The 62,116-nt window shown below is 37.7% G+C and overlaps 1 protein-coding gene across 1 annotated transcript; it reads right to left on the bottom strand.

Annotated features, from left to right (window-relative positions):
- Positions 1–2,528: 2,528 nt before the first annotated feature.
- LOC108977251 (ras-related protein Rap-2a) lies at positions 2,529–48,620 on the bottom strand. Its single transcript, XM_018946856.1, has 5 exons — positions 48,417–48,620; positions 35,446–35,677; positions 15,092–15,289; positions 2,923–3,015; positions 2,529–2,818 (listed from the first exon to the last, which is right to left on the bottom strand). The coding sequence occupies exons 1-5, from the start codon at positions 48,503–48,505 to the stop codon at positions 2,540–2,542; spliced, it is 891 nt and encodes a 296-aa protein (XP_018802401.1). The 5' UTR covers positions 48,506–48,620; the 3' UTR covers positions 2,529–2,539.
- Positions 48,621–62,116: the final 13,496 nt, after the last annotated feature.

The following is a 62,116-nucleotide window of genomic DNA, read 5'->3' as shown; positions in this document are numbered from 1 at the left end:
TTTTTTTAAGCGTTTGAATATTGTTTTTTAATTTTAGTATTAAAGTATTTTATCGTTTACATTTTTTCATATTTTCCATAAGTTTTTTCATTTATATTGTATTTTTTTTAAATCTTTTCTTATTTATTTATTACCTTAATGCAATGTTTATATGAATATACTGACTGCTTATAGATTTAGTGGTTATAGCATACATTATTGTAATAGTTATTAAATAAGTTTTGACATTCGCGGAAATTGAGGTTATGTTTATAAGTCGTTGAAGTATTGGCGCATAAGTTGGGATACATAAAACTGTGAAGCGATTTATCTATAACAATTAATTATCTGTATATATGTATATATTTCGGCTATTTGCTTTAAATTTACATTTTTCATATATGTAGTTTTGTTGTTGTAATTAATAACTATGCGGAAACCAGTCATTACGCACGTCTGTATATAAATCGCACGTAAATATTTCTTTGTATTATTGTATAAATATGTTTGTTTGTATGTGTTTACATTGCAATAGTTACACAGTTAAAGTACTTGGATAGTTGCAGGCATAAATTTCAATAACTTTTTCCTATAGTATAAGTATATAAGTATATAAGAATCTTTGTATGTATTTGCGTTTTTTTTTTGGCTTGTCTCCCATCCGTTGAAGTCAATTTCTTTAGTTTGTGTGAAATCAGGTAATTCATTGCAAAATCACTGTTTGTTTCGAACGGAAGAAGTTTTGAAGAGCGGTCGCTTCGAAGAGTGTTTTCGCGCCACTGTGCCGCTGTCGTCATTGCATCCATATTTCATGCGCTTTTATGTAAGTATATTTATCGCTATGTGTTTGTATGTGAGTTCTGCAGTAGCACACATACATGCACATGTATATATGTTTATGTAAATCTAATATTTATTCTAATCTTTGTTATAGCACTGTTCACTGACGCGCTGAAATGCACACATACGTGTGCACGTGTTGGCATAACTGTACATTTGCATTGTTATATCGCAATAGTTTCCAATACATACAAACATTTGCTTTTAGCTGCCGTAATCAATGTCCATTACGAAGTTGTGCTGCTCATTTTTTGTGTGCCCATTCGTTCATATGCTAAACTTATGTGGGCACACTAAGCGGCAAATGAAAGTTGACAGCTGGGTTTTTATTAAAATTTTTTAAGATGCAGGGGAATGAATCAGTACGTTGAAGTTATTTGTCATCTACAAAGCGATTGTAGTGAAATGCCCACACTTCATGTAACACAAGCAAAGCCTAAATTATGAAGGACAACTCAGAGCTATTAAAGAAGAAGAAGTAGAACCGTATGAAATAGTAACGGTATTCACAATGATCTATCTGCGTCCGGAAAATTTTTGGTATCCAAACTTGATATAAGTTCGAGCCACTTAACTTATATCGTGGAATAAGTTTAGTCTACAGATTTTTGTTCCAACGATCGTAGCAAAAATCTCATTTGGATAGCTTAGAACACTGCCGGTTAGTTTTAGGAACCAACTCCTACAAAAATAATCATAAACTCCTTCATAAACCGATAAAGCGAGTTTGTTGCGGCGGCTAAGGTCAGTTTCAGCTATATCTCCTGGTTCGTCGAAGACATGACTGCCGAGATGTTTCAATACAACTTTTACAATTTGTTTACGACAAAATCTTCAGCCATACCGCATGAACGCCTTTTGAAAATGTCCTGTAAGAATTCCTATAATTACGACAAGATAAATTTTCTAAGGGTAAGTACTAGTTCAGTACATCTCCTGCGTTCTAAATTACTCTAAGCCCGAACGATTTCGTAGTCGCATAAGAGCTCGTCGCCAAGAACGCAAGATGACAACGGAGAACCAATAAGTACCGTCCATGTGAGCGGAGCAAGAATCGAATCTAAACTATACAATTGTGGTTCAAATTTTGTAACACAATTGGACTATGTCTTCATAAACAATAGAATATGGGCCCTAAGACGTGTAAAGTAAAAATTTTGGTCAATCCGGGTCTTTAAGAGCTGTTGATAGAGCCGAAATACCAAAAGTTAAATAAAATAATATAATAATAAATAGAGGATGGAGTCATGTACAGAAGTTCACTAAAATGAGAAAAGTTCTCTGACCGCCATTCACTTGGGAATAGCCAGAAACAAGCTTTTATATATGGATCCTCTGGATAGCCAAAAATATCCGTTTGAAGGCGATTCACTCTCACTTTAGAAGGCAAAAAATCACTCAGCATGGGACCCGCCAGGTAAAATACACCCATCAAGGAAAGAAAGAAAACAGCATTGCTGTTGTAAACTCGGGTTTAACCGCAAAGCGGTGTCTCCATCAATAAAGAAGAAGAAGAAAAGAAATAATAAAAAAAAAAATGCTAATGAAATTTAATTTTAATATTTACTTGTGACTGTAAACCATCAGTTGTCGCTTACTGTATGGGCGCGCCTTCATTTATTTATTTGTGTGTATGTATGCATGCATTTGCAGATAAATGTGCATTGCTGCAGTAGTTCGCCACTGCCACTGCCGCTCCCATCGCTGCTGCATATTGACTTTAGGATATTGTGCACGAATTTCGTTTGCTGCCCAAGCTCCGCTCCTGTATCCTTTGTAAATGTTGTATTTGCGCGGCTGTTGGCGCATGCGATGGCAATGTGGAGCCGTGTGCACTGCCCGCTGCCGACGTGTTGGCTGCATGTGATGGATGATGGTGATGGGTGGGCGTGCCCGCTCCATTGTTGCCCACTTGCTGTGGCAATGATTGTCGTCGGCGCCGCAGTGCTGGACTCAGATTGTACGTGATTTTCGCCTGTGACAGCAGCTCTTTGAAGACCTGCAAGTGCAAAGTTTTGGGGATTAAATAAATGTGTAAAATTGCTTCTTTTTGTGAACAAAGTCAGGTATTATGTATGTATACATTAAATTTTATATTTTCACCTGTGTGATGTTTTCATTCTTCGCCGCAGACGCTTCGACAAAGCCATTCTCCCAGTCTAGGGTGACCACCGATTCTGTGGTAGCATATTCAACCTAAATAAGTTAAGCAGAAGAAATAGGAAATTTTAATAATTATGATATGATCAGAAATCGTTAGATAAATTGAAAACAAGTGATATTCCCATATAAGTATAAAGGAGGTGGATATTTTCAAGACTACTTATGACACATCATCACAGAAGAGATTAATTTGTATTGCAAAGAGATCCTCTTCCTTCATAAAGTTACTGACTATTGCTGCTACATATCGTTCCTTCCGTTACTAGCTCTCTTTCTCAATGCTCTCTCCCTAATAATAGACGTAGAGAGAATCGTTGAATAGTATCCAGAGATTGATCGTACTGCTCAAGTAGTCGACATGAAATCTAGATATCCGAGAGTCCTTGTTTGTGTCTATACTTAACTCTAGGTTTATGGAGAACTCAGTACACTCATCTATAATGGCGTAAGTGGTGTCTGCACTCGTAAAGAAAAAAGAAGAATTTTCTAGTAGAAACTCACTCGAGGGCTTCATTCCTTCTGGAATATCGTTGTGGTAATGATTATCTTTAAATGATGTAACTTCCATAGATAGAGAGATAAATAGTAAATACTTAGATTTTGCACTGCGAGCTACGGTCTTTTGTCCAGCATTCTGAACAATTTCAGTAACCTGCTGGGTGTGACTGAGGTGATGTGATCCCTGTCCACGTAGATGGCACCTAGGGCCTTTAGTCTGCTTTTACAAGTTGCTGGGCAATCCAAAATCAGGTGTTCTGTGGTTTTTTGTTCTACGTCGCAGAACCGGCAGTTTGCACAAGTGCTTCCTGAGCCGGCAGTGCCCTGTATGGAGGGCGTCAAGGACGCGGAATTTGCCTTGAGAGAGGTTGATCATTTCCTTATACCTTGCAAGGTTGTAATCTCACAGAAGTAGCTTGGCATGACGAATTCCAGCTGCCAATGCTGTTCTCTTCCTACTCCCTGGCTCGTGCGAAGCAGTTCCTTAAAAGTGTATCTTTAACGTTGTCGCAGAGTGGGCCAGCTCATTGCTCATTATCCCTCTATGCATCGGCACAAAGATTGAGTGTACCGGTTGCACACTGATAGGCGGTTCCTATACACTCCTCCACTAAAAGCCATTTAACCTCATATGCTGAGATCGCCTTTAGTGTCGTTTGATTCTCGCTATAAATGGCAATACGCTGGTTGCGATGGCGATCGAACTCTCTCTACGCATTGACTTATAGCAAAGACTTCTGGTTGAAAAATGTTTGGAAAACGTTCCATTGGTATAGATAGTTTGGTATGCGGTCCCGCAATGCCTCCTGTTGTTTTCGAGCAGTCAGTGAATCATTGGATAGTGCTGCCTCTCAGCTGTATATCGAGCGTGGATTCCGGGAGTAACTCTATAAATATTTGTAAAGTTAATCCTCTTTGAAATACCGTCCCTTGGAAGAACGGCCAGTGGAGTGTTTTCCTCTGGCGACTTAATTTGTTGAGACGACATTATCTTCCCTTTGCCGAAATCTCCTGCTGCCATTAGCTGGCATGATATACAAATTTAAAAACGACGCTATCCACCATTCACAGCCACCCAAAATATATGCAAACTTTATGCTCACATCCAAGCAATGTAATGGCTTAAAGGTAAGCCAGGCGAGTATAATACAGAAAGCTCTCAGGATTTACCATTCTTTTCTATAAATTCTTCCTTCTTCAACCTTTGTCTTTCCAAACCAATTAAACCAATTTTAATAGCTTAAATGACCAGCAATAAATAAAAGGATATTACACTTAAGACCCTACAAATGTCTTCGAATTATGACAATAATCACTCAGACCAAGCTCCCTACAAGTAAGATCATTAAATAAAGTGTAGGAAATATACGAAAGTTGTGCAGAAATCCCATTATGTCAACGAATGGATTAAATCATGTAATAATTGAAGCGGCAAAGAATTTATTAAGCCAAGCGCGTACACACATACAAACATATGTATATACATATGTATTTATAGGAAAGTTAAGTTGGCTGATAAAGCGACGGTTCAGTGAGAAATGATGCGTGTGACAGGAGAAAGCAACAATGTAACAACAACAACTAAATGGAAGGAGCGAAAAGGACCATACCGCCGGCAGTCCTTATAAGTACATATTTATCTTATGTATATATATATATATGTATGAATGTGCCCGTAAGTAGGCGGGCCAATAAAATGAGGCGGTAAAAATACAACGAAAACAGCAAAAAGGACCTAACGGTAATTTGAAGAGCTACAGCAACAGTAACTGAAATTATCGGTATTTACCAGAAGCTGAAATTTATAGCCCATAGCTCATTTGGTGTGTAAAGTGGGAGAGCGAGAAGCATTGTGACCAGCCTGACCCACAGCGAAAGTAGCTGGAGGACAAATGTATATTATAATCTTAAACACATATATAGTATATTATTATACATATGTATGTGTGTATATATGTCAATATATATCGCCTAGGCATCACCTCTGTATATATGTATGTAGAGCCTTGTGCGCAAAGAATAAACTTGCTTACATTGCATGAAATCAAGCGACAAGATTTTTCGGTTTGCTTGAGTTGTCGACAGGCCAAATCCCAGAAAGAATTATTTTTTATATTATATGTAAGCGGAAGCAGCTCTTACTGCTGTGGTGGTAGTGCCTGACGAACAAACGAACAAAAAATGCTTACAGACAAATTTCATTGTCTTGTATATTTGTATGCGTTTATGAATATACAAAAATAGATAACGTAGATATGTACAGAGATTAGAGGTGTTCTTAAATGTACGGAAAAGTAAGAGAAAACTTAAAGTCGGGTTGCACCGAAGCTAAAATATCCTTAATATATATGCCTAATTTCTTGAAAATATAATAAATAACATCTTCGTTCTATATTTCATATAATTATCTTATGTTTCGATAGTTTTTTGATCTCTTCCTCCAAATAACGATGATATTGCCAGTGGCATAACTATACCGTTCGAGGCCCGTGGCAAATTTATCGAATGGGCCCTCTGCCCTCCCACGTCCCCAATATATAAAGAAGCTGAACCAACAACAATAGTATTTTTTATATTATAATATTTATTTATACACTTTTATTTGTAAGAGTTAACTAATAAATCACTACGTGAAGTAGGTACATACAAACTTTATAATTATAATTTCTTCATTTTCTAATTATTCACTTTTAATTAAAGTTACCTAATTTAAAGTGCATATTGAACTGAAATCACAATTTTATTCTAAGTACACAATTTTAATTATTAAAATTCCTTTCTTCGGACTTTCTGTTCAGCAAAAGTGTTAATGACATCATCAAAGTTCAAATTTCCGGCCATAGAATTTTCGATGGATAGAATAGCCAAATTGCTTAACCTTTCTTGTCCCATAGAATTTCTTAAATAAGTTTTTATCAATTTCAGTTTTGAAAATGACCGCTCGGCACTAGCCGTAGTTACAGGAATGGTGAGAAATAACAGAAATGCAGTGCACACTTCAGGAAAGCTTGAAGATATAAAATGATTCTTTATTATTAATAAGTCAGCAAGTTCTCTTATAGAAGATGACCTTTCTATTTCGTGTTTAAAAGAGGATCGAAAACTGAGAATTTCTTTGGAAAACGACATAGATATATCTTTTTTATATAAATGGACAGATGCTAAAGCCTTTTCCAATAAATCAGTATCATTCAAGTTTTGCAAAGCGGCAGGCTGCAAGACACTAAAATTGGAAACAATTTCATTCATTCCAAGGAAACGCGATCTAAGTTGATTATTGATGATGTCTAATATACGATAGAATACGTTCACTTTAAACAAGCTTTCAGGATCTTGGAGACGTTCATCCTCACAAATTTCACCAGATGCCTTTTTTTTTACAGTTTTAGTCATTTTCTTCAAACCGTGTTTAGGCAACATAAAAGTGTGGCAATTTTTCTTAAGAACTTTCAACTGATGACGTATCATTATAATTGAACTCTGTTAGTAAAATCAGAGACAGTCATAACATAACACTTTAATGTAAAAAAGAGACAAAATATTAAAGGCATCAATAGCATTGTGGTCGGGGAATACTAAATCCTTTGGGGAATTCCCAGCTCGTTACTTTCCTAACGTTTTACGGCTCTGACAATTAACTTATTGGCTTAAATTTACGATCGTCAATAATTTTTAGAGTTTTCTACAAGATTCCGAAAAATATTTTTTAGCGCATTGTATTGAGAAAAAAAGCGCTGAAGAGTCTAGAATTGCGCTAAAATGACAACACTGATTTTAATGCCGGCAGTATACCTAGTCTCAGCGAGACACCCTGAGACATGCCCAGCGAATATAAATGTAAACCAATATACACATTTTTGAGGCATGTTTGTCCACACATGTTTCCGAAATTATTACGAGTAATTGGATTTTGACCATTCTTTCTAAAACTGGGTTAATTTTTTTTTTACTAATGCACTGAAAGTTGAATACCTAGGTATATTTTTTTTAGTTGTATATGCAACTAAGAAGGTATCAAATAAATTAAAGACAAAACTTTTTTTTTACTTAAGTAATGTGTATGTGTAATAATAAATGTTGGGAAATGAGATTTCCTCTGACCGGGGCCCCGTGGCATTTTGCCGACTTGCCACCCTATAGTTACGCCACTGGATATTGCTTTTGCGGTACGCTGTGATAATAACGATTAAAATTCCTTATTACACAGAAATCCAAATTTAATGGGTAATCTTTATTATCATTCGAGAGAACTTCTTTGGCATTTATTTTTGGATAATTATCTCTTTCGAATGTTGGCCTGAATCGAACCGGGATTGTTTGCAAAGGCTTTAGACTTTACATATCACCAAAGAAGAAAGTCTAAAGTGTGATATCACACGGTGAGCAACGTGAAATTATCTGCTTATCGAAGTGTGCTCTCCATGAATTCATTGATTGAGGTGATATGTTGGAAGTAGCCGCGTTTTGTTGAAACCAAATATCGCCAAAACTACGAGCTGCAATTTCAAGCATCAAATTGTCGGTTATCTTGGCGCAATAACATTCGCCATTGACGGTTACATTGCCATCAGCATCATTTTTGAAGAAATATGGACCGATGATTCCACCGGGCCCCAAACCGTTGTTTTTTCTGGATGAAATATCATCTCTTGAATCCCTTCAGGTTGCTCTTTGACCCAAACGTGGCAATTTCGCTTGTTTACATACTCATTGAGCCAGAATATGGGTTCATCACTGAATAAAATTTGACTCGAAAACGTCAGATCTTCTTGGAACTTTTCATGAGCCCATAGAGCGAAGCGATGCAGTTGGGAAAGTCGACCGACTTCAGTTCTGGCATAAGCTGTATTTTGCACGCTTTTAATTTAAGATATCAGATCTAGAAGGGCGCCAAGTCGTTCCATACGTCAGACCGAGTTGCTGCGAACGACGTCAAATTGACTCTTCAGGGTCTTCGTGCATACTCTCAGCTACGGCTGCTGTAATTTCTTCACTGCGTGCTGGAAGAGGTTTATTCGGCCGAATATTATTCAAAAATCATTGCTGGGCCTCAGTCTGCACTTCAAAGAGGCCAATCACTGAAGCACTGCATCATAATCCTACTGGAAGGTAAATGCTCTCCATCTAAAAGAGTATTGCTTAACTGCTTGACGACGCCTTCTAAAACTTCTTACTTCTTACACTTATGCCCCAGTTTTAACCCTTTTTTCAAGAGACATCCAACTATCGTTCCTGAATGGTGACATCGTGGAACCCTTGGTATTACATTATTTGCTTCTTTGCAAAATCCTGATTTCTCCAGAATGGATAAAAGCGAAGAAAAAAGGGTTTGTTATTGAATGAGGGCAAGTCAATATATCTCCTGTCCTCAAACAAAGAGTCATCGCATTCGCGATTTGGCTCCCATGTCACTGTTAACAGTCAAAACTTTGAAGTAGTAGATAGTTTCTTCTCTCATGGAACCAGCATTAATACGAACAACAATATCAGCTTCGAAATCCATCGGAAAAGTAGGAAGGTAAATCCTCTGTCGACGAATTGAGAGCGAAATCTACAAGCCACTTATCATCCTCGTCCTGCTGTATTGTGCAGAAGCCGACTGCCGCACTGTTGTAAACTCGCCTATAACCGCTTAAGCGGTGTCCACGTTAATAAAGAAGAAGAAGAAGCTGCAAATAAAATAATACTTCCCTCCATAAATTGAGGAGGCTGTCCTTACCGATCGCGAGAAGAGATATGCCTCTCTATATTTACTTGTACATTGTATTCCCCCACATTACCTTAAAAAATTTGTTTTTTGTACTAAATGGTAATAAAGGCCACCCTAATACTCGTACTCATACAACAAATAGTTATACTTGTCTACGTATACGAAAATTCATGGTAGGGACATGAATAACTGCCACGCAGAGTGCATAATTTTTGGTTTATTTCTTCCAAATGAGCAAACTTCAGCAAAGTCCCAAAACAAAAAGGATACAAAGTCTATTTGTAAGGAATTTACTCGCATGGAAGGGAATTAAATGCTGCGTGTAAGCCAAGAATACCAAAGTAAATTGAAACTTCTTTAATATTAAGGAAAAAATAATGGAAAGGTATGTAAAAGAAATGAAAGTAAGCGAACAGCTGTTGCCTTGCGAGGCACATAGGCGCCACCAGTGATCGCTTGAGGGTTTTGTGCACCAATTTTATAGGTTTCAGGGTGAGATGGTAATAATGAGGTTAAGTTGAGTTAGGTTTGTGCTAAAGAGGTGAAATTAGGTTTTAGGACTAGCCACTTGTATCATATACTTTGGAAGAAAACGTACCATAGATGGCATGAATAGAAAACCAGCGAACAACAGTAATGTGGCTCCCACAAAAGCTGATTCAATGTTACCGGAATTGACTAGAACTTTTTCTGACCAAGCGCTATTATTTCGGTGATCTAACACTGTTTGAATCAGGAAGTAGTAAGTAGCTCAAGCATTTTTCATCTTTATAACTACAATGAGGAGGCCAGGTGTTATAGGGACCTGGTACTATAGAAAATAATTCTAGAAATGTAATATATTTTGAGTTAAAGGGAATATATAGGAAATGCTGTTCGAAGATATTTTGTGTACACTGAGAGTATTGAAAGAAGTTTGGACTAACTCGGCAAACCCCTGCTCAAAATACTCATCCCACGCCTATGACTACCTTATTTTGGAGCAAAAACAAATGTAATCAGCCACGAGAGTTGAATAATCCGTTTAAAAGTCAGGTTGCATAGGAATATTGGAGGATTTGTTGATGATGTTAAAAACTTTTTACGACCAAAAACAACAAAACAAAAGAAAATAGACGAAAAACGAAAATGCTAAAATGCAATAAAAACAACAATAAGCAAAGTTAATTTAGCATTTTAAAATAAAGGAAATTTGCATTTTTATTATCTTCGCAACAGGAAAAGAGTGAGAGAGCGGGCGAGAGAGAATGAGAAAGCGTTTGTGGTGGCGTTAATAAAAGGGTGCCTTTTGGGCGCAAAATGAAATCTGTGCCAATGTCACAACAACCATTCAACAATGCTAAGTATTCCTCTAGGAATGCGCCATCAAGCGCATGCTGATGAATAATAACTGTAGTTTGCAGCGGAAATTTGCGCGCGTTCAGTGTCCCAATGGTCCGCTCGACCGTTTAATAGCGGTACACAGCATACTCGTATATATTTCGTGCGGACTAAACGAACAAGTGGCACATGAAATTACAACTAAATTATGTGTGAAACGGCGCATGACAAATACAAAAACAATAGCAACAACAGCAGTCGTTTGCGTAATGAGCAAATTGTTCACTGAGCTGCCATAGGCACAGCGCCGCTTAGTCAATTAGTGGGCGAGTGCCAAGTGGCACAATTAGGCAACTATTTTGTAGGGATTTAGAGGGATCATTGTTAGTCTATTTCGAGATTTGGCAACTCCAGTGTGCAATCTGGCGGCTCACAACTTTATCCTAAAGTTTCATATTTTTGGTGTTATACGTACTTAGAACGTTTAGACAGGCGACCGCTATTTATGTTGTTTACAGTAACTTAAAATGTTCACCTCGTTCAAAAAATCGAACTATATCGCGAACATTTTTGGGCGATTATTTTTTACGTGCGACGTGAATTAATTCAGCAAGAAAGCACCAGTGAAAATAATTAATTTTTTGACTATGAAACTTCATCAAGGACGAGTATTTATCAATGGTATGGTGAATTCAATCAAGGTCGTAGATCACTCCAAAATTGATTTCGGAAGATCGTCCAAAATTAGTTGTTGTTCTGGAAAGATTGTCATGTGACCTATTGTGCGATTGAGACAGCCGAAGGCAGCAATGGGACCAGTATACATTTAATATTGCATGAATATTTCGCTGTAAAAAATTTATTCTTGGATTGGTCGAGAAAAACGTCTGAAAAATATGGTAGTTATGTTTCGAAACACGCCGATGAAATCGTGACAGATGACGAATCGTGGATTTACGCGTACGAGCCCGAAAGTAAGCAGCAGTCGACTTAATGGATGTTTGAGGATGAGCCGAATCCAAAGAAAGTTGATAGCGCACGAAGAACTTCCAAGCAAGTGGTTGCCTGTTTTTTTGGAACGCTAGACATGTCGCAACCATATTATTAGAACAACTCCGAACAGTAAATTCGAGTGGTTAGCAAATAAAGTCTTTCAAGAAATCAAGAAAACCAACCGTATACATTGTATAGGGTCCTGCTGTATCTATTATTTTGAAAATATCTTAATTTATTATTCGATATGAACTTTCAAACGTCTTGCAATATATTTTTATAGTAAGCGAGCGAAAAAAGAACACTCAACTCGGATAAAATTTTTCTGAGAGCATTTAAAGTCCCAGTAGCTTTTCATATTCCAAAATTTTGTTACATTTTTGCTGTTTATTTTAATTTTTTTCTCAGTTTATATATCTATTATAGTTTATTTTTGTTATATCAAAGCTAATTTTGGAAAATCTGGCATAAAGCAACTTTTCCAGCTAGAACTTTTCGTTAATTGCACTTCTCTAGAGAATGAATTCCGCAAAAGTACCCAAGCCCTTTTTTGTGCCAGAAAAGATCGGTTCCTTTCGTAAACGTAGTTATTTGCAAGATATATTCGTATGTGGTCGAGACAAGTTTAGACTTTTGGTTCAATTTGTTGGATTTGTTGAAAACATCATTTGTCGATCGAAACAAAGTTATATTGAAGAAAATAAGTAGCGGAACTTAAAATATGTGGTTGTAAAATTTATGGTAGCGATTAACCACATCCATGCGATCTAGGCGTATTATCATAGATCAAAATACAACATAAATTGATCGCTGATGAGATAAATACTCGACAAAGCAAAGAATATATGAACCGTTGAAGAGACTCTTTTCCAAAACAACATTGGAAGATCTCATATTTCAGTTTAAAGAAAGGCGAAGCAATGTGTCAGTAGTTATACAATGTGATTTCGCAGCTAATGGTTTCTACTTTATACACTAAAGTTCATGTTTTTGGACCTCAGAAGAAGAGATCGAAGCAAGTAAATCATATGATGTTGAAAGCAGCTCAATTAGAGTGAAAAAATGAAATTTTGCCGGTTGTTAAGTAGAATACCTTCCTTATAAATAAGTCAATATTTGGGAAATGAGAGTGGTCTTTCAAAAAAACTGTATAGTTTTACCTAGCAATTTATACAATATAGGCTCAGATAGATCCGCCTTGAACATGTATCTGAGAGCAAATAATCTCACAGAGTCCTGAGAATTTTTTGAGAAATATTGTACAACTATACTGATGTGAGTTTCGAAAATTCAACACACTTCGCAATAACTCTTTGGAACAACTCTCACAAGTTATGCTTTACCACATTCATACTAATATATAGCTAGAAGCCCGAATGATCTGCGATTGCTCGATATTTAATTAATGTTGAGAAGACGAATATTGCTTAAGATGATACGATGAGATGAGCGAACATTAAACATATAAGGGAGAGTTGTGGAAAAACACTGATATATAATTTAACTAATGTATGCCATCTGGTTTGATTGATTGATGATAGGCTTTTAGGAGGCATATGGTGATACCAACGAAACTAAAGAACCCTTTATTCTATTGGCTCCTTTTTGAACCACACAGTGCTTCTGATGTAGTTCATCAGTACGAAAAGTTGTATGGAGCTTTACAATAATGTAGAAGATGTTTGATAGTCTCTTTCTATCCTAACTCTTGGCAGCTTGTAAAATAGGCGTTATATGTGTATGTTTGTGTTCCTAGTCTAAGGGTATGCCGGCCTATTATACAGTGACCTTTTAGTACTTCTACTAGAGCTCTTATATCAATCACTTTAAATTGTAATAATTGTCATGTACGGCCACAATTCCACTGATGCCACATTTGCCTGCTTGCTGAGCAAGTCAGAGATTGATTCTACTCAGATTCAGCTACATTTAAAACATTTTTGTAGATTGGATATCTAGAAGTAGCCAGATGCACATGAACTCCTTCTTTTCCGGAGTATAATTGTAGCCTGTTCTGGTTAGTTCATCTGCTTTACGGTTCCCTGTGATATGACTTTTACTAATTTGAATGAAACACTTTAGTGAATTTAAAACTGTCTAGCTATCTATATATATACTTAGAACAAGACGGTTTTCTTTAATTGCTGTGATCTCCGCTTTGAAGACATTACAGTGGTCTGGCAAACGGAAGGCGATTTGGGTATCTAGTTTCGCAGCGAAGACACCACCTCGCACTCGGTTATTTAGTTTGAAACCAACCGTATTTGCCCCTTTCTCACTTTTCTTTGAAAGGAAACTGCTGACTTCGCTGTCATTTGCTTACAGAATTAGTCTGTTGGCAGTGATGCAAATACTATGTTTCAAATTGTTCCAACATGCCTGAGAAGTGATGAATAAAAAGAAAGAACGTTAACTTCAGTTGCACCGAAGCTAAATACCCTTCACAGGTACATTTCWGTTAGTAACTATGTGTTCAGTTTGTATGGAAGCTATATGCTATAGTAATCCATTCTGAACAATCTTTTTGGAGACTATATTGCTACCTTAAGCAGTAATCCATGCCAAWTTTCGTGACGATACGACGTCAAATGCGAAACTTTTCCATACAAGTCCTTGATTCCGATCGTTCGGCTTATATGGTAGCTATATGCTATAGTAAGCTGATTTGAGCAATTTCTTCCGATATTACATTACTTATATAAACAATAACTCATACCCAATTTCGTGCAGATATATCGTCAAATGAGGAAGTTTCCCATGCAAGCATTTGATTCCGATCATTCAGTTTGTATGGCAGCTATATACTATAGTAATCCGATCTAAACAATTTCTTCGGATATTACATTGTTGAATTAGAAAATAATCTTTACCAAGTTTCGTGAATATATCTTGTTAAATGTGAAAGTATTCCATACAAGAACTTGATTCAGATCGTTCAATTTGTATGGCAGCTATATGATATAGTGGTCTGATACCGGCAGTTCCGACAAATAAGCAGCTTCTTAAAGGGAAAATGACGTTTGCGAAATTTCTAAACATATCTTAAAAACTGAGGGACTAGTTCATATATATACAGACGGACAGACAGACGGACATGGCTAAATCGACTCAGCTCGACATACTGATCATTTATATATATACTTTATAGAGTCTCCGACCCTTCCTTCTGGGTGCTACAAACTTCGTGACAAACTTAATACACCCTGTTCAGGGTAGGACAATAAATTCTAATCGTGCCTTCAAAGTGTCCTGAAGAGTGTCGATAAACAATACTCATCCCCTACATCAAATTTTTAAGTGTGTAAAATTGAAAGTACTAAATTTTTACCACTGAGAAGACAAAAACACTACAGTTTGATAAATTTCAAGCTTCACTAAATAGAGCTCACGAAAAAGCTGAGAACAGACAATCATGTATAATCTCAGGATATTTGTTTTTTTGTTTTAGGGCAAAACATTGATATTGTAGCAATAAATAAAAAAAAAGAGCACTTTAAATTTTCAATACACTTCCCTAACTAAGGCTTCAAGTCCTTTTGAGACAATACTCCATATTAAATTGAATTAAAAAAATAGCACTTCACTCACCTTCCTGGCGTCCTCCTTTTCGGCAACTAGGTCAATTTTATTGCCCACCACCACAATGGGCACAGCTGTGGTCGCTTTGGTCTCGTGTATTTGATCGCGTATCATGCGCACCTCCTCGAATGTGGACGCATCGGTGACATCATACACCAGAATGAATGCATCCGCCGATGAGATGGAGAGCGCGCGCATTGCAGGAAACTGTGCCGACAGGAAGACGCACCGGTACAATGACGTTGTGCGGCAGGAAAGCGCCACGCAAAGGCAAAAGGAATCATATGGAAAAGAGAAAGAGAAAGTGGAAACAATGAGAGATAATGTAAAATTTGCATATTATTATTGTTTTCTCTTAGATATGCACATATTTTATGGCAACAAAAAAAAAAGCAAAAAAATAAGAAACATTAATCGGATTTTTCTGCACATTAAAAACGTAAAACGTAAAAAATACGTGTAAGATACCAGCAATAATAAAAAAATAAAATACGCTGAAAAAGAGACAAGAATTTCCATTTAATTTCATTAGTGAATTGAATTTTGCATTGACAATTTGTGGGTGAGGAGCCAGCAAACTTTATTTTTATATTTGTTTGTCTTTTTGGACTTTCATGCTGTTGTTTTTGTTTCTGTTTCTGGTTTAGGTTTTGCTTTTTTTTCTGGTTTTAGTTTTGTTTTTGTTAAGTTGAATTTGATGTGCTAGCGCTGTGTGTGCAGCAAGGTGAAGACTCTGCATGTTCTCAAGTTGTTGCTGTAATTGTATTATTGTAATAATTAAGTTGGCAATAACCGCAGGTCCTAAGTTTGTACAAATTGAACTTTATTAAAACAAGGCAAACGAAACTTTATCCAAGACGCATCTGCATACACACGCACGTATGTAGTCTAATCTGGTTGTGACGTTCTTTGAAGAGTTGTGGCAAAGAATTTCTGGAGAGAAAGTGATACTCCATGATTCAATATTTCAGTTATTAATTTATATTACATTTTCTAAGTCGCTTAAGAATATTCTAAATATTTTTATTGCTTCTACAAAGTATCAGAATATCACATTAATCCTTATTCAATCAAAGGCAGAATATTTTAAGAATTAATGCAAGAGTTTGAAGAGCCATTCTCTCTATTTAATATATGAGTTGGGAAGGTAAAATTATTTTTTATAATAATATAATAATAAAGAAATTTTGCTAGTACATATTCAGCACTATGATCTCTAAAACAACTGCCTTTGGTTTGCCAAGCTTTAGAGAGTAGCGAGTCGCACAAAATAATTATCTAATCCAATTTTACTCGGAGTATGAAAAGTAAAAAAAAAGCAGAACCCATTTTGTCCAAAGTGGAGTATTTTATTACATTTTAATATCACGTCGCTCTTGTTGGTAGACCCTATATTAAGCGTACCAAATCAATACGATGACTTTGTGTTTTGTTTTTTATATAAATTTGCCTTTGGAGGCATTTGTAATGGTAGAAATAGTCTGAAATCTGTAAAACCAAACTTGGTAGAACTGAAGCAGGCAATTAAACGAATTTAATGAGTCACCCATATACTCTTTTATAACGATTTGCTAATTTTGCTAATTTTCATGGTGCTTTGCCATTTACAGTTTTTTAAAGATATCGAGCAAAGCAATGTTGAGGCGAAATCGGATTTCGTGTATCTATTCCTGGAGCACCTCTATTAGTTATTTGTAACTAATTTTGGTGATTTTTGCTGGCATCTTTAGTTTGTTCCAATATTTTCAAAATTCATGGATTACTTTTTGTAGAGATATGCACCACGTGGCCCCAGTACGATTTCTCTAACAATTTGCTTGTTGATTTTAGTTCAGAGCTTCTTGGAAAATTTCTGTAGCATCTTTTCGCAGTATATGACTTATCCATTTTCATTTTTACATTTTCAATTTTTTTATTTTTTTATTTCTAAATTAAAATACATCCTTAAGTACCAAGCTAAAGAATCAATGTTTACTGGGTTCTGTGCTTTTTGGGCGAAAAGCTCTGCCGTTGCCACCGAAGAACGTGAATTTGCGTAATATTCTTGGACAATTTCCAAGCGTTGCAACATGACATGATGAAATGGCAAATCTCAGTGAACAACCTGACAACATTTTTCACAAATCCGTAAACAACTTAAATTTAATCATATTCGAAAAAACAATGCAAACCGAATAGATATAAATTTGAAATCTTTTAGTTTGCACAAATAAAAATTTCGAGTCTATCAAATAATTCGATAACTGTTATATACATTTCCAATTACGCACTTTTGTTGCAGTGCAATTACGCACATTATCTTCATTATGCATACATGGCGTATGAGCAACATTCCATCATAGCTATATTTATACTAAAATCCATGTTTACTTTAATATATTTCAATTGTTAAATCATTGTTTATCATTTAATAAAATTTCCCTGTTGCTTTCGTGTTCAATTCACTTCACAAATTAATTGCAAGAATAAATATGAATTTATGTTGCTTTGGCACTTGTAAAATTTTATAGCGCCACCCACGGCGTATGAGTAACATTTAACATAATATACAAATGGATAAAATAAGAGTAGTTTTTGCTCAAATTTCAGCTATTTTTGTCAACTGCCCACGCTTATGTTTGCATAAAGCAAAACTTAAACACATTTGTTTGAAGAAAATATTTCATGTGCCGTTATCGTGTGCCATCGATTGAGTCAAGGTCACAAAAGCGCCATAATCACGCGAAACGTAAATTCTAGCTGGTTAACACTCACAATGCAATGCCACATAGGTACTAATGTGTATGTGGCGGTTTATATGTATTTGAGTTTATCTCTATTTTCCCGCTATGTATTCGTAACTGCCGATAACGCCACGCACTTGTATATAAGATGCCTCTAATCGCTTGCGCTCATTTCGCTTATCAACCAAAGCCATTAATATACAATTAAAATGAGTTGTAAGCACTTAGTTTAATTACTTTCATCCGTGTATAGCGCATATGTGGATCACTCACTTATTTTTGCTACTTTTTTGGCATGGCTATGTGCTTTAAGGGGTGTGACTGCTAAGAATTTAGAAAATTTAAAATTTTTTTTTGGATTTTTTTTCTTGCTTTTGTATTTAATAAACAATAACTATTCTTAATCCCTTAATAAATGTATTGTCAAAAAATTTTCAGGGCCTTAGCCTGGCCCAAAGTTTCAATAAAAATATATTTTGAAGTATTTGTGAAAATAGAAACTGTTCTAAAACACTTTTTTGACCTAAGATAGCTTAAAATATTTATCAAATTCTTTAATATTATGTATATATAGTATATTCGCATCTTAATTTCTCTCTCTTTAAAAAAAATTATAAAATTTTGTTGGATTAAAAATTTTTGAAAATTTAATTCGGTGATTTTGGAATCTAAATTACGCATACTAGTAACAGCAACCCACAAAAATATACATTGGTGCATTGATAATAATTCCAGTATTATTTTTTTAAATTATTATTTTACAAAACCTTTGAAAGTCATACCCCTTAAGGTTCGCAGCAAACACATCCTCCTTTATGTTTGCACTCACATGTATGTATGTATGTGTACATGTCTGAGCGTGTAATGAAGTTATCAAGTAATGAAATCTGGGGTTGATGAAGATTTCTTGTGTGGAAAGCAGCAATAAAAACGATGAAAATACGATGCAAGTCTTAGAAGAGCGTTCTTGCTTAAAGGCTTTGAAATTTTTGGTTTGGGTCTCAATTTTACGCCTCAATCAAGGTGTCTTATTCTGCTTAACTCTGCCATTGCAAAGGGCTTACAGTTCTTACTTCTTGGAAAGCTGTTCTCACTTTTACGCTAAGCTTAATTATATGGTTGCTGGTTGAGAATTGCTGACAATGACATATTTTCGGCAATATTTTGTTTAGGAAAACACTGTTAAAGCATTGTAAGCAAGACGAACGATTACATTAAACAAAAAAAAAAAAAAAAAAAAAAAAAAAAAAAAAAAAAAAAAAAAAAAAAAAAAAAAAAAAAAAAAAAAAAAACGAAAACTATCACACTACAAAAAAGTTTTGAGACTGAGAAACGTTTTTTAATAGAAGATTGCAAGATCCACAATATAAACCGGAAACCTAAACAAACTGAACCATACGCAAAAAACTTGTCTTTGAGCAATTGTGATTTCCGTATGCGCTGGTCAAACGTCATTTCCATTTCGGGTATCAGAATAAAACTGTAACGTAAGATATATTATTGGAATATTTTAACTTTGAATGTAAAAAATTTGTCAAAGGGGCAAACTTTACTACTGTGGGCAAAAAATTATAAGACTTTTTAATTTATATACGCTTGTCTTGAATATCGGAAGAATGAGAGAAAACCATTTTTAAAATTAGTTTGGGACTAAGATAAGGTGAAAGCACGACTGGTTCCAAAATCACTGAATTTTTTCGAAAAACAGCGGTGCGTTAACGTGTCTATGAGTGTCTTGAAACTATGCTTACGACCCGGAAGCAGACGATCAGTCGGCCGAACATCGTGGCAAAGGTGACCGAAGTCGAAAAATCCACGTCAAATCGGGTTATGTGAGAGTCTTCTTTGCTTATCGAAGTGCGAATTCCTTTCGACCGGTCAAACTATCAACATGGAACACTATTTGAAGGTTATTTGTAATTTTCGCGAAGCTATTCGTAAAAGGAGGCGGGAATTATGGGCCGTCAATTTTTGGTTTTTTCCCACGAAAATGTACAGTCGCATACTACATTGATTCGTTGTGAGTTTTTTTAACAATAAATTCAATAGCCGCATTCGCCTGATTTAGGTCTGTGTGATTTCTAACTATTCAGCAAACACAAACCACCGCTCCGGAGAAACCTTTTTGGGTAAATTGAAGACATTAAATGTGAATCGCTACGTGCATTGAAGGCTATTCCGGAAATTGACTTTAACTACTATTTCTATTACGACTTAGATTTTGAAGAAATTTAAAATTATGAACGAAGCCTTATTATTTTTGTTCATAGTTCAGTAAGACTTCCAAAAAAAAAAAACGTATAGTATTTGCATATACAAAAAGATTGTAGGTGTTCCTAAGTAACGTCTTCTAGTATAAACAGTAGTAAATATAAATCAATGATTCGATTTAGTTCGGTCTGCAGGTGGTTTTACTCAAAAGTGCTGCGCTCTCAACATATCTGCTTTAACCAGTTTTGGCCTTATTAGACCTTAGAGAAGGGTGAATGGAACTGACAAGTGGCATATATTTAAGAGACCTGCATAGTCGGATAGAGAATTACTTCCATTTTTTTGACTTCATTTTATTATTCACTACTTTTATATAGTTTTATTAAGATAACTCATATTAGGTAGTATCGACAGCATTTTAACATTAAAACATGTTATTATCAGGAAATAATTCCCTTTTAACGTGCGATAAATGTATCTCAAAGATTTATTTACCATTACTTTCAGTAAATAACAGCAATAGGCATATAGATTTGGTAAAAATTTAAAATTTCGATCGGATAGACATACGAAATTTAACTCATCTTGCCATTCTGATAATTTTAATGCAAAGGGTGATCCATTTCGAGGTTTACTACTTTGTTAAAGAAACAACACAAAAGCTTCAAGTGACGTTTTACTCCAAGGCCTGAATCAGTGACATTTCTCGTTACCAGATCGGCATAAAAAGTCATTGCTTAAATACAATTCAGAAAAAATGTTTTTCTGTCAGAAATGATGACTCTCTTAGTGTTACCATTTAAAAAAAGTCATAAGCACACAGTTGACTCAATGAGGAAACACCTGAAATCTTCACCATACAATTACCTCTGCCAAACCACAAATACACTTCAGCTCCATCGCACAGCATGCATCAATCATAATAAACTTTAATGGTCCCCTTCATTATACATACATATTTATGTATGCACATCAGCTGAGGACTCAAACGAAAAAGTCAACTACTTTTTTTGAACTTCGATAGCACTTTGAAATTAAAAACAAGAAAAAGTGGAACGAAGCAAAAGTGGATGAACGCAGGGAAAATGGAAAAACGAATTTTAATTTGCCGAACAAACAAACCAAAGCCATAACGACATAAGTGCATACGTGTTGGCTTACATTTCTACTACTACATGCATATATGTATACATATGTGTGTGTATATGGGAGCATAGCGCCTGCATAATCCGCTTGCCATGAATCTATTAGGGGGACGAAATTCAATGGAACCTTGTGGAGCAAAAGTGAAAAATGGAAGAAAATTTCTGCGCGGGAAGGCGGTGTGTGTGCTTTTCCCAAGCACTCTTGCATTTACTATAAGCACACATAGGCGAGTACAATTGCGTGTATGTATTACAGTTGGGAATATAGCGTGCGGTGCATTTGCAAGTGGGTGCTTTTTTTTTGCCATTTTCAAGTGCGTTGTGTTGCCACATTGCGTTTGTTTGGCCGCCGCATTCAGTGCTGCCACTCAGCAATTCATAATCCAATTCACCAACTCGGCTGCAACAAAAGTCACAATCAACCGAACTTGTGGTGCGACTTCTTCAACAGTGTTGTAGGGATTTTGTGTTTTGGCTTGTGCTTGTGCATACACACATACTTACAAATTCATATGTGAACTTGTAGTGCACGCTGTGCGACGTTTTCCGCTGAGAAATCAATTGTTGTTTGCATAAAAGCAACGAAAAATTCGAAAACGCCTAATGCCAATGAAGGGATCTAGTTGTATTTGTAAAAAATAGTGCGAACATTTGTCTATACAGCGGTGGGTAAAAAAATGGAAAACTTTGAGGAAATTGGTCGGAAATTGAGCATGTTTAATGGAAGATGAGTATGAGAATAATATACAAAGTTTGTCCGGAACATTATAGGACTGAGAATTTATAAAAATGTATTGCAACAATCGTTACAATTCTTTAAAAACTTTCAAAATAGGCTCGTTCTGCGTCGATGCAGTGCTGTCAGCGCGATTTCCAAGTATTGAAGGCCTCACGGTAGGCATTATCAGGAATAGTCTTGAGAGCCGAGGTGCAGCTCGACAGTCTGAGTTCAAAACTTTGCGCACCCGAGTCACATTGTCGGTGTTTGTCGAAGTCGTAGGTCTCCCAGCACGGTCTTCATCAGCGACCTCCCCCGGCCCTCCAAAAAGGCCTGGTGCCACCGAAAACTTCTTGCTAAAGCAACTTTTGCGTAATCCTACTTGATCATATCAAACGTCCCTGTCGCAGATTTACCGAGTTTCACACAGAATTTAATCGCGTACCTCTGCTCTAACGAACGCTGCATTTTCGGCTTGCACCACTCACAGAAGCACGTCGCGCGAAAATTTTTGTCCTGACTTTCCAGGTGCTCGGAGACAACTGACCAGCCGGTCGTTCGTTAGCTAGGAAGACCCTCTACCGAATCCACTCGGTGCGAGCACGCTCCGAAGTACAGTCGCGGCGGAGGAAAATCACTCCTATTACTTTCCGAACAAACCCTGCATATAACTGACCACTGCAGAACGATTCTGGTTTATTGTTTAAATGATGACCTTTTGTTATCTTAAGTGATCGCCGGAAAATAAAAACTTAAACAGTAGAAAAGATCTTCTGCCTAAGGTCGAAAGCATTTATACAAGCATATCCGGCAACCAAACCAAAACTCTTTGTTCATTTAAGTATGTATTACTTATGATTCAATCTCTGCAACACCTATATGAAATTCGTCTGCACGGATCTAAACTCAACCCGTAGTTGTCCTATTTTATTAAACTTAAACTCAATAATTTCCAAAATTTTGGTTCTATGGTTTCAAGCATTCAAGAACAAGCAACTTGTATGGCTTCTATTAAGGTAGCAGTAGATCATTCCGGTAGGTGCCCTGTTAGGAGAGGTTGGTACCACAGCAGTAATACTTTTGAGCTCTCTGACCAAGCACTCGACATTAGTTAAGGAGTGCTTGGCCTTACTATTGCTACATACCGATCAATGAAGGGTTAGATTGTAGAAACGGTAGTTGTGGTAATAAAAGTCCCTGGTTTTATTGGCATTTGCCAATCCATAGCGAATAAGTCTGTAAGGCTAATACTTAAGTTAGTAAAAAATATGCTAAAATCTCAATATCATTAAACTGGGCACAAGTTGACGTTCCGTTGGGATTAGCATCTGATTGGTAGGCGCTAACCAACATCAGTATCTATGCTATGCTAAGGTTCTCCCAACCTTGGGTCAATGGGAGGATGTACAGTAAGCTCCTGGCTTTAGCAGCGTACACCTTTCTCTGGTTATCAATATTCCGACCAGTTATTCGTTAAAATATGCCCACGATTATTAGATGAAGAAAAAATTCTCCCGTTTGCTAATTATCGAAATGAATTGAAATGGGGCCGAAGTAGAATCCTGTCATTACTTCCTTTTTGACTGTTTCGCTTATAAGCCGAAGACTGAAATACTTTCAACTTCTATATTTATCTACCAAAGTGGCCCAGCTAGTGCTAGTTGAGCCCGAAATATAATAGAGCTGCACTCCTACCTACCTATATTTAGCTCTTCAATTAACTTTTTGGAATCGAAATCAGCTGCCTAAGCATTTTTAATGAAATCAAGGAATATTTTTCCCAATTGCTTTTGACTAAATATGATTTCTGTCTCGGAATCTAAAAGACCATTTCTTTCTGCACATCCTGTAGAAAGTTCATTAATATTCCGATAGATGAACCGGCCACCAGTTTCAATATGTAAGTCAGGTTTCATTTGTTTGTATTATTTTGGGTTTAGATTGTAATAAAGTGTGTGTCAAGAATCTAAAAAGTCTAACGTCCGAGTCAACATAAATACTCCGATAAAGTTTAGGTCAGTTTGGGGAAATTTTGAAAATAAAGTACCGTGGTGCCGTTATCAGTAGTATGGTAACGGGTCGGTGCTCCTGTCTCGCCAGGCGTTCTATTTATAGATAACTAAGCTTCGCGTTAGCTTAGTTAGCATTGGGCTACAGTCGGTTCATGCGCTATCACAAAATTCTTTGGGCCAGATCGATCGCAAGAGATATAGTCAGCTCTTTCCCTTCAGTAAGACATGACTCTATTTAGTTGTGGAGTTTCTAACAGGACCTAATCCTATCGGCGTATATACTTTCAGGTTGGGAGTCTTGTCGGATACCAGCTGCAAAAGCTGTATGGCAGAAGACGAGGTGAAAACATCTCAATGCTACTTTCTTGATTGTCCCGTGTTTGAGAGGGAATTAAAGAATTAAGCACTTGAGAGTGCATTTTTTAAGACATCTTATCGAATTGGTGGGAATACTATAGAAATTAAACGAATTTGTACTGCGCATTAGGCGCTTTAATAACTTTTAAGATCAAACATAGGCTTTTTTTATTGCTTGAAAAAAATTATCCAAATGCGATGTCTGTATCAGCCTCATCTAACCTATTCTAATCTTGACTTGTTGACTGTAAGTGTCTTCAATCCGATTTTGAAAAAGTTCATACAAAGAAGAAGAAAATGGATTAAAGGAGTCGCAGCTTAAATTTTTCTTCGAACTGTGCTGCGCAAACTGTTTGTTAAAGTTGCGTTGAACAAAGGTTAAAAGAAACAAGTAAGGAAGGGCTAAGTTCGGGTRTCACCGAACATTTTATACTCTCGCATGATAAAGTGATAATCGAGATTTTAGGCGTGGTTGTGAACCGATTTCACCCATATTTGGTACATGTCCTCAGGGTGTTAAGAAAATATTATGTACCGAATTTCATTGAAATTATATGGTTTTTGGTCCATAAGCGGGCGACGCCACGCCCATTTTCAATTAAAAAAAAAAACATGGATGCAGCTTCCTTCTGACATTTCTTCCGTAAAATTTAGTGTTTCTGACGTTTTTTGTTCGTCGGTTAAAGCACTTTTAGTGATTTTCAACATAACCTTTATGGGAGGTGGGCGTGGTAATTATCCGATTTCTTCCGTTTTTTAACTGTATATGGAAATGCCTAAAGGAAACGGCTCTATACAGTTTTGTTGACATAGTTATAGTGGTTTTCGAGATATGTACAAACAAGTAGGAGAGGGCGGGGCCACGCCCACTTTTCCCAAAAAAATTACGTCCAAATATGCCCCTCCCTAATGCGATCATTTGTGCCAAATTTCAATTTAATATCTTTATTTATGGCTTAGTAATGACACTTCATAGGCTTTCCGTTTCCGCCATTTTGTGGGCGTGGCAGTGGGCCGATTTTGCCCATCTTCGAACTTAACCTTCTTATCGAGCCAAGAAATACGTGTACCAAGTTTCACCATGATATCTCAATTTTTACTCAAGTTACAGCTTGAACGGACGGACGGACGGACAGACAGACATTCGGATTTCAACTCTACTCGTCACCCTGATCACTTTGGTATATATAACCCTATATCTGACTCTTTTAGTTTTAGGACTTACAAACAACCGTTATGTGAACAAAACTATAATACTCTCTTTAGCAAATTTGTTGCGAGAGTATAAATATATAGTCTGAGAAAATAACGCCCGATTGACTGTATTAAACATCTTCTTCCAGAGAACCCCACAAGAAGATGTGAGTTCGTAAAGTTAGGTTTAGTTAGTGCTCAGCTAAGACATTTCAAAAACATTTCGAAATCCTATTAAAGACCAGAAGAGAATGCTCTATATGCCCACTTGCCTCTATATACCCACTCGTTTCTCAAACCATAAAATGAGCTCTTAAAATTTGCTATCTATACTCATCGTAGTAAATATAGATCATGCTGCCATTACTGCAAGTTTTCGGAACTGCTAGTCGGCAGGTTACTGTTCCCATTAACATTTTTCATTATGCGACATGCCCCTCGAAACCTCAAGCACTCTTAGTTTACTGCCATCATTGACCTAGCTACTGCTACTAACAACTAACTGGTATTACACCCGACTGTGCCATACATAAAACCATTTGTCTGATTGTTACGCTCATCTGCAACCTTCGGTGTGCGTGCAATGTAACGGTGCATATGAAGAAATCTATGTGTGTGCTGTCACATCCACTCTAATGGCAAACAAATGGTATTCATTAGTCGTTGGAGCGGCGCTACTTCGCGGGGGGTGATGCTTGTTGTTTTGATTCCGTTTATGACACCGTTTACAACCGTTACATACTCATTCATTGCTTCATTGCTGTTGCTGGTGCTGACAGTTGAATGTCGACAGTTGCACATTGTTTTTGTGCTGCTGTCAGCGGTGCTTGTCCCACGGAAAATGGGTCATCAATTTAGCGGCGGCGTGTGGAGCGCGCATTCGGCGCCTGTAACGGTGACTAACGCTGCAACGCTGCAACGGTGCATGTGACTGTGACTCTGACGGCGACTGCGACTGCGACCGTTACAATGGTGTTGAGTGACAGGCGCGCCAGGTTGGTTGCTGCCACAGCAGCTGTCAGTGTAATTGCTATAACAATGACAATGCCCCAACAGCGGTGGCAACAACAAAAACGAAAGCAAGAATAACAACAGCAATAATATTTGAAGAACAGCATCGAAAAAGATTGCGTCCACAAGAGCCAATCGCTGCGAAAAATGAATGAACTTTTCGCTTGCGCTTTTCGTCTGTCACTTGAACTGCGCTCGGGTGTTCGTTTTCAAACGTTTTTATCTGTGTGTGTGTGTGTGTGTGTGCGTATGCGAGTAAATATTTTGAAGTGCTTGTAGTACTTGCCAATGTGTAAGTGTGCAACGAAACCGATGCTCGTAAATTCTTACAATGCGTTTGCTGCATGCCACAGTTTTTGCTTTATTGCCACGTTGCAACGTTGCCAACTCAAATATTTGCGTGAATGGTAAAATAGTTTATACATTCAATACGGATTTTTTTTAGCTTGAATTGTTAACATTTATTCTATGAAGTGGAAAGTGTGTCTCTTCGCCTCTAGGGTGGTGCCAAACGAAGTTATCGGGATAAGCTTGGTAGATTCCTCACAAAAAAAGCTGACAAAATAATATAGGCATGTACCTTAAGTAAATAGTGATAAAACCTATATGATTTCGACTATTTTATATACATATGCCAAAGCAGACTCTACAGAAGTGGATACCCTTGTCTAAAATTAGCTAGAATGACAACAGGAAAATAATAATATTTTTGGAAAATTAATAAAATGTTTATTAGAAACCTCCATTACAAGAATATTCTAAAAAATAACAATATATAAAACAAATTTATCCAGAATCACTCATTATATTAATATTGCCCCAAAACATATTTCCACAAATATTTTCATAGTACGAACACTTAGTTGCTAAATACAAGTAGTATTAAGTATTTAAAAAGCACAAATGAAATTTCAAAAAAAAAAAAAAAAAATTAAAAAAGTTGGTGGAGTCGCTATTATCGCGGTCAATTTGAATAAAAAATTCATTCGGATATTATTGACAAATAAAAAAGTTTTCCATACTAGGACATGAGTCTAATCGATAAATTTGTATGGCAGCTATACGCTATAGTGGTTGGATCTGAAGAATTTATTCGTTTATCAATAGGGAGTTACAAAAGTAGACCAATAGAGACTCTTCTCACATTTCTCTTCAGTAAGGTTTGTCATTCATCATACGATCCGACAACCAGTCGAAGTTATTAAAATTTCCTACCGAAATTCGGAGTCAGTGGCCTCAACTTTAAGAGCGCTACGTCCAATTTATGGTCGTCATAATCGTCCTGTCATAACTAAAATTGAAAGTCTATTGGAAAAATTTGAATCCACTGGCACAGTATAAAATATTCCCGAGCCAGTGAGACGAAGAAGTGCTCGTAGTGTCGGGAATATTGCTGTCGCTAGCGTATCCATTGAGGAAGACCCAGGTCTCACATGTCGTTCTCAAGCATTTTGCATCTTTGTGACGTCGTTGTGGCGAATTTTGCCGAATAGATTTTGGCCTACAACCTTACAAGTTCAAATTGACGCAAGAATTGAAACCGCTTGTCCACCACAATCGTAGTATGTTCGTGAATTGGGCTGAGCAACAACTTGAAAATCATCCGGTCAGCGATGAGGCTCACTTTTGACTGAATGGCATCATCAATAAGCAAACCATTTATCAATGGTCAGTCAGCAATCCACATGTACTCCATGAGTCACAATCGATTTATTGAATATCAGATTTGATGAGTGATGCGTCTTGACGCCGTTAGTCTATTTCCCGTGGGGCTAGGTCAAGTCTATGGTCTATGTGAACAAGCCACCGACGATTGCTAAATTTCTTCCAAATATCAATCACGAAATGAAATTGTAGCAGTATCGGCCGATTTATGCTTGAAAACCGTCGAAAATTGAGCTCAGCGTCTGGACTACTGCAAGAGTGGCAGTGGTGGAAATGCAAAAAGAAATCGAGTTCCATACATAAAACATACCAACAGCAAAACCGAGCTTGTAAAAATAGGCTATCACAGTTTCATGGTGCTCTATGGAATTGGAGTCTTACATTGAGAAATCAATGATTATAGTATGAAAGTTCCATTAGAAATATAGAAAGATTCGTAAAATTACAGAATCATACTTCCTAATAGGTTTGGAAGAGATTTATTATAAATCGGTATTCAACGAGTTCCCTTAATATATGAAATCTGGCGATGCCTTTCCTCATGTTGGGTTTTTATCTTTGAGGCTTGTACTCAACGAACTTTAACTTTTGAGAACACTTCAAGCTTTTCTTATAGGTTTAGCGGCGACACGTCAACCAAAATGTGTTCAGTATATCTACAAAAGATCGAAAACAACCGATTTTAATATAATGTCAATAAGACGATTTTCGATTACAATTTTCTTAATTTTTTTGGTTTAATTGACATCAATCAAAGATCAAAGCAAGACTATCGTCCATCTTACATCTTGAATATAACAAGTATGGTTGTTTGATTGGTACAAGTCAGATTATATTGTAATTCATATTTTTCTAATAATCGATGCTTTTTATATATAATATTCGAAAACAGCGTATACCGAGTTTCAAAGCGATACTTTACTCAGTATCTGTAATAGTTTGTAAAAAGTCAAGTGAGCCAATTCAAATCACAATATTCATCGTTTAAGGCAAATATTAGTTATAGGTTCGAGTATACAATCTAAAATTGAATAACGAAACTAATATAATCCGTATATGGGTTATAGGGATATTTGTGAAGCCATAAAGCACATTGAAGATAGCGAAATCGATTATAAGAAGATATAGCTAACATTGACTGATTTCTACAGTATAAAAGTAGGGAAATTAATAAAAAAAAAAACAGTATGGGCACCGTAGGGATCTGATAGAACTGAGATTTATTCAATACATATTTTTTTCTAAAGTAGACGTGTTTGTGCTACAATCTCTCCAACAAGAGTGCACTAAAATGACTTTAAAAGGATGCTTTGTACTAAATTTGTTTCAAGTGGGTCGAATAGTTTGGGGGCAATAGATTTTTTTCTTTTCCATTCATTCAGTATTATAGTAAATTCTTTGTATAAGCTTTTTTATTTTTGCATCTCCGCAGATACACAAACCGTCGTACGCTTAAATGTGTACGTATAAAAAATATGCAGAAGAGTCAAATGCGTTTTTTTTTTGTGTGTTGCGGTGAAAAAGTGCGCAAATATTACATGCAAATTAATCACTTCGCGCTCGAAAGCAATGATCTGCTTATATTTTAATTAACATATTTTACACGCCGTGGCGCATATTAACTATTTGTATTTAATTTCACTATAAATTCATCATTAGCTCGCACAATTAATTTCGCGTTAAAAATACCAGTTTTTTCGTTGGCGGTGGGCTTTTAATAACTGTTCTTTTTTATAATAATGTAAAGCTAAAAAAAAGCGCATGGTTTTTACAATCGAAATTATGTGTGTGACAAAAAAGTAAAAGATCTTTATTCATATGTTATATAATAATAATAACATTTATTAAATAAACGACTATGAGCATATTTTTTTCATTATTTGGGTAATTTTGCTGGTAGGGAATTAATGGTTTCTTCGAAAAGCTAACGAATTCTTATTTGACTCTAACCTCCTCTCTGCATGTCCTATGAAACAAACTCACTTTACACATTTTGCTCTATGGATCCACCGCTTCGAAACAGCACGTTTCCTGGGCCTCCCGCTAGATGATAGCGATAGACGACATTTAACTTGTGATTTGATTTTGATATTAAAAAATAACGAATTTTATTATAACGATGCCCAAATAGCTGAATATTAGTAACTTGTAGTAAGGTCCAAAATCAAACACACATGGTTCCTATCACCCGAAGTATTTATAGTATCTAAGTACCTCCCTCAATAAACTGCCGGGAAAAATAGATTTTAACGTAATTTTTTTGGGTAAAGCAACCTGTGCAAGATATTTCACGATATTAAGGAGGAAGAATTCAGTAATGAATAAGGGAGAACAAGACTCAAAGCTAAAAGTTACTTATAAAGAGCTTTTAAAAGAACGGCATATGCCTTTCCTCTAAGGAAAGGGTGGTTGATGAGCTCGTCCGCACCGCAGCATCCACCAACATGTTAGCACCTGAAACCTAAAGTAAAAGTTAAAGTATAGACGATATTCCGCTATTATATGATGGTATTAACCAAATCTTACTCAAGAGGCTTAATATTAATATACTTGTTAAACAGGACTGTTTTTGGTCTTGGCTAGAGTTGGACATTTTTTTAGCCGATCTCTCTTAATCAGACAAGATCTTGTAAGGACGGTCAGAACGGTGTCAGAAAATAGTTCGAAATTCTACAACAAGCGCATCAAGTCTAACAACGAATTCATTGTGTAAAGCAGTTGAGTCGAAAGCTGAAAGAAAGTTCGAAAGCCCTTTTATTTCTAGCGGTCTTTAGTTTTCTTGACAGCTGTCACTAATCAATCAGGTGTTTTTACTGTTTTACGGTTAAAGTTCCTATCCGGTCCTTTCTTCTGAGACTATGTTGTATATTATGAGGTCGAATTACCTTGTGTACAAACCATACCAAACAGACCATAAGTATAACTATAATGCGTATGAAGTTTAAAAGCCAATCTCGCAGGAGAATATGTGGTATGAACCTCAGTATTTTGTTACTAATTGTACTTCCCAATTCTCCTATTCAATGTAGAGAACCGGTTATTTCGTCGTTTTCATTAAAGACAGGTCTATATACCCGGAACGGACTCCGTGTTTTATCCAGCCGAGGAGCTAGATCAATTCATTAATTTAAAAATATTACAATACTTAATTCAGAAATGTTTTGTGTCGCTACAACAACAATATATTTGATACAAGACTTTGGATAATTAACGATTTCGGACGAGACTTCGTCTAATGTCCAATGTAGACGATAATTGTTTGATCGACATTTGAAAGACTCTACATGAGAGTTTGACAAATCCGCAGATAACTGTATGATTGAGTATTAATCTTATTGCGTATATCTAAGAAAGGATATATTATATTGCTGAAATAGTATAAATAAATTCTGAAGCGGCTACACATCTAAGGACTGTACGAAACACAATCTACATTTAAACAGAATTCGATGACATTTTTATTCACATAATTAGGTTATGTATGAAAAAGAACCGTGTGAAAAGATCTGTCACATCTTTATGAGATTTTCTATGAGATGGGCGGGTAGATTTTTCTGCTATAAAATCACAAATTACAGAATGACCCGTAGGACATTTCCCGCAGCCGAGATTTTTTCCGCTCTAGTATTTGGGTACATTATAGTCTGTTAAAAGATAAAACGCTTTTTAGACTTTGTCGCGAGCAAGTATTTTTCATTGCTACAAGCTATTTAAAGAGTACCGAGTACGCGTTGATGACGAACCACGTCCATGACATCCACGTCAATAAAATACAGAAATTAGTGCTTGAAAATTGACGATTAACAGACAGAGACCTTCCGGCATCATTGGAATGCCCGAAAGATCAGTGAACCCCATTTTAAAAGATCAATTGAGCCTAAGAACAGTGAGTTCACGATTAATGTCTGTGAAGCAATGCTTTCCGACTACCCCGATGTCATGAAACATATTTTGACTAGCGATGAGCTATGCTTACGACCCGGAAACAGACAGTCAATCGGCCGAATAACGTGGCAAACAAAAGTTAAGGTTATGTTGACAGTTTTCTTCGATTATCGCGGTGTGGTACCCTCCGAACTCCTTCCGATCGTCCAAACTGTCAACAAGGAATACTATTTGAGTGTTTTGCGTTGTTTGCGCGAAACTAGTCGTAAAACGAGGACTGAATTATGGGCCGACAAATTTTAGTTTTCGCATTGATTCTTCTCCTGGCTATTTTGCAAACGACCGCTCCAGAGAAGCCGCTTTGAGTCAATTGAAGACATTAAACGTGAATCGCTAGGCGCAATTGAAGGCTTCCGGAAATTAACTATTTCGAGGACTTGAAAAAACGTTACCATAAGTGAATTGGAGCCAAGGTGGATTACATAGATTATGAAGAAAAATCAGGAATATTAAAATTATGAAAATAGGCTTACTATTGAATATAGTGAAGAATACTACAAATAGTACATACTAAAAAGTGTACTCTTAAATTTCATTAAAATAAATTTGTTGCTGAACCTCCAACTCTCCATTCATTCGTTCTATGCCACTAAATTCAAGTAAAATTTAAATATTTCAAAAATCGCGAATAATATTTCATATGAAATAAAGTTGATGGTGAATTTGTTAAACGATGGTGTAACAGGTATACCCTGAATACTGCCAATTGTATATGTACAATACATTTATGCATGATACAAACACACACACTTACATATGTGTAAAAGGATCCAGGAAAAAGGCGAATTCAATTGAAATTCAAACAGTAATTTCCGTTTCAAAATTGTTTACCCATCAATGTCAAAACATGTGAACATATACACACGTAAGTGTGTTGCGATGTGTGTATGAGCACGTGTTCGTGTTACCGCAGCGTGTTGCAAATATGTTGTTAAAGAATAGTTAGTAGCGCCTCCTTCACAAGTAAATAGAAAATATCAATCAGTTGAGTGATGGATGGCGGCAGACTGAAAAACAGATAGCGCGCATGGCACACACATACAACCACAAACACGCACACATCTACCAACCTACACGCGAAAGCGCAATATCTAACCGCAAATGATGGAAATTAAAATTTAATAAAAAATGACCGAGCAGCGGTTATAAAATACAAAACTCCTAGCCACACATACACAAATACACTCGCATATGTGTATGAAAGTAAACCGTTACCGCTGTGTGCATGTGGCTCAGCTGTAGTACTGATAGCAACAACAATAATAGTAATTACCACATAAAAAATTGGTTGCGCTTTATGAGCCTTGCGGTTGCCATTGAACAATGTAATCTTCGACGCACACGCACTTCCCCCAAGTGACCGCAGCCAACCGCAATAAATGCAGGACAAAATCTCCGGCACACATCGGCCAACCACATACATATACACGGAAGCACACACATTGAGGAGCAGTAAAGCAAAGCTTAAGGGACTGACAGACCGTAGATTACTCCTCTTATAGTACAAGTTTGATTCTAGAGAATTTTATACAAGATTCGGCAAAAATGTATTGACTTCTGGAATGAGGTGAAGATTAGAATAGATTAGATTGAAAAAAGAAATATACACCGGACCTATGGCTATTGTGCCCTTCCCTAAGCGGCCTAGTGAGTCAATGTGGTCCTTATTCGCAAACATGGATCCGAAGGCCTTAATACTTCTTCTGCGGACTGATGTGCAGTCTATGAGCAGGTGTTCTGCGGTTTTCGGCTCCATGTCGTAGACCCATGTTGTGTAGGTGCGTTCAGAGTTTGTAGTTGCCGGCGTAAAAAGCGACAAGTATCCGATATTTACTTACTTCTCGGCAGATTGATTACTACTTTAAACCTGATGAGGTTGTAACCACCCATAGCAACCTGACATAGTGCATGCCTTGCAGAACGGATGAGTTTGGCAGACCGTTTATTCCCGGCTATTGCGTGTGAACAGGCACCCAAGCAAGGTGAACTTGGTTACGATCAGGTAAGCTATTCAGCTTTACTTAATACTCCTCCACCAGAAGTGAAATTATTACATTCCGCCTTATTGCTGAGGGTGTCTATAAAATCCTTAGTAAAGACTACTGTTTTGGTAATTGTGTCCCTTATCAGAAGAGCCAGTGATACTTTATCACTTAGCACTTTCATCTGCTTGGATGAGATTACCTTCCCTCTGAAAAAGCCTTCAGTTGTCATTTGAAGCATTGTGTAATTAGCAGCTTGATTGATTACTATGTGTAGTGGTGTGAGATCTAGCATTACTTCCAGTGCTGCTGCTGGACTGTCTGCGTTGCTTTTGAGGCACATACCCATTAATAGTAAACTGTTCTACGATTATGGGGTATATCCTCTTGATAACCCTTGGGATCATGGTGATAACCCTTGGGTTGCAGTCTCAGGATTCCTCGGAAAATAGATTACATACCATGAGTGCCTTTGTAGCCGTGACTATGGTCAGGTTTACATCCTGCTTCTACCGAAGAGTAGAATGAGACGCAGGTATTTGCCAATAGTAGTCATTTCCCGCTCTCTGCCGACAATGGAATGAGATGTAAGCCACTGAGGCACTGAGCTTCGGATGGGTAAAAGTTTGGAGAAAGGATAGTGAAGATCCATCAGTACCAACTTCAGGCTTTTTGACTTTTGTAAAATTTTTCAAGCCGAGGTTGGGTCAGTTGATTTACTATTCCGGCGCTTTCTTAAGAAAAGTGATCCAGATAGAGGATCGAAAATATAAGCCTTGAGCTCACTAACAATGGCATCGGGTTACTTATGGATAAAACTAGTTTGGCCCCAGGCTAGAGATGATGAGCACTATGCAACTATCGGTCCTTCTGTTGACAAGATGCCTTCACAAAATTTTGCAAGAATTATTTTTCAAGGCAACCTTTAAATCTCAGAACAAATTGTTCAGATAGGTCCAAACAAAACAAACTGACCAATGAAAGTCAAGATAAAGGTCTTTGCAAAGCCTTTTATGCTTCAAAAAAAGTACATTTGATTTTTTTCGGTGCAGCCGAAGTTATTTCTTTCATATTTCTGGTCACACTGAGATAACTATCGTGGGAACAATAGTTCGTATTTGTCAAATAGTGAATCCATATAACAGTTTTCCAAAGAGGATATCATAAAAACGGAACAAAAGCTTTGTGAATCATCACTATGAATTTAAAGCGACACGAGAGTCCAAAATCACGGCTCTATTCAATCCATACGCCTATAGGTAGCATAATAAGCAAAAGTACGCAATCGTGGGCGCTGACTGTATCACCAGCCATGTTCAGTGAACTTACCCACAGACACATCCACATATACGGCTGTAAAATGGTATTGAAATAGAAGTCATTCATGTTCGCACACTCACCTCATAGGAGCCGGCCGTATCTAGAATGTCCAGCGTCAGGCTAACGCCGGCAATTGAAAAGTTGCCTTGATGCATTTCCTCGATGGTCCTTTTGTATTTCGTGGTGAATGTGTTGTACAGAAATTGTGTGATTATGGAAGTTTTGCCTACTTTGGCCGCACCCATAACAACGATTTTGTGACGTGCGTTAGCTGGTCCAATGGCGTCATCCACGGCATTGTTGCGCCCAACTCTGAAACGATGAAGCCAAAATGAGAAAAAAAACAACACATTTGAGAGCAAATATACGCAAATGCATAAATAAAGCATATTGAAATGGCCGTTATGAATGATATTAAAAGCAACAGCACAACAACAACAAATCTCCGAAGTATGAGCAGCAACATGTATCTTCTGCCAGCGGAAGTTAGTATAACATAACACAGTTAAATAATGGATCAGCAGCAACCAGCAACCAGCGCCGACACAGGCACAACTCCGAGCGCGCGTAATTGTATATGATAACGGTAAATCGTTGGGTTGGCGACGTGCGTGTGCGTGCTATCAAATGGCAGAGGCCCGGATAAGCCACCCATTACTTTTAAACGATTTTCTAGATTTCCATGTGTGTATGTGTATGTGTAGGGAGGCTTAAGCGCGCACTGGTAAGGAGGAAGGCGCGCGGTGTGGCTGCGTATTAGGCGTGTGGTTTTAAATTTTCTAATTAAATTGTGGCAAGATGATTTATGATGGTGCCAAAGTTTCGCGGACCTGTCAGCGGTGTCAACGATGGATGGCGGATATGCGGCTAGCGGTAAATAATTGCTTGGACAAATCGTTTTTGTAGCGTTGAAGGTGAGCTAGTCAATTCAATTAAAAATGTATTGTGCACGAATTGCTTTTAAGCACATCTTTGGGGAAATTAACAGCAAAATGCAAGCACTCTTTCTTTAATGCATATTTGAGTGTGCGGGGTGCGCTGGAAAGCTGGTGAGGGTTTGTGGAAAAGTTACATTTTCGTCCAATAGTAGTTATTCCTACTAAATATTGACTATTTTAACTTCGGTGGCGCCATCACAAATAAGCGATTTTCCTTACAAAAACTTTGATCGGTTTGTGATCTGATCTAAACTATTTCTTCGGAGACTGAACAATTGATTAAGGCAATAATAACGGGGTTTTCAATAAGAGCGCTACAAAAGGTTTCGTTTTAAACTCAAACAAAAACCGCTTGAGATATCAATGAAATTCTTTATTGTTGTGAGAGTATGTGTGATACTCTTATATATGGAACTCGGTTTCTTTTGCATGGCCAGCATGTTCACGCTTGCGGAACTTTAGATGCTGCATCCAATTTTCGACGATTTTTAAGCATAAATCGGTCGATACTTTCGCAATTTCAAGTTCGATATTCGTACGAAGTGCAGCAATCGTCGCTGACTTATTGGCATAGACCATAGACTTGATGTAACTCCGGCGGGAAATATTATATCGCCTTCAAATCGCACGACCGAGACGGCCATTTGACTGGGCCTTTTCGTGCGATAACACGTTCACCAAACATGGTTTTCAATAAATCGATTGTGACATTCGCTGTGTGGCATGTGGCGGCGTTCTGTTAGAACCACATATTGTCCAAGTCCATACCATTCAATTAGGCCAAAAATAATTGCTTTTTGAGCAGTAGGGATTCCCATTCACAGTAACGTGCCGACGTCTTGAACATCATGAAAAAAGTACAGCCCAACGGCACCAAACCGAATTTTTTTTGGATTGCAATGATGACTCATGGAGCCAGTAGTTCAGCCAGAAATGAGCCTGTTCGCTGAAGATAATTTTTCGGTGAAAATCTGGATTATTTTCAAGTTGTTGCTCAGCCTAATTCACGAACATATGACGGTTCGATGCTTAAGTGGTTTCAGTTCTTGCGTCAATTCGATATTGTAAGTATTTAGACCAAGATCTTTTCGCAAAATTCGCCACAGCGACATCACAGAAATGTGCAGCGCTTGAGAATAACGTGTTAGAAACTGGTTTGGGGTTACCCGTTAGTAAGCAAAAGTATGTCAAAATTTATAAAATAGGTTGGGCATGGAAAGGCCGCTTAATTCTGTAAGGTATTGAGGATGGAGAGGTTTTTGCAGCAATTATTTTATACACACTTTTGCATATTTTCTATTGTGCAGCCGTTATGATCTCGATGGAAGTTTGAGCGATTTAAGTTTGATCTGGTGCAGGATTGTCAGATCGAGTTCGTGACTTTGGTAGTACATGGGCTTATCGTAAGACTCCTGTTACAAAATTCATACAGACTGCGGTTCAGCCGGGGTTCAGAACTTCCACTTAAGCGCACTTCTTTGTTGGATGAATTGATAATTGCCCAGTTCATTACCCTGCCGTCCTTACTTATCAGTTTGGTTATACTTTTCTTAATACTCAAAGATCATTTTAGATTTTTTATAACTATTTTATAAGAGTTATTTCCTTGCGAAGATGTCGGTTGGTTCATTAAAACTGCTTGTCGAAAGTTATTAGTGCCATAGAGGCCCTATTTCTTGTAGTTTGGTACATTGGAAGCATCCAGTCTGAATCGGCTGGAGTTTGGACAGTCACGGAGGCAATGTTTGAAGATTTTATCAGAGTTCAGCATATGCTTTTTATTCTTCGAATTCCATTTTACCAGGAGTCTGAAGAGGAGATTCTGCTTTGAGGTGACCCTTACCACTATGCCAAAATCATTTTATGGTATGTCTTCTATAGAGTGTGTTCCCAGATGAAACTTTATGCGAACAAACCATTGCAAGTCTTAGATAATTTGCGAGGTCCGCGTTTCCAGCGACAGAGTGTATCCATTCGTCACTTATTTCGTTTTCTTCAATACCTATACGAATAGGAATCGAAGTATGGGTTTTCGATCAAGAATGGTAGCTAAGAAACCTGCTATAGAAAGATGGAAACTGATCGTAGCGAGTTTGCACGTGCCCAGGCTTCAAACGAGTGGTAATTGTCGAGACTGTGGGTTGTTTGGAAGCACAAAACCTAAACTGTGATAGGCTATTTATCGCTGCCTTTGAGAATATTTTAAGAGCGGCGTTAACACTGTTAAGTATATATTAGGACTGATCTAATTAGAGACTCTAAGAATGAAGATGTCGTGAGTTTAAAAGTGGCTTACTGAGAGGAGACGTTAATACCGAGGTATTGCCTTCGTGAAATAGTGAGTTCTGAGTTTGAACTGAGTTTGCTTCAACCCAAATGTAAATGGTTTCCAGTTAATCTAACTTGATTCAATAGAGAGCAACTTCATTAGCAAACTTTCTCAAGCAATCAATACTGGAAATCCATCGAGAAATGGAAAAATGTCTTTCGGAAAGTTAAGACCACACACAATCTATATGCCATCATAACAATCCGAGCAGAGGAACAAAGAGACATTAATTTCACGGCGAAAATGTCACTTGCAGCTTCGTCAGCTTTCCGCCAGTCGGATGAATGCTATCTCACTGAAATAGTAAAAGTTTTTAACTGCCTGTCACATATGTGCAACGGTTGCATAATTACACACACACATACACATAAAGAAACACAAATACAGGAAAATAAGTTAGCTGAGTGTCGCTGGCACACCTCGACTTGACGTGCAAACTTTATTAACACAACAAACTCAGACAAAACTCAGCAGAAAGCGTTGCGCAGACGCTACGTGTAACGCAACTGCTGAATGACTTGACAAACCCGGCAAGCAGTTGCAACTAGTAGTCAAAATGGCCTTGGAGGTGACATGAAAGCAAGGAGAGTGTGAATGTGTGTATGTGTGATAGTTGAGGTTTTGACGCTACCCTGTAGGAACTGTTCGCCGGTTATGGTTCAGCTGAAATCACGCGAGTTATTGCTTCACGGTAAATTAGTATAATTTTAGACTAAAACTTCTACATCGATTAGTTCCTTATGGATACATTTTAGTGTTTAGTTGAGTGGCAACCCTTTTCCTTAAAGATATTTGTATATAGCTTTAGTTGGCAACTCAGAAAATTTTGTTTCATTTTTTGTTTTTTTTTATTTTTGCACTAGAGTTTCTAAGTTCTGCTTAGTGTACAATTTTTTCTTCAAATATATATATTTTTTCAATTCTAATACAATTATAGTTGGCAACTCTGTTTGAAAATATATTTGAAATATCAATTATTTACAAGTTATTTATAACTTGCAACTTGGTTTAACTTAATTTAACTTTAAATTTGTTATATAAATTTTATTGAAATTATATGTGGCAACTCTGTCAGGAAAATTTTTTGAATACAAAAATTGTGGTCATCAATTAGCAAAAAGACATGGTTTGCTGGTTAACTGTTTGAAAACAGAGGTGTTTGGCCCACTCATCATTACGACCATTGTATTCCCGTGTGGTAACAAAATTAATTTAGTGGATTATGTACAATACCCTATTTTTTTTTAAATGTCTTTTGAGTTGGAGCATTGGGAGCCGTCTAGTCCAGCTGAATGCTGGGCTTTCTCATAGATAATGTTCCAACGTTCCCTCATCTCATTTTCTGAAGTTAGGACCTTACCACCAGGCACTTACTCTCCCTTTGATGACTCCTACAATGTTAATAAGCTTGCTTTTGCTTAGAAGTAGAAGGTTTTGGTCTGTCCGCCCCGAAGTAACTTTGTTGTATGCCCTGTGCTAATTGTGATCCAAAACCTAAAGAGATCCACTAGGGTCTTTTGCTTCAAACAATCATTGATAGTGTTGAACGGCCTGGGTAATTGTTTCTTCAGCTGCCCCCAAGTGGATCAGTAACGTTTGTCTCTTCACTTCTTCCTATTCCTACATATATAACCGGATACCCAGATGATGTTACCCAAGTTGCTTACTGAGAGTCTAGTCTAGTTACTGCTGGCTTGAATAACCTAACGCAGTTAAACTTGGTACTGGCGCTACGAATAGCCTTAGTCGTTGCTTGGCTATCGACTAGAAGGTTTATGGATATTAGAATAAAGCAAAAGTCCACTTGACATCTTCTGATATGCCCACAATTTCGGCCTGAAAGATGGAATTGTAATTATTTAATTTATAGATGCCTTCTGTGTATAGATTATTGCAGAAGAAATCAGCTTCTGTTCCTATTCCTATCTTTGATCCGTCGGTGAATATCTAGATTTCGCCGTTCGATCTCTCGATCGCAGAACCACTGGTCTATTCTTCTCTATTGGAGTATGAAATATTGTGCTTACTTCTTCAATGGTCACCCTTTCTCGGTCGCCTTTCCCACTTAGTCCGAGTTTATTAACAAGACCGAGTACGATACCATGCTGGTGATGATGCTGAGTCTGATTCCAATGGTCAAAAAACATGAGCCGGCCATAAGTATTGCCTGCTGCAGGAGTTCCAGATTCGAGTGGTTTTGTGTTTTCTCTCTTAGCTTAGTTTATTATTTAAGATAATTGACGAATTTCGAGAGTACGCAAAAGATATGTACATCATCTAAGCTCGCGCCTGTTCAGACAGAGCTACATCTTCTAAGTATCTCATTACTGTTTCATCTGTACTTATTTTCCCAAAATTTCGGCTAGTTGCCAACACTGTTTTATGAGTTCGAATTTTACGTGTTCAAGATATAGAAAAGCGTGGGGAGTGGTACAATAAGCACCTCTTAGAGTAACTCTCTGTAAATTCTTCAGATGCTTGAGTGAAACATATACAAACGCCTAACGATAATTGTTCTCGAGACACTGCAGCTGAACCACTCCAGTTGTAGTGCGATTTCCTGCAGGATTTGTGCAGTGCCAACTTGAAACATAAACAACAAAGTTATATATATATTTGTTGTTGCTGCTGTTTTGAAGGTGCGTTGCGGTGAAATTGGCGTGGTACACACTTTTTGCTGAAGAGGTTTGGGCAACCGATTTGTGTATTGTGGTAGATATTCTCTTCGTTTGCTTTGTCTTTTGCTCAAACGCAATGACAGAAAATGTAACTTTAATTAAAACTTTAATATGCACTGCATGCACAACAACAACAACTACAGCAAGAACAATGCAATGACAATATGTACGAAGTATGCCTATTTGTATCTGTAGAGGATATTCTTCTACTTCTTCATTTGATCATAAAAGCAAAATAGTTTTCTTCGTCCAACTTTAATTGCTTAGTGGGTAAGATGAAGCTGTTTTGTTGTTAAAATGAAGCGCTCTTCAAAGCAAACATTGCTTATGGTTTCCTTCAGCACACAATTGTCGTTTGGCTATTAAAATGCGGCTTTGATAAATAATAAATAAAATACGAATGGACTAAAAGCATTTTTAAGAGATAAGATTGTTACATTTGATACAGAAGTTCAGTGGTTGGGTTATAGAGAATTGAATTTTATATTTACACCCTGAAGAGGGTCATTTCTCTCATCTCATTTCTCTCATTTCTCTTCAAGAAGCTGCTCATTTGTCGGAACTGCCGATATCGGACCACTCGGAATCAAGTCCTTGTATGGAAAACTTTTACATTTGACAATGTATCGTCCCGAAATTTGATATAGATTATTATCTAAGGCCACAATGTAATCTCCGAAGAAATTGTTGAAATCGACTAACTGTAGCATATAGCCATATAGCTACCATACAAACCGAACGATCGGAATCAATTGCTTATATGGAATACTTTTACATTTTAAGTGGTATCTGAACGAAATTTGACATGGATTACTGCTAAGGGTGATAATATAATCTGTAATCTGTGCAGATCGGATTACTATAGCGTATAGCTTCCATACAAACTGAACACATAGTCACTAAAAAAAGTGCACTTGTGAAGGATATCTAATATATTCTGTGCAGCCGAAGTTAACGTTGTTTTTTTTTGTTTTTAACTCAAAGGTTTGCTTGCATAAAAAGGTGATAATGAGAAACAGCGAGGAATGGAATTCTAAGACCAGCAAATTTCAATGCACTTAGTTGAGAATTGGGGAGAACTGATTCACCTGCTTTGCTGTGTGAAGACTATTCGCCCTCTTCAATCACTCTCAAATCAATTTCAAAGGCTCACTAGTTTTATGCGCATGTTGCTCACGACGGAAATACACTCAGGGTATTGATATAGAGTTATGTGACATCGGCTACCTTGTAAAATATATCACCTTCGTCTAATGAATTATGATTTTGGGACCAACCACATAAATAACAGTTCAAATGAAAAGACTCCTGCAGTCTGATAGCACTCATCAGCAACTTGGTATAAGGGAACTGTGGGACAGTATTTCAAGTTACTTATGTATAGCTGTAAACGAAACCATTGATTTTCGGAAAGGGCAAAAGAACAGCTGGTATTATGAGAAGTGTCTTGATGCAGTGGAGAGAATATAGACTGCCTACTTCGAAACGTTACAGTCGACTGCAACACGTGTCGAACGGGACAGATACAGAGATTTGAAGAGGGAAGTGGGACACATTTGCAGACAAAAGAGGAGAGTGGTCGAAATGCGTGAGTACAAAGAAGGTTTCAAAACCGGAGCAAACTATTGTGGAACCCCCAGAGTTGCTCTAGTGACTGATGCCCGGATCATACTGAAATTAATGAGGAAACACTTCTCCAACCTGTTAGATGACAGTGAAAGCTTAACACTAGAAGATGATGAACCCGATTCCCCAAACGATGACTATGAAGCGAACGTTCCATTGCCCGACGATGAAGAAGTTAGAATAGCTATTACCGGCCTGGCACCATAGAACTGATAAGTAGCATGCATCAACTTCAGTGACTTTGAGCAATACTAAAAGCTCCGTCAGGATCGGGAAGGACCTCATCGAGCCAAACAATATCAAACCAGGTTTCAGACAAGGCTTCTCCCCTTAGTGCGACTTCTTCCATCTATTCCTGGAGAAAATAATTTGAGCTGCAGGATGGAATATAGAAGGTACAATATTTTATAAGAGTCCACATCTGCTGGCGTACGCCGATGACATTGATATCGTTGGCCTTCACAACCGCTCTATTAGTTCTGCTTTCTCCAGAACGTCACTGTTGACAGTCATAACTTCGGAGTCGTTGATAATTTCGTCTATCTTGAAACCAGTATTAACATCAACAACATCGTCAGCCTCGAAATCCAACGTAGAATAACTTCTGCCAACAGATGTTACTTTGAACTGAGTAGGCAGTTGAGAAATGAAGTCCTGTTCTAACGAACAAATTGCAAACTCTACAAGGTTCTCATATTTTCCGTCCTATTGTCTGATGCAGAGGCATGGACGATAACAACATCTGATGAGTCGGCGTTACGAGTTTTTGAGAGAAAGGGCGAAACAAAGGAAGGGGAAGACCGCCACTGCGTTGGAAAGACTTGGTGGAGAAGGACCTGGCAACACTTGGAATTGTGTCCATATTGTTTACGCCAATAAAAAAGGATAAGAAGAAGAAGAATTATAGTCGGCTAAACGTAGATATGCTAAAAAGAGCTCTAAACTCTCGTCTGCGATATGTGGCTCCACCGAGATTTATTAGAACTGTTTTGATTGCTAAAGAAAGGAAATTTCGGTGTCTTAAAATTACATGTTAAATAACAAAGTTAATTACTCTTTTGTTCGGTAAGAAGTTTATGTTTAACAACTACTTTTAAGTATACGAAAAGAAAACTTTCGTTTTCAATCAATTCTTCGCCCAGAAACACCAATTTTAATAGATCACTTTTTGCTCCTAAGCTCCGGTTGATTCACTGAGTTGGAAAATCCGTGTACAGTTACGCTTCGATTGACTTAATTTCAAGAGTAATTTTGGTTTTTAGGCAAATAAGCAACGGTAAATAGAGTGTGTGTATTTGTAAATAAACAGATACATTTATATCTCAAAATATCTCAATTTAAGCACAACAAGTACACATTTAATAAAAAAGAAGCTCTGCGTCATAGGCTCCAAGCTAAATTTTGTTCCACCCGTCTCTCTTTCTCTCTCTCTCTCTCTCCTCACATTTGCAATTTTCAAATAAGCAAATTGAGAATGACAATGAATAAATGCCTCGGTCCATACAGAATACAGCAGAATGAATGAATTTCTGCAAATCTGAACAAATATGAGAAAAAAATAATAATTTGTTTCTTTATAAACACGAAATATGCCTGACTGTGGGCGCTGTCTGCGGGGAGCACACAAGCACACTAATGATGCCTGCGACAAAGCAGCGACGACAAAGACAACAATGAAGGTAATCATAACAATGTGACAGATGCTTGCTGGCAATAACGAAATGCACTAAAAGCACCCAGTAGATTGAACACGAAATTCGAAAAAAGAAGTCACAAATGAAAGACAGCAAAAAGAAGCTAAAAAGCAAAGATAAATGATGACAATACAAGTAAAAAATTAAACAAACAAATCAGCCAAGCAAGTAAACCTCTGGAATACCAACAAATAAGAATCACAAATTTTAGCGAAAATGCAAAGCATGTTGCTGGGGTGAAGATAGGCTGCGCTTTAGCAGGTACCGTTAAGCACTTGAAGCAGAACGCTTTTGTGATAAATACAGTTGCGAGCAAAAACTTATTACCTATAGTGAAACAGTGTTTCTAAACAAAAGAGATGTGATTCTAATGGCTTAAGAGAGCATGAAAAGATCTTCACCTTGACTTTGATCGCTTATTTAGTTTGTATGGAGCTCTTGGAGAGAAAAGGTGATGCGCAAGATTTCAGATCGATATCCCAAAACTGAGAGACTGGTTCGTGTATATACAGACAGAAGAGTAGAGCAAATATTGAAGAAAGGGTAAAGAAGGTGGATAGAGAAGGCAACAGCCTTACACTGCTATAGAGAAGCTATAGGGAAGAGTTGGAAACTTTCATTAAAGGTGGTGTTTTGACTTTAAAAAATCGTAGTGACGCCAATAATGTTCTATAGTGTAATCGTCTGGTGGAGAGCGCTCGGAAAGGTTGGACTCGCTAAGAAGCTTGAACGTGTCCAAAGAGCAGATCTCATCGGTGCACTGTGAACTATGTAAACTAACAATAGCACTAAATGCCAATAAATAGCACCTGTGGATATTGTCGGCAGGTATATTGATGCGAAGGTAGCTCAAAGAAACTTGATATATGAAAGGGTTCAAACAGCGCTCTCTTCTTCTTCAATTGTATCATTGGAGACTTATGATTGTTGTTTCTCCACTCACATATTGACGAGAAATATGTGGATGGTGAAAAGTCATTGAAGGAGGAGCACAACGAGTATTTTCACGGATGGTTTGCTAGGAAATTGGGTTCAAGGGGTAGTCTTCTGAAAGGAGCTCTTCGTCAAGCTTAACTTTAGGTCACTGTTAAAGTCCCTTTGTCATCGTGCATTCTAATACTGCACCTGTGAACCACGCGTAGACTTTACTCGACGACTAGCTTCTATGCTACTGCGAACTCTTTCGGCCTGGAGTAGAACGCAGGATATTTGCTGAATTACCACTACTGAAACCAGTGAGTTTCACTTTGCTGCAATCGCAGGAGTCCTTATTGAACGCTGTTTATTGGTCTAAGTTGTTTGGAAGAAAGTGAGGAGGAAGTATTCACGTACTCTCTCCACCGTTGTCCAATCTTTACAAGACTGAGTTTGAAACATCTCGGCAGTTATATCATAGACAAACCAGGAGACAAAGCACTTTGTCGACTTATGAGACTCTTAATGCTGAACTTTATAGTTTACCCTAACGGCCCGGAAACTAGCTGACTAAGTGAGAGTGCTGCTAGGAACGAGTTTTGAACCTAACCTAATCATAAATCGTTTTTCACTTTTTCATAAGGATTTTGTTTATAAACAAGCCTGTGACAAAACTGCAGAAGCAGTTCAAATTGCGTAAGACCATATATTCGAGAATTTATCTCAGCAAAGTTAATGCAAAATGCTGGGCCTTGAAGGAAATTTTGTATCAAAAATCTCTGCTAACTTTCTTGTGGTATGGAAGGATGAGTTCTTTTTATTTGTGTATCAAAAAACAAATTTGAGTTTGTTGGTGATACCTAACACTTTGGAGTTGAATGCGAGATACAAATTTTTTTATCTATTAATAATAAGAAACAAGAAAAAACGTTAACTTCAGTTGCACCGAAGCTAAATACCCTTCACAGGTGCATTTCTGTTAGTAACTATGTGTTCAGTTTGTATGGAAGCTTTATGCTATAGTAATCCGTTCTTTTTTGAAATTATATTCTTAACTTAAGTAGAAATCCATGCCAAATTTCGTGACGATACGACGTCAAATGCGAAACTTTTCCATACAAGCCCTTGATTCCCATCGTTCGGCTTGTATGGCAACTATATGCTATAGTAAGCCGATCTGAACAATTTCTTCTGATATTATATTATTTCTATAAACAATAACTCATACCCGATTTCGTGAAGATATATCGTCAAATGAGGAAGTTTCCCATGCAAGCATTTGATTTTGATCGTTCAGTTTGTATGGCAGCTGTATACTGTAGTAATCCGATCTAAACAATTTCTTCGGAGATTACATTATTGTCTTAGAAAATAATCGATGCAAATTTCGAGGATATATCTTGTCAAATTCGAAAGTTTTCCATACAAGAACTTGATTCCGATCGTTCAGTTTGTATGACAGCTATATGATATAGTGCTCCGATATCGGAGCTCCTTGAAGAGAAAATGACGTTCGTAAAATTTCAAAACGATATCTTAAAAACTGAGGGACTAGTTCGTATATATACTGACGGACACTCAGACGGACATGGCTAAATCGACTCAGCTCGACATACTGATCATATATATATATAATTTATAGGGTATCCGATTCTTCCTTCTGGGTGTCACAAACTTCGTGACAAACTTAATATACCCTGTTCAGGGTATAAAAATAGATAACCGCTAGGCGGAGAACCATTCCATTACAGTTAAGAGCTCATACTTGTAGAGCCTTTCTTAGAGGTGCCTATGAGCAAAATTTTTCAGAGTACGACGCGGTTAAGAAATGAAAACACAAACGGGTGATCCAAGTACAAGTGAGACTGTACACGAAGACCGTGAGAGTCGATTCGGCGCCGTTCGTAACAACTCGGATTGACATAAGGAACGACTTTGCACATTTTACGTCGAGATCTTAAATTGAAAACATAAAAAATAATAAAAGGAACTGAATACGCTTCACCTTCCCAAGCTACATTGCTTCGCTGTATGGACTCTTGAAAAGTTCCAAGAAGAGCCGATTTTTTGGAGCGTTATTTTGTTCAGCGATGAGGCCCATTTCTGGCTAAATCGGTGTGTAGATAAGCTAAATTGCCGCATTTGGGACGAAGAGCTGCCATTTCGTCCAGAAAAATAATGGTTTGGTGTGGTTTGTGGGCCGGTTGAACCATCGGTGCATATTTCTTCAAAAATGATGCCGTACCCGTCAATCCTTGCGCCTTGAAAGCCGACTATTTGATGTTGAAATTAATGCCCGTGATCTCGGCGATATTTGGATTCAACAAAACGGCGTCGTTTATTACAAATCGCATCAATCAATGAATTTTTTGAGAGAAGACTTCGGTGAGCAGATAATCACACCGTTAGAAATATGTAAAGTCTAAAGTCTATGTGGACAATCCCGCTTTGATTCAGGCCTTGAAAGCAAAACATCACGCGTGTCATTCGCCAGTCACCAGTCGAAATGCTCGAACGGTCATGGAAAATTGGACTCAACGGACGGACCATCTGAGACGTAGCTGCGACCAACATTGGAAAGAGATAATCTTCAAAAACTAAATACCACAGGATGTTCTTTCGAATGTTAATTCATATTTATCATTGAATTTGAAGTTTCTGAGTTTTGTCTTTAAAAAAGTAGGCAACATCGAAATGGATCACTCTTTATATGCACATTGTAATCTCTTGAATTTTTTCCTGACCTTGCAAGCTTTTGAAGATACTCATACTCATTTCTCTTGCACGCAGAAAGCTTAGGGCTAACTTAGACAAAATAGAGAGCTTAGCAAACCAAAAATGTTTTGGAAAAACACAACTGCAAAGACTTACTTGTCGCGTTTCGGTTTATCCTCCGAGCTGTCATCCTTCATGAAGGACGGCTGCAAGCTGAAACGTCTGCGTAGGTGGCGGCCGCGCATTTTGGCGTCGTAAGCGGCAATTGCTGTGCGAGTAAAGCTGGCGCGCGTGAAGACGTGTGCAAATTCCAAAAGCCAAAGGGTGTTTACAGCGCACACGCAGCGGCGCTCAAGTATATTGTTGTACTACAGGTGAGTGTTTCGCAAGTGTTGTGACAACTGCAACTCAAATTGCGACAAAATTGCTGCAATACCAGAATGATGAGTCTCGCGAGTCTTAGCAAATATTATTCACACGCTTCTGATAAGCAAAGCTGTACTTTGGCGCTTTTCTTACTTTGCTTGTGACGAAGCAGCAACTCGTTTGCGCGCTTTTTGACTTCGGGTGATTTTCGTTTGAGCTCAGCGCTCAGCGCTTCACGTTATTTGTTTTTTTGTTGTTGTTATCTTTTTGTTTTTTTGTTGTTGATTTCTGTGGCTGCAACAAATGTAGTTAATGTGCTGTCGCGCTTGTTGTTGTTGTGTTGTCGCGCTCGTATTTCACGGCGCCTTGCTATAAATCAAGCAGGCAGCGCTTTTTAGTTGTTGTTTTAGTAATCAAGCCTGCTCTGGCTCAATTGTCGCGCTGTCACTGTGGCTTTCTGCTGTTTCTTTAGCACGCTTTAAGGCGCTTTTTGCAACATCTTGTGTGTATTAAATATCCGCTGGATAAGTTACAACGATGACAGCGTGCGCTGCTGATTCGCCTTAAGAGCTGCTCTGCTGCCTGGGGGTATAGCGCTTCAGCGCGCACACATCCCTACAAAAATATACACACACACTCGTATATATTGCCGGTGAAAGCTGTGAGGCGTGCATACAATGTTTTATAACACTAATATTTGTATTCAACGGCGCTTTGTTTGCGTACGTGCGTGTGTGTGAGTGAGTTTAAAGCTCGTCACGCTGACTTCTTTGTATTTCCTCCTATTTGCTTTAGTTTCGTCTTTTTTGTCCTCTAAAGTGGTGAATTTTAGCGTGTTCTGGAGTGTTTGCTGCCCTCTCTCGCCTTCTCTCTTCTATCTCTCCTATTCCTCCTTTTCTATTTTATAATACTCCCTTCAGACAACAGGCAAGAAAATGCCAAGCACGTCTTGTTGTTGCTGTTTTTGTGTGTTGGCTGCTGTCACTTGTCGGTCGTTCACAAATGTTTACTGCCGAAATGTTGTCTTCACCACCAGCAGCAGTTGCCAAATGTGTTTACTTGTTGTATTTTTTAATCCACGCTAACGTTTTGCTGTGTTTTGCCGCAGTCAAATAAGCAAATGGTTTTATGCGCTTTGCTGGCGCTCTAATTGGTGCAAAAGTATTTAGGCAATTTCCGCGCGCAAAAATGTTGCAGCACTTCCTTCCTCAATGGCGATCCGCTAACTGTAACTGAAATGGAAAAATTTTATGCAAATGTAAATATGCTTTAAATTATTTTTAGCAAGCTTAAAATAGTAATTTTTGCGCCACTTGAAATTTTTATTCTGTAAATGGAAAGTAAATAAATTCATATGTCAGTGAATGCCCTATAGGAAATTGAACTTTCAACTTGTGTTTCTAAAAACATAAGTTGCACTTTTATCGGGTGGTCTATAAAATACTTAGATCTGAAGTCGTAAGCGCGACTTAGACTATAACAATAATAAATACTAATGAAATTGCTAATTGGAAACATGGATCCACAGGCCTCTATCCTGCATCTGAAGACAGCTATGAAGTCAATTAGCTGGTATTCTGGAGTTTCAGGCTGCCTGTTGCAGAACTGGCAATTGGCATAAGAAGCTACGCTCATGTTATATAAGTATTTCTTGAGCTTGCAGTGGCCAGTGTAGAATGCGATAAGTAGCTTGAGATTATCCCTAGGCAGGTTGATTACATATTTGAGGTTGTAACCCCCATCAGCAACTTGGAATGGCGCACGGCGTGGATCAACGGCCAATATCTGTCTCTGCCTACTTCTTGGTATGAGGACCAACCGCGATGAAAGGTTCAAATTTTACCAGGTTAGTGAATGCTGCGAAGCGGGCGAACTCATTAGGCTTGCACTTGGTTACATTCCGATAAACTGTTCAGTCGTTCTCTACAATCTTGCCACAGTAGCGATTAGATCTCGACAGAGATTGCTTAAGTGCCACTTGACTGTAGCTAAAAATGGTTATACGTTCGTTGCGATAGTTGCGTTGGAGGTTTTTCTCTACGCACCTACTTATGGCAAAGACTTCTGCTTGCCATATATATGCTCGGAAAACTTTCTATATTATAGAGGGTTTGGTGCATGGTCCTGTACCAATTCCCTCCGACGTTTTTGAGCGATACGACTTGATTTTTACTATAACTAAGCAGTAGCTCGAGAGTGGCATCACTAAATTCGGTCCAAGGGGAAGCTTGAACTTCTTGACGAAGTTTACCCTTTTGCTAATGCTAACCCTTGTTTGGTATTGCACCACTTAAGTCCTTCATCTGCTGCGATAATATTACCTCATCTTTGCCAACTCCTTCTGCTATTATTTGAAGTAGTATGTGCTTGGCTACCTGACCGATTACTAGCTGAAGTGGCGTGAGCTCAAGCATGACTTGCAGATACATGTAAGTCGTTACAGCTTCGATATTTAGAGGCCTACTGAAGTCTGCGTTGATTTTGAAGTCTAAGCCTGTGCCCCTGACATGCTAATCGGCCGCAAGATCATGGTGTACAACTAACTGATATTTCGGCTATTCTCGTGCGCAGTACGGCCTCTATCCGGCGCTGGCAGATTCCTTTTCTCCAGTGCTCTGGCTACGCTATTGTGAGAACTGTTGTCAAAAGCGCACTCGACGTCTAAAAAGGCGCATAAAATTACTTTTCCTCTCCGAAATTAACTGATACAGAGCAGTATTAGTTGGTCCGCTTGCTATGTAAGCCTGGTGATTCACAAGCAGCGTATTTCAGTCGAAGGAAGTTATATTAATTACCCTGAATAATTTTTTCCTTTCTACCTTGATATCAGGTCATGATAAGTTCGAAAATTTGTATGGATTTCATTACTAGTTGTGGTAGAACTCAAAAATGTTGGATAATTTCAATTTTTCGACACCTTACCATAGATTGCGTTAACCTAAATGTTCTGAACAGTTTCATAGAGACATAAGCTAGGTTTGTCTTGAAGAAGGATATGGTTGAATATAGGATAATTGAACAGATGCTTTCACTGCAATTAAAGAGTGTATGACTAGCTACCCAGGCTTCTAGGAGACTTATTTGAAGGAATAAATATTTACCTTTTTTTTCTTTTCTTTTCATCACACTACCTAACGTACCATATACACAACTACATTACCTACTATATAGCTCCGTAAGATTTTATGAAACAAACATTGTACTACCTAGTAGCTTTATTTATTTATGAATAAAGGACAACTTTCATTATAATTGTCCTTGTGGGCTTTTATCTTTACTTAACTTTCTGCGAGTGTGTTGACGTGAAAGTGCTGCTTTGTATTTGAGTTTGTGTTAAAATTTGTTGTCTTCGTTGTCAACTTGTTTGTGGCATTTAATTCAGCTTAATTTGTACATTTCATTCATTTAATTAAGAATTTGACAGCGGAATTTTATATTAAGACAGATGTTGTTTACATGAGTAAATGTTTATAGCAGAAATTAAATAATAAATAAGCAATAATACCTAAAACTTTTATCCATTTCATAGTCAATTATGTACTTAGAAAATTTAAGATAAAGCCCTATTTGAATGCTTAAATAATTGAAAGAATTCATTGTATGGTGAATGCTTGGTTCGTCAGCGCGTATACGTAACATACAAAAGTACCGATTAAGGCATGGAAAAGAGGTACAGTAATGAAATTCGTTAAAGGTTGATTTACATTTATGTGAAATGCAAAATTGGTTGGTTTTAATAAAGTAAGCTATTTGGATTTCACATTTCTAATATTTTTCTAAGAAAGCAAAGCCGTAAAATCCGTTCCAGACCTTCCGTCAGTCTTCACAGCTAAAAAAGACAAAGTTTTGTTACATCTTCAGGAAAACGAGTTGCTAGTAGTTTAAAGTATATATATGAAAGATCAGCTGAGTCAATTTAGATCAGCCATGTCCATCCGTCTGCTTTTATAAACGAACTATATTTACGATATCAGTTTACAATTTTCCACACTTTTCGCTTCTGAAATTGCGTATTTATTGAAATTGTCGTTATTGAACCTTAGCTGCCTTACAAACTGATAATTTTTTGTTTGTCAACGTTTTGATCTCCTCCAGTACTTCTACAGCATCTATATCAGCGAATGATAACTCCATCTGACAAGTAGTGTTAAAAAAATTTGCTGACCTCTGAAACGTCACTAAATTCGTTAGGAGTAAAGTTATTTTGGAAATTTGTGGTAAACTCATCGTCGTCTTCTGCATTACTTTGGCACCTGAGATCTCTGCTGTTGTTAATTGGTGTGCATCTGGATAACTGCTTATTCTTTTGTTCTTTTTCGTTTTTCAAAGATTGTTTTCTGGAGTTCAGGGGTTGGCTGTAAGCAGATAAGCCGCTATAAACTTGTCGCGCCACTACAACTTGGAAAATACTTTACGTTTTACTTACTACTTTTTATTAAAATATCAATATATTGTGTTCTCTAAATTCGAATCTATAGAAAAACATGTTTTATTCCAGTCAATAGAGTTTTCATTATAATTATATAAAGCATAGTCTTACTTTTACTGCTTGTAGTTTATCATGTGGTCACAGCATGAAAAATTTAAGCTTTTTCGGGTGCTAGTACTGTTATTTGTCTACTAGCGTCTGTCTTGATCTGACAGCCGTCTGTTATGGCTCATACATATATAATATTTGGTTGTAATTTTTGTCCATTCTTCGTAATGAACAACATTCGAATCCCGTAAACTTCCTACTGTTTGCAAAGCTATACAAAACAAATATTTTTTTTTTTTGCCCTGGATGTTTTTGCCAATTTCGCAAATAATATAATTAATAACAATGCTTGCATACTCTCAGAAACAACGAAGTCGCCGAATTTTCTCAAAGTGAACTTAGGGATTTTATATGTATTTAATTTAGGAATGATAAAGCAGTTTTTCAGAGAAAATATTAACTACATTTATAGAAAATTTCCGAAGTGTGGTATGGAAAAGAGGAAAGGTGGGCTATTTGCTGGTCGTAAAATGTGACAATCCCTTAAAAATACAAATTTACTCAAAGGTATGACTGTTCCGGAAAGTAAAGCTTGGAAAAGTTTAGAGTTGTAAACGAACTGATTTTCCTACGTAATCGTAAGGCGACAATACCATAAATAGGTCTCTTTGGACATGCTGGATCCAATGCCACATTCATGGAGAGCATTATGACCGTCGTTGAGCCAGGGGTTTATAAGTGATGACATGCAAAAATATCAATAATTAGCGAAATGGAGAGGAAAAAATGAGCCGAAAATAAAAACAAAATCAAATCATTGTTTTTTTCGATTTTCGTGATTTGGTGAATCATGGATTTGTTCCAGAATATGCCTATATTGAGGCGTTTGCGTGAGAACATCCATAAAAACGAACGGAATTATTTAAGAACAATTCATGGATTTTACACCATGATAAAGCAGCATAGCATCGAGTCACGAGTGTGACCGAATTTGACGACAAAAACGATCGAACCACGGTATTAACCAGATTTGGCTAAGTGTGAGTTTTTCATATACCCAAAACGGAAATTACCTCTCTCGTTTTCAGTCGCGCGAAGGGATAAACCAAATTCGCTGAAGAAACTGAAGGACATTCCAAAAAGTGCGTATAAAAAGAGGGTTGAAAAAATATTTGGAAAAGTGTGTTATATCTGGTGAGCTTTGAAGGCGACTGTTTTGTCATAAGGTAACATATACTTTAGGCATTTGTTCTATGTTTACTTGTATGTGACTTAATTTTCAAACTTAAACGGATATTGCAATTATTCCTGAAATTTGGTTTCATGTTTTCTGGTTTTTAAAATGTAAAATCTTAGAAATTCATTAATAGTGTCATGAATGGTGAGCACCAAGATGTCCAAAAAAGATCTTACAGTTGGAATTGGATACAGTATATACCCACTAAAAAATATATTTTCATTGCAAAATGTACATACTTGTATACAACGTGCATTCCAAAGTAAATAGGACTTAAAAAAAAAAAACAGAGAAAGCGTTTTTTTCGGCAAAATCAATTTATTTTATTCAAAATAGCCTCCTTCTGCTTCAGTACAGCTTTTAGCACGGTCTAAAAGCATGTCGAACGAGTGTTTTAACTCGTTGGCTCGTATGTCCGCCAATATGCCGTTGCAAGCCTTTTGAATACCCTCTAAGTCTGCATAACGCTTTCCTTTCATGGGCAAATGCACTTTTCCGAAAGGGAAGAAGTCGTACGGTGCCAGATGAGTACGGGAAGTGATTAATGGTTAAAATGTGAGTTTTGGTCAAATAATCGTCCTTCGATCGTTGGATTCAGAGCAATTTTTGGTCGTCAGTGAATTTATGCGGAACAAACCGTGCAAACACAGCTTTCGTAAGCCCAAATGTTTGAAAAAAAATAATTAATGTTGACCCTTTTTTCGAAGCTCATTTTCGCACCGATAACACAAACATACTGACACTTCAAACGCAATAACTTCACTTCCAATCAATGAAATGTCATGAAACTCTCACTGGACAATCGATAAAGATAGCAAATTCTAACGCACCAGTCAATACATAGATGATGCCACCAGAGGGCGCTAGCTTCAAAATGTCCCGTTCACTTAGGAAAGTACAGTATGTATGCATGTACATATGTTACAACAAAATTAACAATTTTATCTCCATTAGTAGAAGATAATGTGATGATTTTTGATTCGGAAAGTTCTAAAATTAAAAGCAAATAGACTAATTAAAAGTGTTTGCGTAAAATGAATGCACTTAGAACCATTGGAGTGTGTCGCCTTCGCGCCGCCAATGCGTAAAACATACAACAGCACACAAACAAACACTGAAGTAATTTAAATTTACTGCATTAACAGTGTGCGAATGTGTGTGTGTATGTGTTTGTGCAAAGTGCTTGCATAAAATACAAATTTACATGTGTATGCGTGTTACACGCTGCCATCGCCAGCCGGGCTTGGTGGAGTGCCATACGCCGTGGCCCAGATAAATTGTGATATTGTGCTGAAGTTTATGCAAACTTTGACTTTTCAACCTCATTTCTTAAAACCGCAAATTTGTTGCCTCGCAATAACCCGGAAAATGCGAGAATGCGAGCGAGGCGAATGCCAAGTGAAATTGTGCGCTGAAATGCGCCGGGAAATGGAAAGTGGAAATGCGAAGTAAAGTGGCACACATAGCACACATACATACATACATACACACAACTGCTGGAGAATGCATAAAGCACTTTGTGTATGTGTTTGTATGTGTGTTGGTGTGTCAGTAGTGGCTCCCGAATGTCAAATAAACATAACAACAGCAGCGCACAGACGGATGGACGCACAGCGACAGGCAATCAGCCGAGGCAGCAACAGCAGCGAGCTGGCTGCCAAGCTAGTTGGTCCTCTGGCAGCTGTAATTCCAGCAGATAAAGTTCATTGTAAGCGCTCAACTGCCAACTCGCACCAAACACCAACAGTCGTTATGTCTTGGAAATTTCATTTGTGTACCGCCTTTTCACGCAAAGTGCTGCTTAAGACCCGTCGGCTGTGTGCAGTCTGTTTGCCAAAAATTATGCGCTTCTTCGCGCTCGAACTGCCATTATCTTAAGTGTGTTCTTATATCCCCAGGACAATGTGTTGCTAAAGAGTATTATCAATTTGTTGAATAAACTGGTGCTTGTGGCGTTGACTTGAATATAGGCTGAGAAGGCGCTTTATCAGAGGGTGATGTCAAAGAGAGACTGTGTGCGTTCCAACCAGCGATTTCAAAAGGTATATGTAAGCAGTGAGCGCAGTAATATTGTATGCGGCTTTAATATGGATCCAGTCCTTAGACATCAAATATTAAGTAACCAAGTAACAATGGATCGACTTTCTGCAATACGAAGAATTATGTATGCGGTCAAGAAAGAGAAGATCGATTGATTATATCAGCTGTTATCGCCGAAAACAATATAAAAAAGACAGAACAGAGAGAGGAACAAGAGAACCACAAGCTGATATCGGACATTCAATTCTGGATAGAGAGACGACTTGGAAACCTGGATCTGATCCAAATACTAAGTAGGCATGTTGCTCCGGAAGTAACCTCTACAGATTCTGCCATGACATAAGTCTAAAAATCCTCATTTAAAGGACGATGGATACAGAAACTCATATTTGACATCCAATTGTATATAGACAGACCACATCCGACCCAAATACTAAGTAGGCATGTGTGCCTACCTTTGCAGATTCTGTCATGACACTACTTGTAGTACGAAAAACCTCACCCTAAGGTCGGTGGACACAGAGGCTTGGACCACATGGGTATCTGGTTCCCCACCAGGACATGGGTGCTTTAGAAGCTAACTCTACAGACTTCAACGAAAAAAACTATAAATTAAAGTAATCTGTGTTTTCGTCAGCGAAACCGCCAAAACTGAAATTTTTTTAACTGTCAAGGCCTCTGTATGTGTATATAATAGAGTCGAGTTAACGCTTCTTTTCACCCTCACGAAATACGTTTCAATCCGGTGGTTCCGAGAGGCAAGAGTTGAGAGTACGTTAGATTTATCAGATTAAAGTTCCGCACTCTGGCCTTCGGTGATTCCCTTTGCCAAAAAAAAAAAAAAAGGAAAGCTTTCTTTAAGGTTAACTGTTAGTTTCTGTATTGTTAGAGAACATTTACAATTTTAATAAAGTTGAAAAATCTCGTCGAGTTTACAGTCCCTGGATATCGGTCGAATATGAAACCGAGTCCGTTCTGAGTAATCTAGACCTTATCAACTAATGGAAAAGTGTTATGGGTTCGGCCTTTATATTTTCCTAGGAAGTGTCCTTGGAATTTTATCCGAGATATAGTTGTACTCATGGTCTGTTAGTTGATTTACTAGGTAATGTGATTTAGCATACGTCGTGGTTACTGCAGAAAACGCCGGGTAGAAACTTTAACTATAAAACAACGAAATGTTTGACTGATTAGAAGGAGCAACAGTTAAGTAAATTCCGGTTTGCTGGTAATAGCAGAGCATTCGACTGCTCTTTCCTGTCGCCATAAGTGTTTTTTGGTTCCAGTATAATATCAGTAGAACTGATATGTTTGGATTGAGGACCAAACTTTGTCGGAGCTGACCGTAAACTGTGCTGTATGAAGATGTGTTTATTAAAGAAGAAAGCTCGGTTAATGAACAACACACCCAATCTGAATTGAAGGGAAGTTTATCAAGATGTTAGCACCGTTTTTCTGATAAAACTTTTTGATTCAAATAAAAGACGAACCAACCAAAGCAAGAGGAAGAGAGCTTTGATTTCCAAGCAAAGTTTTCTTTCATTGGACTTAGAATGGTTGAGTTCATTATGGTCCCTAATATGGTTGTACAATTTCTACATGTGCTGGCATGAGGGGACGTACCTGCATGCCCACCCTGTGTGGGCATTTGTTAACAGAATCGCATTCTTTGCATTCTTGAGAGAAAGAGAGCCTCCGATTTCGATAGAAGAATAGTACTACTATTAAAAATTCCAAGTTGGAGTCGATTAACACTACTCTAATATTGGTTAATCTCTCTGTTCTAGTTTCTTAAGGGCTTCAAACGAAATGAAAAGTCAAGAAATGAAGGGCAGTTTGAAGCTTTTATTCCAAGAAGTTTTGCGTTCGGCATATTCGCCCTCAACTCCACACGAATTTGATCGTGCCTTACTTGTTTGTTCGTTGCCAAGCTGGTTGGTTTTGCTATTCTTGCTTTCGTTGTTGTTGTTGTTGTGTAGCTTAATGCAAATAAGCATTCCTCAATTGGTTGTAAATTTATTTTGAATTAATTTCTCCTTCAGCCGTGACACCTAATATTTCGTTGTAATTACTGTTACTTCCGCTTCAGTGGCGTTCGTCCCTCCCCTTCCAACCCCATCTGCTAATTCAGCGTCGTAGCCTCAATGCCTAGGCAAAGTTTTGCGTTGAAAAACAGGAAAACGGATCACAAAAAGGGTTTAAGTGCGCATTCAAGCGAGCTTAATGAGGATGAAAGGAAGCCAGAGCAAAACAGTAAAGGATATCACTGGAATTTTTGTGCAAAAATTTCAAAGTATTCCTAGATATGTTGGCTTTGATTATGGTTTGCTAGAATTTTGCTCAAAAAAATTTTGTATTTTCCTTTCAGTGTTTGTTTCTAGTTTCCCTTGTGGCAGAGTGGCAACTGTAGTGAAAACTATGTTTCGAATTTCTTTGAAGCATATTAAATTCCTAAATTGATATATCAAATAATTTGAAGTTTGAGGCATTGGAAGCAAAAGTTCACGTTGTGGATAAAGCCACAGATGTTTGGTACATTTCTGGTTTTTCATAACTTCATTTGGGTTTTCAGATCTTCTCAGTCTGCTTGAGTTGAGTAATAAAATTCAAGTATTTTTAGGAGAAAAATTTAATTTTGTTGAGTTGGCTAGCTAGATATATTCGAATATGTGCAAGAAAATTAATTTAAATGAACAATTTCAAACACATATGTGTTGATTTTTTTCGTCCCCGCCACTTCATTGATTTCAAAGCTGTCTTTGACAGTATGAAAAGCTATGGTGAATTTGGTATCTCCGCAAAGCTAATACGGTTGTGTAAACTGATGTTGAGCAATATCAAAAGATCCATCAGGAATGGGAAGAACCAATCTGAGCTGTTCGATTCTATAGTGCGCCTTCTTCAATCTATTGCTAGAGAAAATAACTCGAGCTGCAGAGCTGAATAGAGAAGGTACAACTTCTACAAGAGTGTACCACTACTGGTGTACGCCGATGACATCCATATAATTGACCGCAATAACAGCGTAGTTAGTGCTGCTCATATATGTATTTCCTGTCATCAAACGGTCATCTTATTCGCGCATTGGCTCCCTCGCCACCATTGGCAGTCATAACTTCGAAGTCGTAGATAAATCCATCTATCTTGAAACCAGCATTAACACCAACAACCACGTCAGCGTCGAAATAGGACTCTTGTCAACAGGTGCTACTTCGGACTGAGTAGGCAAATGAGAAGTAAAGTATGGAGACCAAATTCTTCAAGCCACTCAACTTCCCCGTCCGGCTATATGATGCTAAGGCATGGACGAGGACAACATCTGATGAGTCGCCGCTACGAGTTTTTGAGAGAAAGGTTTTACGGAAGATTTAGGGTAATTTTCGGATTGGCAATCTTGAATATCGCAGAAAATGGAACCATGAGCTGTGTGAAATATACGCTGGCATTGACATTGTTTAGAGAATCAGGACACAGCGGCTATGCTATCTAGGGCATGTCGTTCGAATAGATGAAAACACAACAGCTCTGAGCATTTCGACGTAGTACCCGCCAAGGAAAACAGAGGAAGAGGAAGACTTCCCCTCCGTTGGAAAGAAGAGGTGGAGGAGGACCTGGGTATACTTGGAATCTCCAATTTTCGCGTAACAGCGAAAAGGAAGAACGACGAACTTTTCATCCTACGTGTTTGTCAAGAGACATTTCAGGTATTCTCGTATGTTGAAATGAAATTAACAAAGCTCTGGAGTGTATACGAAATCTTAACAGCGTTGGCGTGGTAAATATCATTTTACTAGCATGGATCTCGGGGCATAGAGGCTTTAAAGGAAATTAGCTAGCTCATCACCTGGCGAAGAATCTGCGGCAAACTGTCCGATATGACTGGAACCGATCTTCGATCCATATTTTACGAGAGGTGATCCAAAAAGAGGAACGGGCCAGAAGTATTGCCACTTGAAAAAAGTTTTCGACCTTTGACAGCCGAGGCTATTTCTCCGAGAATTCGTTCCAAACCGGTGTAAGAATCTAAATACGCTAGCTGATTCCCTGCCGAAAGAGACTTCAGCAACCTGTCCGATATGACCGGAAACGATCTTTGATCCACATTTTCCGAGAGGGGGTCCGGAAAGAGGAACGGGCTAGAAGATATGCATCAGGGCTTCGATAACCAAGGCTATTCCTCCGATAACTCGATCCAAATCTCACGAAACCAAGTATTCTTCCCAGCATTATATTAAAGCAGCCTTTGAAATTTTATATAGGTCAATGCAGACTAAGATGTCATCTGTATATATTAGGGTACTGTGGTTGAATCTGTGCTGTGCTTCTGTGACCGAAGGGCAGATGCACCAAAACACATACTCATTGATTGTCTCACATCGCAAGACGAAGGAGTCAGGATTAAAGAAAAAACAACTTCAGAAAGAACATATTACCTTAAGTACCTGCTTCACTAAATCTCTTAGACTTGACAATTTCAAACCGACTAACTAACCGACTAAAGTGCCAAAAGGCCACCGTAGCTGTTATCAAAGCGATATGCTGATATGCGTTAGTTACAGTTAACCGACCGGTTTCATGATAAATAGCTAAAATAAAAACAAAAAATAAAAAAATAAAAAAATATTTCAGAAAATTATTTATAGTCTCGCTTAGAGTGTGTTAAGCGTACGCGGAAATTTATTATACATGACTCACATATGACCGCAAGTTTAACTATTTTTGACCGCAATTTTCGTTTACCTCTCTTCTTATTGCGCCCTTGCTCGCCAGCAAGCCATTCAAAAGCACTCAATCGCGCATATTCGAAAACAAAATTGAAAATGGCGTTGAATGCGAACAGTTTCCATAGAAGAGAAACAAAACAACAGCAACAAATTGAACGTTAAATAAATATGTATAGAGCGCGTGAATTGCGGAAAAAAGGAAAGTGTGCGCGAAAAGGTGAGCGAGTGAATAAAAATAAATTTCTGTGGGTGAATATGAAATGAATATGCAATTTTCTAGCCATTTACCGAACAAATATGCAAATGTATGTATGTATGTATGTATGTATGTATATACTACATAGCTCAAATATGCATACGCTCAAGTGCGCAGCGTACTGTAGCAATAAGCGAACGCGTATGTGTGGAGTGTATATATATGAGTACTTATGTATGTGTATGACTTTTTGACACTTGAACATTTAGCTCAGCGGAAGGTAGAACTCACTCACACACACACACACACACATACATACACCCTTGTGTAGATAAATAGGCACACTAGCGCCCTGCCCAGCTTATGGCGCAAGTAAATATGATTTTCATAGTTTTTGTTTCCCTTTTTGTCTACCATTTAACCTTTTTTTCTTTGCTCTTTTATATTTTGTACTTTTTATTTACTTTTTTTTCGCGTTGAGCGCCTAATTTTTGCCCCAACTTGATTTGCCTCTAGAGCGTGGCATTGAATGACTGGCAAAGTGCACCGTCGAGCACAAAATTATCCACATTATGTGTGTGTTCGCATGTGTGTACGTGTGAGTGACTGTGTTTTAGGTAATCTACAGTAGCCACAGTGTTGCTTATCGCAGTGTCGCTGGTTAGTTGTGTGTGTGTGTGACAAATGCCACGAATCTGGCAGTTATTTTTGGCATTAGCCGGTAGTTGCCCACACATATACCTATGTAAGTATTTACAAATGACTTGCACCTGCCATCTGGCCTATTTTTGACTCCTTGAATGGTAATAAGTGTAG

Source organism: Bactrocera latifrons, unplaced genomic scaffold, assembly GCF_001853355.1.
Source record: "Bactrocera latifrons isolate USDA-ARS-PBARC rearing strain unplaced genomic scaffold, ASM185335v1 scaffold_86, whole genome shotgun sequence".
In the NCBI taxonomy this organism is placed as follows: domain Eukaryota; kingdom Metazoa; phylum Arthropoda; class Insecta; order Diptera; family Tephritidae; genus Bactrocera; species Bactrocera latifrons.
This window is presented reverse-complemented; position numbering and strand designations above follow the sequence as displayed.

Bases quoted from the DNA above. Each gene is read 5' to 3' on its own strand.
- LOC108977251 (XM_018946856.1), bottom strand. From the start codon at position 48,505: ATGCGCGGCCGCCACCTACGCAGACGTTTCAGCTTGCAGCCGTCCTTC. The intron at 15,290-35,445 runs GTGAGTGTGCGA...CTGTCGGCACAG, and splicing joins ATACGGCCGGCTCCTATGAG to TTTCCTGCAATGCGCGCGCT. The intron at 3,016-15,091 runs GTGAGTGAAGTG...TAACTTATTTAG, and splicing joins AAAAGGAGGACGCCAGGAAG to GTTGAATATGCTACCACAGA.